This window comes from Dendrobates tinctorius, unplaced genomic scaffold (genome assembly GCF_039654945.1).
Source record: "Dendrobates tinctorius isolate UK_male_01 unplaced genomic scaffold, ASM3965494v1 ptg000245l, whole genome shotgun sequence".
Lineage (NCBI taxonomy): Eukaryota > Metazoa > Chordata > Amphibia > Anura > Dendrobatidae > Dendrobates > Dendrobates tinctorius.
The window spans coordinates 4,677,408-4,749,496 of NW_027361912.1; positions in this window are offsets into that span (position 1 = coordinate 4,677,408).

Here is a 72,089-nt window from a genome sequence, read left to right on the forward strand (position 1 = left end):
CTCGGTCGTGCCTCCTGGCACACACTCTGATTCCGTGCTCTGTCTTATACTCAGTGGTGCCTCCGGGCACACACTCTGATCCTGTACTCAGTCTCTTACTCTGTTACACCTCCTGGCACACCTGCTGCCTGACTCAGTGCTCTGACGTGCTCCTTGCACGTTTCCTGCTTCACTCACACCCGGACGAACGAAGTCTCTGTATACCACGTGTTCCCGTGTCCACACTTTACACGTTCCTGCAGACACTCTCACCCACTCGTGTCTCCTGTGAGCCGGCCGCCTGGTGCCAGCAGTCGTGGTGCCTCACCCCCTGGGGCTTGCCCCTGACACTCCCTGTATAGGGGGTGGTCTTCACTAGGTCAGCTCGCCCTGGGAGGGTTGGTGTCACGACCCAGAGGGTCCACTCCAGGAGTCGTCACAGGAGTATTCCATTTGGCCTGGAGGTTGACTGAGTCCCTGACCCGGAGGACACGGTGCGGAGGCAGGCACCTGTTTGTACACAGACTGTGAGTAAAGCTTTGGAACTACATGCCCTGGTGTCCTCCACTTATTCCTGCACCAACCTGCCCAGCACTGCTGCATCCCTTGCGCCAGACACTACACCATCTACGTGTCACTTCACTTACACTGCCCTGTGACTACAGCCCTGCCTGTGGAGGGCTATAACATCACTGCTGCACCACACCATCTGTCCCAGAGGATCCGTCTGCAGCGTCTGCTTACATCTCCATTGCCGAACACCACAGGTGGCGTCACGAATCACTTATAAACTTTCACCACCACAAGCACACTGAAACAGCCCCCTTTTATAATGTGCGCCCAGGGCCATGGGCCGGGTCACAGCTGCCATGACATCTCCCATTGAAGCTCATCGGGCCCGGTACCGAATACCCCACAGCCCTGGGTGTGAGGGCGTCCAACATCTATATCCAGGATTGTGGGAAGACGGAGCGTGGATTAATGTATGAGCTGGAGGAATAGGATGTGATGGTGGTAAGAGGGTTTTGGGAGGGGAACAAACCATTAGATGAGGCCCACAATATGGCCCACCTCTGCCATAATATTGCAACTCATGAGGCTGATGGCTGTCCCAACGGTGATAAAAGAGGCCAACAGTGCGCCCATGACTGAAAGGGGCAGGTACACTTCTCCCACCAAATGATGGGACACTCTGATGTGCTGACTGGTCATCTGGTGTATTGTGTGGGAACTGGTGGTGGTGCTGCTGGATTACCTGCTTCCAGTCACTGCAGCTGAGGCAGAGGCATGCGAAGGTGGTTCTGGTCAGAAAGCTACCACTTTTCCAGGAATTTTTAAACCACTTAAGGGTCATTCGGTACAGTAGAAGCAGGCACCACAATTTTGAGGACAGACCTAGCTCGCAGCTTGACTGTCCTTGGAATGTCCCACTTAAAACTTGCCCGGCTGCAGCCAAATTCCACATCTCCATCTTCTGTATCCATGTACAAGGGGAGTGATGTAGTGGTAAATGGGGTCACCTTGAAGGTGTGCCCAAAGGCAGCGTAGATGCACTGCTCTGGACTTTGGAATTCTTCTTGTGGCTGGTCACCTTCTCCCGGTGGTGTAGTTCCTTTTTGTGAACACTTTTGACCTGGCTTCTGAGTTTGGGCTCCCTCTGGTGGTTGCTGATGGTAATGGAGCTGATCTGGGTGACAGAAGTCAATCACCTGAGGATGATGATTGGAGGTCAGGTGTTACAGACTGGAGAGATTTAAGTGAGCAACCTTCTGTTAGTTGTTACCGGCGATTTGCTTTGCTTCCTGAGCATTTTGGAAGTCTGCTTGCCTCCTGCTCTATCCTGCATCTTCCAGATAAGTTTTTGTCTTCTTGAATCCTTTTTGCATTTTGATTCATTTTGCTTTTCTCTGATTTTTGCTTTGCTGGTGTGAGTTTAGCCTGGTTCCCTGCTGGGACCTGTTTCATATGCCACAGCTTATGTCAGTCTTTCCCCTGTTATATCAGTATCTTTGTTTTGCGTCCAGTTTACTCCAGAGTTATAATTTAGTGGAGGAGAGGTCGTGTGGCCTTAGTATTTTTGCATATCAGACGTGTTGGATTTTTCTTAGGGTTTTTTGCGTGATTGCAGACAGTATCCTTTCTTGTCCTGTTCTATCTAGACAGTTTGGGCCCCATCATTTGCTTACTACATTTTCTGACTGTGTTTTGTGCCTCATCTTGTCTCACCGGCAATATATGTTTGGGGGCTATCTATTCCTTTGGGGTTCTACTCCGGGGCAGTTTAGCTTTCTCATTTCTCTCTTTAGGCTAAGTTAATTCTTTGGCTGTGCCGAGGCGTCTAGGGTATCGTAGGTACGTCTCACGGCTAATTCTAGTTGTGTCGTCAGTTTAGGGGTTTGCAATCTGCAGAGCTACCAACCTCTCTGTTTATCTGGTTACCTAGCCTATTCACCTGCTATCCTCCTCGGTTACCTAATCATAACAGTTCCTGCCTCCTCTTGCTCCTTCCCAGCCAGAGCCAACACCTCGAATTCCAAGCATGTGTCCCTTCTTGTGCTTAGTGATCTGAAGGGGAGAAAATGAATCACTATAAAAAGATTGTTAGCACGTTGCAACAAATCAATAAGTACATAGCAACTAAAAGAGCTTAAGGACGCTGATAAATATCTGGGTCTGGAAATTGAAGATGATTTTTGACTACTGTCTCTTGTTTTTTGCACAGACAAAGTTTGTGGTCCACTGGGTAAAAATGGGAAATCACTGGACATGTCCCCTTTATTTATTTATCTAAGTTATAAGTGCAACTTTGAACTGTCTTGTTGTTTTGCTTTTTATGTCTATTTTATTTGGCCGATTTATATGTTTGGCAGAATGTTTTCAATGCACAATACCATGAATAAAAGCCGTACTTATTGAGTGCTTCTTAAACTTCTGGTGCTTGGTCCTCATAATTTGGGAACAGTCTGGCTCTTTTGCGTTCTGTGCATTAAAAAATCAGAGACTATATGGATTGTCCGTGTGGAGTCCGTTTTTATTCTTACACCAATAGACTTGCATTGGCGAGTCTCATTTGATACACATGGCCAAATATTGATCGATCTCGATGTCCAATGTATCCCAGAGATAAGACATGTTTGTCAGCGTCTTTCTCATAGAGAACACAGGAGAACTCAGCTGAGCAAGCACTCCCATGTATGGGAGATCTGGACGAATTTGCTGCCATAATTCAGATGACATCCATGTAATGTGTATAGCAGCCTTCGTTTTCATCTTGGAACTCTGCCAGGCAGGTCGTTTTTGTCCAATCTCTTCTTATGGTGGAGTCATGAACACTGACCTTAACAGATGCAAGTGAGGCATGTAGCTATTTGATGTTGTTGTGGGGTCTTTTGTGACCTCTTGAATGAGTTATTGCTGCACATCTGGGGTAATTTTGGTTGGCTTGACACTCCTGGGATGATTCACCATTGTTCCATGTTTTCGCCATGTGTGGATAATGGCACCCACTGTGGTTTACTATAGTCTGAAAGCTTTAGAAATGGCTTTATAACCTTAACCAGACTAATAGATCTAAATTATTTTGTTTGGATCATGTCAGGATGTCTAGCTTTTGAGGAAATTTTTGTCTACTGAACTTTGCAAAGCAGGTCCTATTTAAGTGATTTCTTGATTGAGAACAGGTGTGGCAGTAATCAGGTCTTGGTGTGGCTAGGGAAATTAATCTATGCTTCCCAAAGATATGATAAACCACAGGACTTGATAAGTACAGGCAGGCATGACAGTAATACTGGAAAACACGGCAGGTGTAGACAGGTATGGCTGGCATGCAGACTGACACGGCAGGTGCAGGCAGGTACAGTCATATGTTAAAGTTTGGGCACCCCTATTAATGTTAACCTTTTTGCTTTATAACAATTTTGGTTTTTGCAACAGCTATTTCAGGTTCATATATCTAATAACTGATGGACTCAGTTATATTTCTGGATTCAAATGAGGTTTATTGTACTAACAGAAAATGTGCAATCTGCATTTAAACAAAATTTGACCGGTGCAAAAGTATAGGCACCTCAACATAAAAGTGACATTTATATTTCTTAGATCCTCCTTTTGCAAAAATAACAGCCTCTAGTCACTTCCTGTAGCTATTAATGAGTTCCTGGATCCTGGATGAAGGAATTTGTGACCATTCCTGTTTACAAAACAATTGCAGTTCAGTTAAGTTTGATGGTCACCGAGCATGGACAGCCCGCTTCAAATCACCCCACAGATGTTCAATGATATTCAGGTCTGGGGACTGGGATGGCCATTCCAGAACATTGTAATTGTTCCTCTGCATGAATGCCTGAGTAGATTTGGAGCGGTGTTTTGGATCATTGTCTTGCTGAAATATCCATCCCCTGCGTAACTTCAACTTCGTCACTGATTCTTGCACATTATTGTCAAGAATCTGCTGATACTGAGTTGAATCCATGCGACCCTCAACTTTAACAAGATTCCCGGTGCCGGCATTGGCCACACAGCCCCAAAGCATGATGGAACCTCCACCAAATTTTACTGTGGGTAGCAAGTGTTTTTCTTGGAATGCTGTGTTTTTTAGCCTCCATGCATAACGCCTTTTTGTATGACCAAACAACTCAATCTTTGTTTCATCAGTCCACAGGACCTTCTTCCAAAATGTAGCTGGCTTGTCCAAATGTGCTTTTGCACACCTCAGGCGACTCTGTTTGTGGCGTGCTTGCAGAAACGGCTTCTTTCGCATCACTCTCCCATACAGCTTCTCCTTGCGCAAAGTGCGCTGTATTGTTGACCGATGCACAGTGACACCATCTGCAGCAAGATGATGCTGCAGGTCTTTGGAGGTGGTCTGTGGATTGTCCTTGACTGTTCTCACCATTCTTCTTCTCTGCCTTTCTGATATTTTTCTTGGCCTGCCACTTCTGGGCTTAACAAGAACTGTACCTGTGTTCTTCCATTTCCTTACTATGTTCCTCACAGTGGAAACTGACAGGTTACATCTCTGAGACAACTTTTTGTATCCTTCCCCTGAAAAGATATGCTGAATAATCTTTGTTTTCAGATCATTTGAGAGTAGTTTTGAGGAGCCCATGATGCCACTCTTCATAGGAGAATCAAATAGGAGAACTACTTGCAAATGGCCACCTTAAATACCTTTTCTCATGATTTGATACACCTGGCTATGAAGTTCAAAGCTCAATGAGGTTACAAAACCAATTTAGTGCTTCAGGAAGTCAGTAAAAAGTAGTTAGGAGTGTTCAAATCAAGAAAATGATAAGGGTGCCCATACTTTTGCACCGGTCAAATTTTGTTTAAATGCAGATTGCACATTTTCTGTTAGTACAATAAACCTCATTTGAATCCAGAAATATAACTGAGTCCATCAGTTATTAGATATATGAAACTGAAATAGCTGTTGCAAAAATCAAAATTGTAATAAAGAAAAAAGGTTAACATTAATAGGGGTGCCCAAACTTTAACATATGACTGTATATCTGGTATACATACTGGCACGCCTGATATACAGGCAAGCAGGTGCTAGCAAGTACGGCTGAAATACATTCAGGCAGGTGCTGGCGGGCACGGCTGGAATACAGGGACACAAGGCAAGTACTGGCAGATAGGTACAGGACAGGTAAACTGACTGATGGGTACTGGGACCTGACAACTAGCAAGCGTGCAGACAACTGACTTAGCACATTGCACAGGCAGCTCCATTCAGGTGGAGGTGCTTTAAATAATAATAAGTCTCCCACAGGGCTGTGGAGTTGGAGTCATGGAGTCGGTTTCCATTTTGGTAGTGTCGGAGTCGGAGTCTGTATAAAATGGACCAACTCTGACTCCTAAAATACATAATAAATTAGGTCCAGTAGTTCAGTGCAGGATGTGCTGTAAATGTTTTCAGAATAATTTGGGAAAGATATGAAATGTCTTATAAATGTCTGTTCTGTTCCTGATCTAAGAATGGTATAGAATGGTAATTCTATAAAATTGGAACTGCATTGCTGCCATAGAAAATGCATAGAAAATGAGTAAGTGCTATTTTATGTACATATGGAATTTTGGAAAATTGGAACTGCAATAATGCTATAGGAAAATTTACAGTAAAAATAAGGTACTTAGCGCATAATTTGACCAATGTATATGAGCCCAACTGCCACCATCAAGGCGCACCATATAGTCGGTTCCCTGTCCTGATAAGACACCTGTCGGACTAAAAACCCTACAATTTATGAGGTAGGAAGGAACCAGCTGAAGGGAAAGGGTGTAGAAGTTGCACTTTATGTACATGCTCAGTAGTGAGGCAATGCTGTGGAGTCGGAGTCTTGGAGTAGGAGTTGAAAGTTAGGGAAATTGAGGAGTTAGAGTAAGTGGTTTGGTTTACTGACTCCACAGTCCTGGACTCTCCCAACCATTGGCTGGAGATGCTTTAGGATGGCGCACGCTGTCCCCTCAAGAAGGAGGAAGAGCGCACTCACAGCATACTGCCCAGGATCTGCGAGCCATGCACAGACCCTAGGCAACAGCTGGAGTAGGAAGAAGAGTGGGATGGACGCCGTGGTGGTGAGAGAGTTGGCGTCCTTGCCGGGGAAGGGGGAAGCATGCAGGGACGCCGATGCTATAATCTGTTAAAGCACAAAAAAGTGGCCACTGATATTTTGTTCAATGGCTGCTTGTTTAGTTATTCCCCATTATTGGGAATCACCTCAATCCCCAACTTTGGATAAATGGTCTCAGGAGATGACCCGTCTACATAAAATAGAAGACTGAACTGCCGAATTTAATGACCCAACTGACAAATTTTTCATGGATTCTCTTTTTGGATTCCCCTGAGGTTCATTTAAGGGCCCGTTACACATAGCGATATCGCTAGCAATATCGCTACAACATCACTGGTTTAGTGACGTTCTAGCGATATTGCTAGCGATGTCGCTATGTCTGATACTTACCTCCGACCGGCTCCCCCGCTGGTTATCGCTGATCGCACGAGAATGTCCTGGGCCATTTCTCGTCGGCCACTTCCTGTTGGGCTTCCTGTGGCGCCGACGAGCGACGTGTGGAGGCGGGCGGGAGGACGTCAGGATCGTCTGACAGGTAAGTAGCGACTGCCGAGCGCTGCTATGTTGCTGGTGAGACCTGCCTGTGTGGCAGCTCACTAGCGACTACTTAGCGATGCACCAGCGATCCTGACCGGGTCATATCGTGGTCGGGATCGCTGGTGCATCGCTAATTGTAACAGTACCCTTACTCTTTACTGATACCCCAGCAGGTGGCACCTAGAGAGATAAAGATACCCCCCACACACACTTTTTCTATATTTTCTTCTCTCCTTGCTTCTTTGGTAGCTTTCTCTGTTTTATAATGTTTCAATATATGGAACATACCTTTTCTTTCTCCCTTTCTACTACTTTAAGGCTTTGAATTGTGATCTTGGATTAAAACTGAATTATATATAATGGGGATGCTGAATATTACAATGTCGGACCTATTGGGTGTAAACTCATACAGTAATACCTTATATGTGATTTGTGAGATTGAATATAGCTTACGTCATTGTAGGTTCTTCCTTATAGTCTGCTTTAACGAAATCTGTATAATATGAAAATCTTTATTAAAAATTGATTAAACATAAAGTCTACATATTCGGCAATATAGGAGTGTACCTAGAAGATCCAGTAACCCAGAATGAACTTTTCAGTGGGATCCTTGCCCCTATTGCACCTCTGATTGGCTTGTCACAAAAGAGATTACTGTGATAATCTTTCAAAAGACAACCTATCGTCAGAAAATGGTGGGATGCCACCTCTACTGCTGTTTTTATTTTTGTCTGGAGTCCTGGGTCCTTCTGCCCTTCCGAATCCAATTGCAGCTATTGTAGCTACAGCAATTTTCCCACTCCTTGGCCATGGGGTCCAACCAGGTTCCTAAGACTTACACAGTAAATTACTTGTACAAAAGTCATGTATGCCTTTGAGTCGTACAGAGGAATATTGGTCTTATTGGATAAATCTAAGCAATTTTTTTTTAAACTGTAAATTTTTATTAAAGTTTCAGAAAAGATAAGGCTGTATTCACCAGTACAAAACAACACTTTTTACAAACACATATCACGTAAAATAATCATCCCATTATTACTCCAAGTGATTAGAATAAGTATTAATGGGGCCTCTTATCTATACATATATAGCTGATATAATTGTATATGTGCTGAGGTCACAGTGACAATGTTCCATAGCTGACTACAGTGAGGTCACAATTACCGGACAGTTCTAGATGCCGTGTAATGCCTAATTCCTTTGAGGGTTGTTGAAGGCGTTAGAGAGAGAGGATTGTGGCGTTTTGTCAGTGCAAATATGGCAAACAAAAAGCGATATAAGCGTATTATTATGTTTGATTCAGAGAGCAGCAGTGATGATGAGGATTTCCATCAGGTGAGCCGTCACTTCTCTGCATTATTCTTACATATTACTAATCTATGGTGTATGATGATTTATGTGACGACTTGTTAGATTGCATAACATTGCTGATTCTTAGCTCCTTAATAGCTGATAATGAAGAGTAGTATTCCTGTTTGGGTGTTAGGTTAATAAGCTGCGACCTTAGAAAATCATGAAAGAGTTTATATCCATCTTACTAGACCGTCACTAACAATTATATTACTAAATACTGTATATTATTACTCTTCTATAAGAATAAACTGCGTCTCGTAAAAGCAAGAGCTGGCTCCGTGTGATATTTTCATACCCTTACTGATGTTTCTGATGATCAATGTTACATTTGGGGTCTTATATTTCATCTCTTTTTCTAGTCCCATCACAGAAAAAAAAGACCAAGACTTCCAAACTATCAGCCGGAAGGTGGATTAAAAACTGGGATAACACCTATAGACCCAGGTACTGATTCCTAATGCATTCTGGTCCCTGCTGATAAGTGCCCTAACAATATTGGGTTTACAAGAACAACTTTGCTGGGGATTTTAGGGTTTGCAGCCTCTATATATTTTTATTTTTGCTGTGTCTCACTCATTGGGACTTGATTACACTGGGCCCCTTCATCAGAAACCTTGTCAAGTCCTAGTAGACCGTTTTAATCATCACTTACTACTGTAAACCATAATAACGGTCTAATATATTCATTTTTCTTTCTTCCTCAGAACTAATAACATCTTTTCCGTCATGTAGCAATGACATCTTCAGGTAGGATGAATCACATCTCCTCCAACTCTGAGCTCAGGTCCCATCGAGAGACATTATGGGGGACAATCACTGTCCTTCATCCCGGATTCTTATAAGACCATGGTGGTTCCTGGGCTCTGAATTATTTCATCTGATCCATTTATATCAATAATTTCCTCCATAATCTCATTCAGTTTTAATATTAGAATTTTCCTCACTGATTCTTATTTATGTATTTGTTTTCACAGTTCCACCGATGTCATTGTTATTTCTGACGATGACGATTATTCTTGTGGGGAGAAAATATCTGGCAAAAGTAAGGACTAATTAGCCGTGTTTTCTAGACACAACCTGGATTTCTGATATTTGACACAGTCCATTAATCCATTTTCTCTTCTATGTTATTCACAGGACTCAGGACTTCTGACATCGAGGCTGATGATGCCCCTGAGCAGCGCGGACCTCCAGACAGTGATTATGACAACTGTATCATAATAGAACCATCATCTCCTGTCACTGGTGAGTGTCCAAATCTATGGATTATATCACAATCTATACAGATTACATACATTTCCCCTAAAGATTATCTAACAATAGTAAGGTGCACCTTGACCTGATAGCCAACAAGTGGACACAGGACTTTAAAGTAGAATTGCACATTAATTTCTGGTGCCTTTTTAGCCAAGGACCGCAGATTTTGCTAATCTTTATAAGAATATTATATAGCTGCCTTAATGTAAAACTTACCAAAGATGGAAAGATTTTCACTGCTTCATGTTTCCTTCCAGATACAGAATCATCTGAATGCCTGGAGGGATCCACCTCCAAGGAGCAGTAAGTTATGATATACTATAAGCTTAGAAGTGGTGCCCCCTACTGGTGGACATCTTCAGCCATCAGCTCAGTTCACAAAATTCAGCACTTCCACATCTCCTTGTTTTACACCCTAATCCATGTCAGGGTGTAGTAAATCCTTTCTCTTTGCCCTGTATAACTCCTGGCACCCAATGAAACCTTCCAGCTCCGCTAACATATCAATGATATTGGATTCTTGCATTGACACTTATGGGAAATTTATCTCAGTGCTGATATTTCCACCTGCCAGGACTCATAGCTTATTGCTGGCTGCCCCTATTGTATATTGTATGTGCCACTACCTTCTACCATTGGGGTGACTCGATCCTTAATCGGGAAATTCCTTCTAAATTGTAAGGGAAAGGAATGAATCGGTAAATGTAATGTATGTCCTGAGATATGACCAAAGGCATCATCTATGATCTTCTGTTCTTCCAGGCCTATTTGTACCATCCAAGGCTGCTTCCTAGAGGACATCACATCCCTGGCATCTCCATACGTGCAGGACTTTCAGAGCACCAAACACGAGTTGGTTACGAGGCTGTTAAAGCTCTACAACAGCACCGTGTTTGAGAACGAGGTAAAATATTACAATCCCCCGGGTTGTACATCCTCATTTATACTCTGCTATCCGTAACTCCTCATGTAAACGTCTGTGTAATAAATCATCAGTAACCTTTGCTATTCCTCAATGTAAATCCACCATTATACTGGTGCAGAAGAGGTAGCTGTCACCTCAGGAGTCTTTAGGACCAGTAGTTATACCTCCCTTTTGTAGTGTCCTAGAAGGGACAGCATTTTCTGCTGATTTTGATTGAATTACAGACATAATGTATTTTATTTTCTTCATTCCTCATCTTTAGCTTCCTGACTCCAAAATACAATTCACGTGGAGCAAAAGACTCAGGGCAACATGTGCTTACTGCACAAACATCTATAAGGACGGGGAACAGTATTCCACCATCGAACTCTCGGACAAAGTGTGTGACTCCTCAGGTAAGTCTCACATGACAATCATTTGGTAAAAATGTGACATTTTGATAGAATTACTGGTTTGTTAAATAGAACCTGTCATGTGAAAAAATGCTATTAGCCTGCCGATATTGGGTTAATCTGCAGATTGACGGCATTCTGAACCTGCCCGGCACTGGCACTTAGCGCTCCTTTGCTGGGAGGAAATGAACTTTATTTTACTCGACAACTTTAGTCATAGGGATGGAACGGTCAAGGGTTCAGTCACCGCTCTGGGTATAGCGCTGCAACTGTAATCGTGCCCCCCGGCACCGACTGACAGCCAGGTCTAATTTTAAGCTGCTATCAGTCCGTGACAAGGGGTTGTTTACAGACGCCACTTCCTTTACACAGAGCAGTGACTGTACCCGTGCCGGCGGCTCCGCTGTGACTGGAAGCCGAACGCTGCCAGAGGGAATAAAGTTTATTTCCTCCAGGTCTAAGTGCCAGCGTCGGGAAGGTTCAGAGCGCCATAAACCTGCAGATTAACCCCATATCTGCAGATTAATAGTTAATTTTTTCACATGACAGCTTCCATTTAAGGCAGGATTGAAGTTACTGCAATTTTCATAGCTTCCAAACAAGAGAAACACACACATGCATGGCTATACTATATGCTGTTCACCGGAAGTGATCATTAAAAACCTTGAGGGACCCCTGTTTCCTTAATAGTGAAGGATCCAGAGATAAAAAGTGGATAAAATACACATGAATAGTAACTGCCAGGGCTGCAACTAGAAATTACTGGGACGATGAGTCAGAAGAGTCAGCCTGGATGATGGTGAACCTCCAGGTCCTATATCTCCAAAGCTCCAGGGCAAATGTTTATCGAGCCTTTCATATAATATGGCCTAGCAGGTTGGCACGTGTGATGTAAAATATCTTCTTAATTTATAGTAATTATATATTTTCTGTCTTTAGAGCGCCTTAGAGATGCACTGGCACATGAATTGTGCCATGCCGCCTGCTGGCACATTGAGGGAGTTCAAAACGATGGACATGGACAACTCTGGAGATCCTACACGGAAAAGGTCATCCATGTTCACCCCGAATTGCCACCTGTGAGCATGTATCATGCATATGACATTAATTACCCTTACAACTACATGTGTGCAAGGTGTGGATACAAGTAAGGATATATTTTATTTTTACAAAATTATAAAGAAACTACATTAATGCAATCTATTTTCTGCTACCAGGAGATCACTGAAGACTTGAGATCTAATTTTTCATGAATAATCCATTCCCCTTCTCCAGTAACTGATATTTCAACACTTTCTTGGCTACTAATCCATGTTCTGTCTCCTTAGAGTCGGCCGTTTCAGGAAAATCAGTGAACAGAGAAAATTTTGCCGTAAATGTGGAGGAAAACTTCTCATCCAAAACACCGATTAAGTTGAGGACCATCCATCTCCTTAGATCATACTCCATCCACACCTCATGGGGACCCATATTCCAGATATAAAACCAGAATCTGGAAAAATCCAACATAACCTGGACAAACAAAATCCAGGTGCCACTATCAAACAAAAGCAATTTATTGCTTCCATTACCAAATGTAAGTGTATATGTTCATTGCAGCAGTGTACACAACATTTATACATTAGTCAGTGTCCGGTACATGTAAGGAAACGCATATCCTACAGAAACAATGTCTTACATACTCACAGCATTAGAAAGGATGGCAGATTAAGATTATTATAAACCAAACCAGTATTAAATGAAATAAGGACTGAGAAGAGGAAATAGACAATTTTCTTATTTTATTCTGGAATGATTTATTTCACATTGAAGTCCTAACATAATCATATCTATAAAGTAATAATTTCCTCAATATACAGTACAAAGTAAGTGTATTACTAAAAAGTTATTCCGATTATCCACATTCACAGAACACCATCAAGGATGAAACTCTTATAAAGATTATGCTCCAGGCCTGCGTGTGTTTCTGAAAGTTATAGATGTGGAGGAAATGTGCTTTCTCTGGGCAGAGGATATGCATAAAACACATATGAATGTGTCACCTGTCCCGGCTCCAGTGCCAGGCAATGCTTCCTCCTACTATGGCTGGCTCCCTCCGTGCTAGTCAAAAAAAGATCCACTGGAAAGTAGCAGTAAGTTATATAAAGTTCTATATTTTTAACAAGGACTTTTATATTAAGTATCAAGACCATAGCTATGACATTAGCTCAGCCATTAGCCTAATTCATACTGCACTCGTACTGCACCGGCACTTATTCAGTGTGTTCTGAGAAGGGTCGGTGTTAGGAGCAGGCAGACTAGGCATTTGCCCAGGGCCCCGGCTGCTGATAAAGGCCCACCACACGGCCGCTATGGGGCCCTTGAGTCAGCGCTGCCCTCCACCTCCCCGCATTCCACTATATCAGCATCATGCTGATAACATGATACTGTATGATGGTTCTGTCCTCATCATTGTTCCTCAGCCGGTGTAAAGAGGCCGAGAAACAAGAGTCAAACAACTTCAATATTGTTGCTCATGCTCGTCTAGCAGCATTAACTCAGCGCATGTAACTACAACCGAAATGTCTGTGTGATGGTGCAATATATGAGCATTTGGGGCCCCACTTTAAAGTTTTACCCAAGGAGCCACTTTGTCTAAAACTGGCCTTGGTTCTGAGACATTATACCACGCTTACTATATGCTCTTCCATTATTTGCAGACCTTGTGTAACATCCATGGCTGCTTCCTAAAAGATATTACATCGTCCACATCTTACATTGTGGATTTCCAGAAGACTAAACACGTTCTGGTAAATTGACTGTTCAAGCTATGGAACGGCACCACGTTTGATAAGAACTTTAAAAAGGTAAAAAAAGCAATCCCTCTAGTTGTACATCCTCATCTATATACTGTAACTCTTCATTTAAGCTTTCATATAAATAAATTATCCATAACCTTTACTATTCCCACATGTAAATGCACATTTATAGAGGTGCAGAGGTACCAGTCACCTTGGGACCTGGTGCCTAAGGGAGTCTTTTGGACCAATACCCACTTTTTTGAGTTTCCTTGAAGGGCCTGCGTTTTCTGTTCTGTTTTAGAACAGCAGATATCATTCACTTTGATTGTTCATTCCTAATCTTTAGGTTCCTGGTTCTGTACAAAGAACTTGAAGTAAAAGACTGAGGGCAACCTGTGCCCATTGTCTCCATATCTGTCAGAATGAGTATCGATATTCCATGATTGAGATGTCTGAGACATTCTGTGACTCCACAGGTAAGTTTTACATCACAATCATTTAGCAAAAATATGACATTTTGATAGAAGTCACAGGTTGTTATGGCTGGATTGAAGTTACGGCAACTTTCAGAGCTTCCAGACAAGAGAAACATACACATGCATGTCTTTATATTTTCGTAACTCAACACAATTGTTGAAAAGTTTTAAAAAATCTCCTTTTCATAAATGTGGGGGATCAGAGGTGGATAATCTACATATAAATAGTAACTGCCAGGGGTGCATCTAGAAATTACTGGATCACTAAAAAGTGTCAGCCTGGGTGATGGAGATACTTTAGGTCTTATAGTTGGTGCAATCTGCAATGCTCTGTGGCATTTGTCCATTGAGTCTTTCCTACATTATGGCTTAGCAGGTTGGCACTTGTGTTATCTATGTGTGTTAAGTATCTTTACCTTTTCTAGTAATTCTATTTTTTTTTTCTCTTACATTAGTGCACAAAATGATCCTGCTTACGGCCTGAATGTTTTTCTGAAGGCTATGTACATGGTGGACAACGTGACTTCTTCAAGCTGAGATTACAAATAAAACTCCTGCTAATGGAGAGTTCTTATCTACCAAAGTCCTCATAAAGCCTGGAAGAGCAACTCATGATACCAAACATTGGCCTACTTCAGAAGAGGAGAAGAGATTGCTGAGAAAATGTTAGAAGATAAAAAAGAAAGTTAACAAAAAATCAAAAAAGCAAAGAAAGTTATTCAAACCCTATACCCTATACATAAACCCTTCTACCCATATGAAATATATATATTCTCTTTCTTCACCCCTACTCCAAATAAAAAAAAAAATGTAAAAGATACTGCATGTATTCCTGATCTTTTTCCTTCTCCTGCATCCAGTGACCTTCATTAGCAACTTCAGATGGTGAGCTGCAGAATCTGCCTGACACCATGTCTGGCAATGCCTGGCAAGTGCGGAAAGTTGAAGGACATCTATTGGACAATCTGACAGCAAAGTCACGAATAATTACAAAGGAAATTTATTGTTTTTTTAACTAGATTAAAGACGTATTTTGACAAGAAGACATTATTTTCTATTCACAGCTTCTGTGTTATGAATGTGTCACCGAGGAGAAAAAGGCAAAACAAGCCAAGTCACAGAAAACCAGAGAGGTTAGTAACTATGCAGATTGCAGATCCCTGATCCTACCACACAACTAGCAGCAGCCGTGGAGCGTACCTACGATGTTCCTAGATGCTTCGTCACAGCCGTAGGACTACATAAGCCTGAAGCATGAAAAGGGGAAAACTAACTGCCCCAGAGCAGACCCCAAAGGAAAGACAGCCCCAACACATGTATTGCTGGTGAAACAAGATGAAAGCACAAACACAGGCAGGAAAATAGGCTGAGCAATTGACGGGGCCCAAACTAACCAGAAAGGACAGGAAAGGAAAGACACTGTCTACAACCTGCAAAAAATCCTACAAAAATAATGTCCAACACTTCTGATAGCAAAATTAACCCTGATGTCACTAGACTTCTCCCACTATATCCGCACTCTGAAATATTCTGAGACAGAGCAAAAAAAGTGGCCAAACTAGTAAGGGACAAAAAGCAAATTGGCAAATACAGATAAATAAGGGTGGAAATTCAGCGCAGCCCCCAGCCGGGGCTGGCTGACCACACAAAAAACTGAATAGACCAACAAAATCAAGTGTGAACATTAGCAGAAAAAACTTAGATTTAGATGACTGGAACAGAGCTGAAAACCAAGAGCTGACAAGCCAGAAGGAATCACCAGCAACAGGATAGGGCGTCGGCTGTCTTAAATCCAGTCTGAGATTCCTGAGGTCCAATCGTCATCCTCATTATCACGTGGAAGATCTTCACTGATTAAATCAGCCTCACTACCTCCTGTTACCACCAGAGGGAGTCTGGAAGGAGAACTCACAACTGGTGAACCACAGAATGAACTCACAACACTTCTGGATCAATGGGCGCTCTATATAGAATTAACAGCACAGTCGTGCGCTTGCTTGACCACCGTTCATTACAAAAGGAGGACAGAAGTCCACCATTTTGACAAACGGTGAAAGAGTTCCTGGGTCCAGCTGAGTAGGAGCCTTGCCGGTGGTACGTGAGGGAGGCTTTAACATCCCTATACACCCAAAGTAATGTAAGTAAGTATGGAAATGTGTGGCTCATCAATGGAGTGCAAGACAATGGTTTGTGGTTGACCACCACTGTTGCCGTGCGCGCTGGGTTACGTTCGCCATTTTTGCTGTGTTCATTGTGATGGATCTAGGCTGCTGTGCACACACACAGCAGCCCCGCCCTGCCCCAGGCTTTATTTAATTTGTGCATCTGTGTCTCAGCCTGCATCGCCCTTCATCTGTGTTTGCTGGTCTGGCAATGTGTGGAGGTCAAACCTGAGATGTCTATGTTCAGACCTGGTTGGCCTTTATCTACACTTGCTTCATCTGGCTGCACGGGAGTGATGCAGATATGCCTCAGGTACGGATTGCATTTGATATGGTCTTGCTTTTAAAATATCTTGGAGGCCGTAATGGCACAGTGAATAATAAAAATGTAGAGTAGGACCCCCCACATGAGATTGCCTTGGCGCGGCGGGGTGGCTCAATTTATTGATCAATATTTTGCCAAATGTCTCATTTTGAATACAGTTAGATGTTAATATGTGCATATGCACCTTATGTTATGTGTTCTAACCACAAGCAGCGCTGGCTTCTCTCTTTTTTTAGTGCAAGACAATGGACATGGTCAATTTTGAATTTCCTACACTAAAAATTTCAGATTAGCTACAGATTAGCGGATCTGACAAAATTCGAATCGCCAAATCACACTTTTGATTCTCCGTGAATTAAATGTTCCCTATTCTGCTCTGTGGTCTTACTAGACCTCAAAGCATAATAAATATAAGATGTAAAAATATCACAAAAACTCATACGCCCCTCTGTTCCTTGCCTGAAATCCAGTTGTCCACGTCTCTGCCCCGAAGCATCTCCAACACGGTGTTCACTCTAGGCCAGAGTTTCTGGCTGCAAGCAGTCCCCAAAGTTAACTGCACATGTGCAATGATTTCAGGAGCCTACATGCAGCTGGAAATCCCTGTCTAGAGTCAATGCAGGCAGAGGACTGGACAGCGGGTAGGGAGTGACATGGGCGGACGGAAACATGAGCAGCCAGCAAAATGTTAAAGAGTTAAAAAGAAACACACATCACTGCTCACCTTTCCAGCTGCCTCGGCTATCCACTGTACGATCCTCTGTGTCTCCATCTTGCTTCATCTGCAGTGCTGTCGTAACTCCCTGCCCAGTGTTTTTTTAACCTTTTTCCGGCCCTCTGCTGTTCAACGATATGATGTGGATGGTCGCCATTTTGTTGAATTTGCACAGAACAAATTACCAAAAATCTGAATTTTCTAGGATGCAGATTTTTGTAAAATTTTAGTATAATTCAATTTCACTGTATTTTTAGAGCACTGTATATGACAAACTGCTCACTGCAGTTTCTCACCATCCACCAGGAGTGAATATATTAGTTTGGAGGACTGAGGATTGTATTATACTATATGGAGGACTATGTGGAGTATATAATACTATATGGAGGAGTGCATTATACTATATGGAGGACTATGTGGAGTATATAATACTATATGGAGGACTACTAGGAGTGCATTATACTATATGGAGGACTATGGTTAGTAATAATACTATATGGAGGACTGAGGATTGTATTATACTATATGGAGGACTATGTGGAGTATATAATACTATATGGAGGACTATGAGGAGTGTATTATACTATATGGAGGACTATGAGGAGTGTATTATACTATATGGAGGACTATGGTAAGTAATAATACTATATTGTTTTCAGAAGCACTTCGCCTGGTGAAAACTGTAGATGTGCTGCTGATAACATGATACTGTATGGGGACAGATAGAAACCACTGGAGCCATAGGCGGAGGAGGACATGACTTGGGGATGGGTGGACCTTTACTCCTGCAGCTTTTTTTTGGTATAGTGGTGTAGATTTTTAAGCAGGAGGGATGTTGCTTTAAGAGTAAGAAGCACAGTATGTCTGTGCCTGGGTGGGTTACTGTGAGGAGGGTGGGATTATATAGAGCAGGAAATCTGTCTTTCTCTCTTTCTTGCACAGGATGAACAGGAGGAAGCATGTCTGCAGTGTCAGGGAGTATAATACTGGGGTTATCACCTCACATTACAGATGATAGGAGCACAGTCACCTCAGACATCATGTACCAGTGTAGTATCAGCTCCTACATTATGTATGGGATCATTATTACCTCAGTGATTCATGTAGCTGCCATGTCCCTCATGTGCATGCTACATTTTCCTTACAGACTGTGAGCTTCCGTGTGACCTCCCTGCAGACATGTTTCATATACTACTCTGCATTCACCTCAGACATGGTGTAGTGTGTACTAGTGTAGTATCCGCTCCTACATCATATCTGGAATCAAGATTACCTCAGAAATTCATGTAGCTGCCATGTTCCCTCACTTATTGCAGAGGCAGCTTTTGTGTGTCCTCCCTGCAGACATTTCTGATATACCTCATTACTGCTGTATTATACAGAGTCTTCATGAGTTCTGGCTTTATGTGTGATAGGACAGAGCAGGGACACATACAGTGTCTGCCATTACTATGGTGGAGCTGGACAGTCACATGTATTAGAGACACTGGTGAGAGGAGCAGTCGGGGGATGGTATATGTATGATGATGAGAGGCTGCACTTCATGTCAGTGCACTGTATACTGACCCTGCTGTGTGCGGATTATGCCCCCCTTCCCAGTTATGGAGTCTGATGATCTGTATGTGACCTCATCTGTTACATACTGTGAGGCTGGGTGTGCAGATCCTGTGTAACCAGGTTACTCACTATATGTGGTGTATGTGTAAAGGCTCTATTCCTGTGCTGTATACTTAACCTGTACCACAGGTCTGTATACATGATATCACTCCTCACTCTGCTATATACGGATCATGCTGGGTATAGACATCCTGTGTCTCCAGGTTATTTTCCTGGCTGTACATATAATCTGGGCATGACTTCCAGCCTAGTGCTTGATTTCTGTAGCTATTGCTGCCTTTAGTCCTCCCCCTCGTATGTTGCATGATCAGAGTATACCCACCAAGAGCTTATTGTATATTACCTAAGATGGTGGATAGCACAGGCCAGAATGGATTGTTTTATCATGTGTAAAATAAATAAACGGGGAGTAACTCGGCAGATGTGAGTGGGCACTAATAACTCAGCACATGGCGGGCAGTGAGTGGGCACTAATAACTTAGCACATGGCGGGCAGTGAGTGGGCACTAATAACTCAGCACATGGCGGGCAGTGAGTGGGAACTAATAACTCAGCACATGGCGGGCAGTGAGTGGGCACTAATAACTTAGCACATGGCGGGCAGTGAGTGGGCACTAATAACTCAGCACATGGCGGGCAGTGAATGGGCACTAATAACGCAGCACATGGCGGGCAGTGAGTGGGCACTAATAACTCAGCACATGGCGGGCAGTGAGTGGGCACTCCTAGTGTGAGGCTGCACATTGCTCTGGAGGACACATCATGGGCCCAGTTTTCAGCCCTGTCTCTCGTCTATTGTATGTAGTAGAGTGACTGGGATACAGAACTTGCAGTTTTCTGCTCACACACCTATGGCTGCAGGCAGCTTATTATTATATTAGACCTACATATTTCTTACCATTTATGTGCAGCTGATGATTAGAGTCTGTAACTGCTGTAGAGGAGCAGGCGGCTTCTCATTTATGGTTACAGCATATAACACAGCATTGCCCATCTCTGTCTATGTCTGGACCTTACGATGGGATATTTTCCATTATTAACCTGTTGTATACCTTGGTTGTAAACCTGCATGGTTTTCACCCTCACTTATCTCACATCTTGTGCGGTTGGAGGGGTCCTTGAAGTTGGTTAAATATGGTCTGGGGGATCCATTGGGATATGGTCTCCTCCTTTTGGAATTCAATATGGTTCTGGACCTGGTGAAAGGTGGAGGGGAGTTACAGCAAGGGTTTGTCGGATCCCCAGGAAATTCAAGTGAACATTGGAACCCTTGTGGTTATGGTGCTCCCGAGCTGGTGGGGTAACGGCTGGGAGTAATTGTTGGTACATTTCATGTTCACTTTATGTTTGGTAATCACCAAATTTTTGGGAGCCTGAAGGACTCCTACCAGCGTGTTAATGTTATTTATGCTTTGATGTTTTATGGTATGCTTGTTTTAATAAAGGTGTGAATAATAATTATTTAAAAAAAAAAAAAAAAAAAGGGATCAGTGTATACCCACCAAGTGCTTATTTTATATTAGTTAAGATGGCGGATAACACAGGCCTGAGTGGATTACCTGGAGCCTGGTGGTTGGAAGGGTCCTTGAAGTTGGTTAGAAATTGGTCAGGGGGATCCATTGGGATATGGATTCCTCTTTTTGGAAGTTAATATGGTTCTGGACCTGGTGAAAGGTGGAGGGGAGTTTCGGCAAGAGTTTGTCGGATCCCCAGGAAATTCAAGTGAACATTGGAACCCTTGTGGCTATGGTGCTCCGGATCTAGTCAGGTAATGGCTGGGTGTAATTGTTGGTACATTTTATGTTTGGTAATCACCAGATTTGGGAGCTTCAAGGACTCCCCCCAGCATGTTAAAGTTATTTATGCTTTGATGTTTATTTTATGTTTATTTTAATAAGAACATGAATTGAAAAAAATTAAAAAAAAAAAAAAGTTAATTGTTTTCATTTTAGTGGGTCCTTGGAAGTTATTTATAAATTGGTCAGTAGGGGTAACCATATTAAGTATGGACCTCTGGGGTGGGGTTCTTGGAGTTGACATTGAATCAGCGACAAGGAATTGGAAGTTAAAATTCTGGATCTGGCTTTTGGTTACGGCTCTGGACGGGTAACTCTGGACGGGTGTTACCCGGGAGCTTTTGGTGGTTGGACTTCCCGGAACGGGATGTTTGGTGCCCTCGAGCTGGTGGTTTACGGCTGAGGGTAACGTGGATTTTTAAGTTCTTGTGTTTTTGCCAAATATTTAGCCAGAATTTTTGGGGCTCCAAGAACCCTCCCCTCATGTCGTATAAGATTGTGTATTTAATACTTATTGTAAGTGTTTGTTATTTGTTAATAAACTGGCCGCTGACCCCCCCTGGGTTTGGAAGAGTAACCATTTCAGGTATGGCACCCTGGTTTTGAGGGGTAATCATCTCAGGTATGGCCTCCTGGTGTGGAGGGTAACCATCTCGTGTATGGTCCCCTTGTATGGAGGGGTGACCATCATGGTATGGCCCCCTGGTCTCCAGAAGCATTTATATTTTATAGGACCCTGTTAGGGTAAAGTCCCTGGGGTCATGGCAATCACATTTTGCATGCCTACAGAAGAAATTGGCTCCTCTGAGCCAAGAACAGCGGCTGGAGGGGAGAGGAGAACAAGGTTGTCGTCTGGACAATGCAGTTATCTAGTGCATGAAACTGAAGAGCAATGTACCTAATCTGTGTGCCCTTGAGTCAGTGGGAGTGACTAAGGGTAAAGTAATCAAGTGCATAAACATGAAGGGCAATATGCCTACTCCCGGTGCCCTTGAACCAGTGGGAGCGGCTTAGGGTAAAGTAATCATGTGCCTTAACACAAAGGGCAATATGCCTATTCCCAATGCCTTTGACCCAGTTGGAGAGGTCAACAGTAAATGTTATCAAGCGCATAAAAAACAATTAACAATGGCGTGGCAGTTTTATTAATAATGCCTTTGTAGACGTTTTCTGCTTTAGGTTTATTTAAATTACTACTTCCAGATATTCTGAACGTTATTTTATGGTCGGTTATAATGTTGTTAAATTGTGTATAGTTTTTAATTACTCCCTATTTATAATATCTTTCTATTGATATGTTCATCACTTTTCGGGTAGTGATAGTAAGTGGGTTTAAGAAATTTTACTGCACAGCTACTGTAAATAATGGTGGTTTCTAGAACTAAAATCTGTGATTTGGTGAATTATTAGAGCTGGCTACAAAACGTGCGGTATAATAGTTTTTTGAGGCATGACAGATGTCATTATACAGGTATTCAGATTGTGGCTACGACCTTAATTATGGTTTACTTTCCACATTCCCCATTATGGGATCCTCATTGCAGGATGTTTAGCAACTGCTATTTTGCTGTAGTTACCGTATTATCGATCATAACTTGGTAGCATGGCATTGATAAAATTAATCTGTCGGAGCTCTGGAATTTTAATATTATTACTTGTGTGCACAGACTTTCCATAGCATGTAGAAATGGTTCATGGCTTTATTAGGCATGGTTGATGGGGGTCGAGTCCATTTAAGGTGTCAAATGGCCTCTCTGGTGGCGGTTTAGGAGTCAGGTGGAAGTTGCAGGCAAGTTAAGGTGGACTCATTTTAACTAATAGAGGATGTAAAACCTCATGGTGGTGAACAGGCTCGGCTTTGGTGGCCAGCCTCAAGGACGTTGTAATGGTAACGTCAATCAGGGGCGGGCACAGTGGTTAAGCACAGGAGTGAGGATAATAGGGTCATTGGTGCCCTGAAAGTTTACTGGCTCTGCTTGAATGGCAAGCCAGTGCGTGCCGCCCCTTTATGGCTGTCTGTCCTGGTTCTGTATGTCAGACAGCTGGGGATATCACAGTACTTGTGAATCCCAATGTACTAGCACTTCACCTGACTCCTACTGTGATTGTTTTAATCCTGTGATTTAAATAAAGCTGTGGCCATTTTGACAACCAAAAATAATGTGTTGTGTATTTATTCTAGTGCCTAGGTTTACTGTAGTTATGGTGGTTTTAAGATGGAGTGGGGGTCCGTCCCATATCCATAAGTCAAGAAACAACTGGAGCCATAGGCGGAGGAGGACATGACTTGGGGATGGGTGGACCTTTAGTCCTGCAGCTTTTTTTTGGTATAGTGGTGTAGATTTTTAAGCACAAGGGATGTTGCTTTAAGAGTAAGAAGCACAGTATGTCTGTGCCTGGTGGGTTACTGTGAGGAGGGTGGGGCTTATATAGAGCAGGAAATCTGTGTCTCTCCCTCTTTCTTGCACAGGATGAATAGGAGGAAGCATTTATTTACTACACTACAGAGGAGAGCTGACAGCTCCTCTATATACTACACCACACAGGAGAGCCGACAGATCCTCTATATACTACACCACACAGGAGAGCTGACAGATCCTCTATATACTACACCACACAGGAGAGCCGACAGATCCTCTATATACTACACCACACAGGAGAGCTGACAGATCCTCTATATACTACACCACACAGGAGAGCCGACAGATCCTCTATATACTACACCACACAGGAGAGCCGACAGATCCTCTATATACTACACCACAGAGGAGAGCTGACAGATCCTCTATATACTACACCACACAGGAGAGCTAACAAATCCTCTATATACTACACCACACGGGAGAGCTAACAGATCTTCTATATACTACACCACACGGGAGAGCTAACAGATCCTCTATATACTACATCACACAGATGACAGATCCTCTATATACTACACCACACAGGAGAGCTGACAGATCCTCTATATACTACACCACACAGATGACAGATCCTCTATATACTACACCACACAGGAGAGCTGACAGATCCTCTATATACTACACCACAGAGGAGAGCCGACAGATCCTCTATATACTACACCCCACAGGAGAGCCGACAGATCCTCTATATACTACACCACACAGGAGAGCTGACAGATCCTCTATATACTACACCACACAGGAGAGCCGACAGATCCTCTATATACTACACCACAGAGGAGAGCTGACAGATCCTCTATATACTACACCACACAGGAGAGCTAACAAATCCTCTATGTACTACACCACACGGGAGAGCTAACAGATCTTCTATATACTACACCACACGGGAGAGCTAACAGATCCTCTATATACTACATCACACAGATGACAGATCCTCTATATACTACACCACACAGGAGAGCTGACAGATCCTCTATATACTACACCACACAGATGACAGATCCTCTATATACTACACCACACAGGAGAGCTGACAGATCCTCTATATACTACACCGCACAGGAGAGCTAACAGATCCTCTATATACTACACCCCACAGGAGAGCTGACAGATCCTCTATATACTACACCACACAGGAGAGCTGACAGATCCTCTATATACTACACCACAGAGAAGAGCTGACAGATCCTCTATATACTACACCACAAAGGAGAGCTGACAGATCCTCTATATACTACACCACAGAGGAGAGCTGACAGATCCTCTATATACTACACCCCACAGGAGAGCTGACAGATCCTCTATATACTATATCACACAGGAGAGCCGACAGATCCTCTATATACTACACCACAGAGGAGAACTGACAGATCCTCTATATACACCACACAGGAGAGCTGACAGATCCTCTATATACACCACACAGGAGAGCTGACAGCTCCTCTATATACTACACCACACAGGAGAGCCGACAGATCCTCTATATGCTACACCCCACAGGAGAGCAGACAGATCCTCTATATACTACACCACACAGGAGAGCTGACAGATCCTCTATATACTACACCACAGAGGAGAGCTGACAGATCCTCTATATACTACACCACAGAGGAGAGCCGACAGATCCTCTATATACTACACCACAGAGGAGAGCTGACAGATCCTCTATATACTACACCCCACAGGAGAGCCGACAGATCCTCTATATACTATACCACACAGGAGAGCTGACAGATCCTCTATATACTGCACCACAGAGGAGAGCTGACAGATCCTCTATATACTACACCCCACAGGAGAGCTGACAGATCCTCTATATACTATATCACACAGGAGAGCCGACAGATCCTCTATATACTACACCACAGAGGAGAACTGACAGATCCTCTATATACACCACACAGGAGAGCTGACAGATCCTCTATATACACCACACAGGAGAGCTGACAGCTCCTCTATATACTACACCACACAGGAGAGCTAACAGATCTTCTATATACTACACCACACGGGAGAGCTAACAGATCCTCTATATACTACATCACACAGATGACAGATCCTCTATATACTACACCACAGAGGAGAGCTGACAGATCCTCTATATACTACACCACACAGGAGAGCTAACAAATCCTCTATATACTACACCACACGGGAGAGCTAACAGATCTTCTATATACTACACCACACGGGAGAGCTAACAGATCCTCTATATACTACATCACACAGATGACAGATCCTCTATATACTACACCACACAGGAGAGCTGACAGATCCTCTATATACTACACCACACAGATGACAGATCCTCTATATACTACACCACACAGGAGAGCTGACAGATCCTCTATATACTACACCACAGAGGAGAGCCGACAGATCCTCTATATACTACACCCCACAGGAGAGCCGACAGATCCTCTATATACTACACCACACAGGAGAGCTGACAGATCCTCTATATACTACACCACACAGGAGAGCCGACAGATCCTCTATATACTACACCACAGAGGAGAGCTGACAGATCCTCTATATACTACACCACACAGGAGAGCTAACAAATCCTCTATGTACTACACCACACGGGAGAGCTAACAGATCTTCTATATACTACACCACACGGGAGAGCTAACAGATCCTCTATATACTACATCACACAGATGACAGATCCTCTATATACTACACCACACAGGAGAGCTGACAGATCCTCTATATACTACACCACACAGATGACAGATCCTCTATATACTACACCACACAGGAGAGCTGACAGATCCTCTATATACTACACCGCACAGGAGAGCTAACAGATCCTCTATATACTACACCCCACAGGAGAGCTGACAGATCCTCTATATACTACACCACACAGGAGAGCTGACAGATCCTCTATATACTACACCACAGAGAAGAGCTGACAGATCCTCTATATACTACACCACAAAGGAGAGCTGACAGATCCTCTATATACTACACCACAGAGGAGAGCTGACAGATCCTCTATATACTACACCCCACATGAGAGCTGACAGATCCTCTATATACTATATCACACAGGAGAGCCGACAGATCCTCTATATACTACACCACAGAGGAGAACTGACAGATCCTCTATATACACCACACAGGAGAGCTGACAGATCCTCTATATACACCACACAGGAGAGCTGACAGCTCCTCTATATACTACACCACACAGGAGAGCCGACAGATCCTCTATATGCTACACCCCACAGGAGAGCAGACAGATCCTCTATATACTACACCACACAGGAGAGCTGACAGATCCTCTATATACTACACCACAGAGGAGAGCTGACAGATCCTCTATATACTACACCACAGAGGAGAGCCGACAGATCCTCTATATACTACACCACAGAGGAGAGCTGACAGATCCTCTATATACTACACCCCACAGGAGAGCCGACAGATCCTCTATATACTATACCACACAGGAGAGCTGACAGATCCTCTATATACTACACCACAGAGGAGAGCTGACAGATCCTCTATATACTACACCCCACAGGAGAGCCGACAGATCCTCTATATACTACACCACACAGGAGAGCCGACAGATCCTCTATATACTACACCACAGAGGAGAGCTGACAGATCCTCTATATACTACACCCCACAGGAGAGCCGACAGATCCTCTATATACTATACCACACAGGAGAGCTGACAGATCCTCTATATACTACACCACAGAGGAGAGCTGACAGATCCTCTATATACTACACCCCACAGGAGAGCCGACAGATCCTCTATATACTACACCACACAGGAGAGCTGACAGATCCTCTATATACTACACCACACAGGAGAGCCGACAGATCCTCTATATACTACACCACACAGGAGAGCCGACAGATCCTCTATATACTACACCACAGAGGAGAGCTGACAGATCCTCTATATACTACACCACACAGGAGAGCTAACAAATCCTCTATATACTACACCACACGGGAGAGCTAACAGATCTTCTATATACTACACCACACGGGAGAGCTAACAGATCCTCTATATACTACATCACACAGATGACAGATCCTCTATATACTACACCACACAGGAGAGCTGACAGATCCTCTATATACTACACCACACAGATGACAGATCCTCTATATACTACACCACACAGGAGAGCTGACAGATCCTCTATATACTACACCACAGAGGAGAGCCGACAGATCCTCTATATACTACACCCCACAGGAGAGCCGACAGATCCTCTATATACTACACCACACAGGAGAGCTGACAGATCCTCTATATACTACACCACACAGGAGAGCCGACAGATCCTCTATATACTACACCACAGAGGAGAGCTGACAGATCCTCTATATAATACACCACACAGGAGAGCTAACAAATCCTCTATGTACTACACCACACGGGAGAGCTAACAGATCTTCTATATACTACACCACACGGGAGAGCTAACAGATCCTCTATATACTACATCACACAGATGACAGATCCTCTATATACTACACCACACAGGAGAGCTGACAGATCCTCTATATACTACACCACACAGATGACAGATCCTCTATATACTACACCACACAGGAGAGCTGACAGATCCTCTATATACTACACCGCACAGGAGAGCTAACAGATCCTCTATATACTACACCCCACAGGAGAGCTGACAGATCCTCTATATACTACACCACACAGGAGAGCTGACAGATCCTCTATATACTACACCACAGAGAAGAGCTGACAGATCCTCTATATACTACACCACAAAGGAGAGCTGACAGATCCTCTATATACTACACCACAGAGGAGAGCTGACAGATCCTCTATATACTACACCCCACAGGAGAGCTGACAGATCCTCTATATACTACATCACACAGGAGAGCCGACAGATCCTCTATATACTACACCACAGAGGAGAACTGACAGATCCTCTATATACTACACCACACAGGAGAGCTGACAGATCCTCTATATACTACACCCCACAGGAGAGCTGACAGATCCTCTATATACTACATCACACAGGAGAGCTGACAGATCCACTATATACTACACCACAGAGGAGAGCTGACAGATCCTCTATATACTACACCCCACAGGAGAGCTGACAGATCCTCTATATACTACACTACAGAGGAGAGCTGACAGATCCTCTATATACTACACCACACAGGAGAGCTGACATATCCTCTATATACTGCACCACAGAGGAGAGCTGACAGATCCTCTATATACTACACCACACAGGAGAGCTGACAAATCCTCTATATACTACACTACAGAGGAGAGCTGACAGATCCTCTATATACTACACCACACAGGAGAGCTGACATATCCTCTATATACTACACCACAGAGGAGAGCTGACAGATCCTCTATATACTACACCCCACAGGAGAGCTGACAGATCCTCTATATACTACACTACAGAGGAGAGCTGACAGATCCTCTATATACTACACCACACAGGAGAGCTGACATATCCTCTATATACTGCACCACACAGGAGAGCTGACATATCCTCTATATACTACACCACACAGGAGAGCTGACAAATCCTCTATATCATGGGTCCTCAAACTACGGCCCGCGGGCCACAGTCGGCCCGCCAAGGACTTTTATCCGGCCCCCCGCCAGGCCGACATTGAACTAATGAACTGCTCTGCCAGCGGGCCCTGTAATCGCGGGCGGTACGAGGCGCCGAGGAAAGGCGATACGCAGCTCTCCGTATGCAGCAGAGCACAGTGCACACAGACGGCGTGATGACAATCACGCTGCCTGCGCGGCCTGATGACGTCACGCCGCCTGTGTGCCTGTGCAGGAAGAAGACTGAGATGAGCGGGCGCCTCTTCAGAGCAGCGGGGGACATAGGTGAGTAGTTTTTTTTTTTTATAAACAGCTGTATATTATATTCCCTGAGCTTTATAGGTGGCGAATGAACATGAAATATGTGTAGATAATAGGGAAATGAACTCAAATCCCATATAAACAGTTGTATATTATATTCCCTGAGCTTTATAGGTGGGGAATGAACATGAAATATGTGTAGATAATAGAGGAATGAACACATATCCCATATAAACAGCTGAATATTATATTCCCTGAGCTTTATAGGTAGGGGATGAACATGAAATATGTAAAGACAATAGAGGAATGAACACATATCCCATATAAACAGGTGTATATTATATTCCCTGAGCTTTATAGGTGGGGAATGAACATGAAATATGTGTAGATAATAGAGAAATGAACACAAATCCCATATAAACAGCTGTATATTATATTCAAAAAGAGAAAAAGAAGCCAGCTCACCTGAAGGCATGTGTAGTGGATAGCCCGGACCATGTGCAGTATTCACGCAGCAACCAAGGAAAAATGTTCCCATTAGGCAGGTAAATGTCCCCATTAGGCAGCACAGGTCCCCATTAAACAGCACGTGCTGCCTAATGGGGACATTTACCTGCCTATTGGGGACCTGTGCTGCCTAATGGGGACCTGTGCTGCCTAATGGGGACATTTACCTGCCTAATGGGGACCTGTGCTGCCTAATGGGGACCTGTGCTGCCTAATGCGGACCTGTGCTGCCTATTAGGGACATTTAGCTGCCTAATGGGGACCTGTGCTGCCTATTGGGGACCTGTGCTGCCTAATGGGGACATTTACCTGCCTAATGGGGACCTGTGCTGCCTAATGGGGACCTGTGCTGCCTAATGGGGACCTGTGCTGCATATTGGGGACATTTACCTGCCTAATGGGGACCTTTGCTGCCTAATTGGGACCTGTGCTGCCTAATGGGGACCTGTGCTGCCTATTGGGGACATTTACCTGCCTAACGGGGACCTGTGCTGCCTAATGGAGACATTTACCTGCCTATTGGGGACCTGTGCTGCCAATTGGGGACATTGTGCTGCCTAATGGGGACCTGTGCTGCCTATTGGGGACCTCTGCTGCCTATTGGGGACATTTACCTGCCTATTGGGGACCTATGCTGCCTATTGGGGACATTTACCTGTCTATTGGGGACCTGTGCTGCCTATTGGGGATTCTTGCACCACACCAGTCTGAGCCTGAGGTAAAAGTGGAGTTCCACCAATATGGCCACTGGTGAGGCTGCGCTGATGGGCACTGATCAGGCTGCGCTGATGGGCACTGATCAGGCTGCGCTGATGGGCACTGATCAGGCTGCGCTGATGGGCACTGATCAGACTGCACTGATGGGCACTGATCAGGCTGCGCTGATGGTCAGTGCAGTCTGTATGTCTCTGTGTGGGCAATTTTATTGCTGGTATATTGTTTTTGTAGCGCTGTATATATGTTGGTATTTTACTAATAGCAATTTTGAATCCCTAGGAAACAATGATAGCAAGAAAGAGAAAAAATTGACTCGAAGTGTAGGACATTCGAAGAACCCAAAAAATCGGTAAGTTTGATGATTTAACTTTATTTTTAATATTGTATTTGTTCCTATTTTTGTTTTATTACTTCTAAATAAGGTATGTGCAGTGTGCACAGGAATTTATTCATAATTTTTTTTTAAACTATGTTCCGGCCATCCAACGGTCCAAGGGACCGTAATCTAGCCCCCTGTTTAAAAAGTTTGAGGACCCCTGCTCTATATACTACATCACACAGGAGAGCTAACAGATCCTCTATATACTACACCCCACAGGAGAGCCGACAGATCCTCTATATACTACACCAAAGAGGAGAGCTGACAGATCCTCTATATACTACACCCCACAGGAGAGCTGACAGATCCTCTATATACTACACCACAGAGGAGAGCCGACAGATCCTCTATATACTACACCAAAGAGGAGAGCTGACAGATCCTCTATATACTACATCAAAGAGGAGAGCTGACAGATCCTCTATATACTACACCACACAGGAGAGCCGACAGATCCTCTATATACACCACACAGGAGAGCTGACAGATCCTCTATATACTACACCACAAAGGAGAGCTGACAGATCCTCTATATACTACACCACACAGGAGAGCCGACAGATACTCTATATACTACACCACAGAGGAGAGCTGACAGATCCTCTATATACTACACCACACAGGAGAGCTGACAGATCCTCTATATACTACATCACACAGGAGAGCTGACAGATCCTCTATATACTACACCACACAGGAGAGCTGACAGATCCTCTATATACTACACCACAGAGGAGAGCTGACAGATCCTCTATATACTACACCACAGAGGAGAGCTGACAGATCCTCTATATACTACACCACACAGGAGAGCTGACAGATCCTCTATATACTACACCACAGAGGAGAGCTGACAGATCCTCTATATACTACACTACACAGGAGAGCTGACAGATCCTCTATATACTACACCACAGAGGAGAGCTGACAGATCCTCTATATACTACACCACACAGGAGAGCTGACAGATCCTCTATATACTACAGCACAGAGGAGAGCTGACAGATCCTCTATATACTACACTACACAGGAGAGCTGACAGATCCTCTATATACTACACCACAGAGGAGAGCTGACAGATCCTCTATATACTACATCACACATGAGAGCCGACAGATTCTCTATATACTACACTACACAGGAGAGCTGACAGATCCTCTATATACTACACTACACAGGAGAGCTGACAGATCCTCTATATACTACACCACACAGGAGAGCTGACAGATCCTCTATATACTACACCACACAGGAGAGCTGACAGATCCTCTATATACTACACCACACGGGAGAGCTAACAGATCCTCTATATACTACACCACACAGGAGAGCTGACAGATCCTCTATATACTACACTACACAGGAGAGCTGACAGATCCTCTATATACTACACCACACAGGAGAGCTGACAGATCCTCTATATACTACACCACACAGGAGAGCTGACAGATCCTCTATATACTACACCACAGAGGAGAGCTGACAGATCCTCTATATACTACATCACACAGGAGAGCTAACAGATCCTCTATATACTACACTACACAGGAGAGCTAACAGATCCTCATGGTAACACAAAACCCAGATATACCCAACCGAAAGAATAAACCAGGACACCCATGTTGGATAAAGAAAAGGCCATGACAGTTATTAAGAGTAACATTTTAAATCTTTAAGAAATAACCATAAATGAATAATTAGCAACCATTATATCCTAACTATAAGACCAAATCTACCAAGGCTGGGCAGTTTTCTCACTAAGGCTGCTTTTACACTTACCGTGTTTTTGCGGGCCAATTTTGCGGCCCCAATAGATTTCTACGGGGCCGCAAAATCGGCCTGCAAAAAATCCACGGTGCGCAGTGTGCTGTACAGCTGTGAGGGCCATATTCATGGCCATGATAAAAGATCGAGCTATCTCTATCTTTTTCATGGCTTACGGACACGGCCCCCATTGAAAATCAATGGGGCCGCAAAAACAAACGAAAGTATGTTTTTGCGGCGCACCGTGACTTCCAGTTTTGCGGAACGCCAGGTTTTTTTTTCCAAAACAATTTCCATAGTATTGGAAACATGAAAAGCGGCGATGCGCAAGCTATTTTGCGGCCCGTTATTGCGGCAGACCGTAAAAATTGCGGCTATACGTCCCGCAAAAACGGGCCGCAATAATGGGCCGCAAAAAACGCGGTAAGTGTAAAAGTAGCCTAATAAACATCATGATAATAAAATAAAGTTGAAAAAAGAGGGAGAGTGGGCGGGATATTTATACACCATAATCATTGCGCTCTTTGTTAAGTTAAACAATCAGATTTAAATAAAAAGACCGCCAAAAAATGGTTTTAACTGGAACAATAACCTGCTCGTGAATTCACAGATGGCTGGGAGTTGAACTTTTGACCTCAAATAAAACCATGCCATACACCATAATACAATACACAAAAAGGGGATGAGAGGTTTTGTGTTATCATGAGACCCCCATTATATTTGTTAGGGGGGGGCTTCCATTATTACACATAACGTAATTTATGGACATTTATGGTATGATTTATTTTCCTGTGTGGATTTGATGGGTTCTTACCGACATCTGGTGAGAATTTCATATTAATAGCACTTGTAGAAATAGATTTATTTAGGAAATTGGTGACATGTTAAATATATCTATCCCCCACTGTATATTGAGAGCTGTCAGTTTTCTATTACATGAGGTCTTGTTTTCTGCAGGAGGAGTTGATGTTTTTACTGGTACTATTTTCTTGGACATCACATTTTTCAATCGCTTCCAACTCTTATTTTTGTTTTTTGGTGGGTTTGGTTATGCCATTCACCATGTGGTAAAAGTAATGACAGCTTTAGTCTTCAGGTCAGTATGATTACACATTATATCAGATTTATATCATTTTTTTTTTCAATAATTGCTTTTCCATTACTATGTTCTGAGATGTATGAGTTTTTTATTTCTCTGCTGATGGAACTGTATGGCAGCTTGTATTTTGCAGGAATAGATGATGTTTTCAATGAAAAAAGAGGATATGATTTGAATTTTTAGATTCTTAAACACTTTTGACATCATTTTGTAGTCCCCTTAGGGGACTTGAAACCGTTTATGTTAGAGATTTGAGGACTTTGCCGATCTTCCCCAAAAGATTTGAATTGCAGCAAATAAATTCACTCGAATTTCAATACTTGAATGCTTGTAAAATACACTTGGTAGACACAGAGAGAGTGAAAGAGAGGACCCCGCTAACCTTAATAGCTTAAATTCTCCGAGAGAGAGAGGACCCCACTGACCTTAATAGCTTAAATTCTCCAAGAGAGAGAGGACCCCACTGACCTAAATAGCTTAAATTTTCCAAGAGAAAGAGAGGACCCCACTGATCTTAATAGCTTAAATTATCCAAGAGAGAGAGAGGACCCCACTGACTTTAATAGTTTAAATTCTCCAAAAAGAGAGAGAGGACCCCACTGACCTTAGTAGCTTAAATATTCCAAGAGAGAGGGAGGACACCACTGATCTTAATAGCCTAAATTCTCCAAGAGATAGAGAGCGTGAGAGAGAGAGAGAGGACCCCACTGACCTTAATAGCTTAAATTCTCCAATAGAGAGAGAGATGACCCCACTGACCTTAATAGCTTAAATATTCCAAGAGAGAGAGAGGACCCCACTGACCTTAATAGCCAAAATTCTCCAAGAGATAGATAGATAGATAGAGAGAGAGAGAGAGGACCCCACTGACCTTAATAGCTTAAATTCTCCAAGAGAGACAGAGGACCCCACTGACTTTAATAGCTTAAATTCTCCAATAGAGAGAGAGATGATCCCACTGACCTTAATAGCTTAAATTCTGAGAGAGAGAGAGGACCCCACTGACCATAAGAGCTTACACTCTACAGGAGAAAGAGAGGACCCCACTGACCTTAATAGCTTAAATTCTCCAAGAGAGAGAGAGGACCCCACTGATCTTAATAGCTTAAATTCTCCAAGAGAGAGAGGAGACCACTGACCTTAATAGCTTAAATTCTTAGAGAGAGCGAGAGAGAGGACCCCACTGACCTTAATAGCTTAAATTTTCCAAGTGAGAGAGAGAGAGAGGACCCTACTGACCTTAATAGCTTAAATTATCAGAGAGAGAAAGAGAGGACCCCACTGACCTTAATAGCTTAAATTTTCCAAGAGAGAGGACCCCACTGACCTTAATAGCTTAAATTCTCCAAAGGGAGAATACCCCACTGATCATAACAGCTGAAATTGTCCGAGAGAGAGGACCCCACTGACCTTAATAGCTTAAATTCTCCAAGAGAGAGAAACAGGACCCCACTGACCTTAATAGCTTAAATTCTCAGAGAGAGAGAGACAGAGAGAGAAACAGGACCCCACTGACCTTAATAGCTTAAATTCTCAGAGAGAGAGGACCCCACTGACCTTAATAGCTTAAATTCTCCAAGAGAGAGAGAGAGAGGACCCTGCTGACCTTAATAGCTTAAATTCTCCAAGAGAGAGAGAGAAACAGGACCCCACTGACCTTAATAGCTTAAATTCTCAGAGAGAGAGGACCCCACTGACCTTAATAGCTTAAATTCTCCAAGAGAGAGGACCCCACTGACCTTAATAGCTTAAATTCTCCAAGAGAGAGAAAGAGGACCCTGCTGACCTTAATATATAAATTCTCCAGGAGAGAGAGAGGACCCCGCTAACCTTAATAGCTTAAATTCTCCGAGAGAGAGAGAGAAACAGGACCCCACTTACCTTAGTAGCTTACATTCTCCGAGAGAGAGAGAGAGAGAGAGAGAGAGACAGAGGGAGAAAGAGGACCCCACTGACCTTAATAGATAAATTCTCCAGGAGAGAGAGAGAGGACCCTGCTGACCTTAATAGATAAATTCTCCAGGAGAGAGTGAGGACCCCACTGACCTTAATAGCTTAAATTCTCAGAGAGAGAGAGAGCGAGGACCCTGCTGACCTTAATAGCTTAAATTCTCAGAGAGAGAGAGAGAGAGGACCCTGCTGACCTTTATAGCTTAAATTCTTCAGAAGAGAGAGAGGACCCCCTGACCTTAATAGCTTAAATTCTCCAGAAGAGAGAGAGGACCCCCTGACCTTAATAGCTTAAATTCTCCAGAAGAGAGAGAGAGAGGACCCCACTGACCTTAATAGCTTGTCCTATATTGAGAAGGTAATAAAAATTTATTTCCATTATTGCAAGAGATCACTTTTCCAAGTTGATTCATTGGAGATCCAACCGCTGAGACTCCCAAGAATAATGAAAACTGGGCTGCAAAGTGCTTCATTGGACAGAAGAGGTAACCCCGCATATTACTGCCTCATTTTTTGTCAATGGGACTGCCATAAAAAGTCAAGTTTTATCCCTAGCAGTGCCATAGAGGAGAAATAGAGTGGTGGCACACATGCAGCACCACCGCTCCATTATTATGGTACATTTTAGAGCTCTGTTCTCAGGATCCCGATCTATCTGCAAGTTATCACCTCTCTTTTGGCTAAGAGATCATTTAAAATAATGGGAAATGTCTCCCTTTTTTTCTATCTTTACTGCCCTCATTCTGTATCTAAATATGCTGTTCTGAAGCCAAATGCCTCAGTTGCCTTCCCGGGGTTCTAAGACCTGTTTCACACTTCAGTTTTCTGGCGTCAGTCAAAATCCGTCGTTAGCAGGAAAAAAAAGGATCCTACGGATTTGCCTGGCGGATCCGTCTTTTTCCCCATAGACTTATATTAGCGATGGATAGGTGTCCGTCGGCCAGAAAAAAACGTCCATAGGAACGTTTTTTGTCTCGGTCGAAAAGCGTGACAGTGACGGATCCGTCGCCGTCCGTCGTCTGCTAGAATGGACGCCTATGGGCATATGACAGAATCCGTCGCTTGATTCCGTTTTTTCAAACTGAGCATGCCCAGAGCAATTTCTCTTCGATTAATTTAACCCCAAAAGCCATTCTGGCACTGAAAAGTCTCATTCTCTCTCTCTCTCAGTATCCGTTTTTTCAACACTGACGGATTGCGACTGATTCTAAAAGACTGAAGTGTGAAACAAGCCTTAACACTGGGTGTAACGGAAGTTTTAAGTATTTTACTCAAAATAAGGCGTATATTTATTACAATTAGCTCCATTTTTTGGTTAATGGGAAGAATGTACCCTAAAATATAACATGTTGTCATTGGGCATCATTCTGTTTTATGGACTGAAAGACAAAACTAGAAAATCAAAGACAAATACTGGTTTTATATGTGTTTTTATTAAAAAGGAAAAAGGTCAAAACATTGCAGAAAAGACAGAATAAAACTACTGAAGTGCATCTATAATGATTTTTATTCACAAAAACCACAGATACCAACCATGAAGACCCTATTTCCATATGGTGTGAACAAACCCCTTCCCGACATGTCCAAATTTTTTTCTTTTGCTTTTTTGCTTTTTCCTCCCCGTCTTCCAAAATATTTTGATTTTGTCACCATTTTCTGAGACCGTAAGGTTTTTTTTTTTTTTCGGGTGATAGAGCTGGGTGAGGGCTTATTTTTTTTCGGGGTGAAGCAATGTTTTTATTGGTACCATTTTGAGATAGATACAACATTTTGATCGCTTCTTAGAGCATTGAATGTAGTTTCGCGGCAACCAAAAAATGCAATTTTGACATTTTTGTATTATTTACTGTTTAGGTTCATTATTTTTAGATTTTTATACATCGGACTTTTATGTATGAGGCGATACCACATACTTGTATTTTTTTTTATATCTTTGTTTTTAATGGGGAAAAAGAAGGGTGATTTGAAATTTAGTGGGGTTTTTTTCAAACTTTTTTTTTGTTACTTTTCACTGTATGTGTTAGTCCCCTTAGGGGACTTTAACCTGTGATCCTCTAATTGCTTGTGATATACAATACTGCTGTATATAGTAAAAATCATGGTCTCCTTTGAAGTCCAGCTACAGGCTGGATTTAAAAGGAGCTATACGGTGACAGGCATGGAGGTCTTTTTTGTAAAACATTTCCATGCTGAGATTCTGTTCTGGGCAAAAAACGATCCAACATAAAATCCATTTTTTTTAATTCTCCAGCGCAGTAAATTTATAGAACAATCTGTAATTGTATATACAGTTGTGCTCAAAACTTTACATACCCCGGCAGAATTTTTGCTTTCTTGGCCTTTTTTTCAGAGAATAGAAATGATAACACGAAAACTTTTTCTCTACTCGTGGTTAGTGGTTGGGTGAAGTCATTTATTGTCAAACTACTGTGTTTTCTCTTTTTAAATCATAATGACAATCCAAAACATCCAAATGACCCTGAACAAAAGTTCACATACACTGATGATTTTGACCTGATAACATGCACAGAAGTTGACACAAATGGGTTTGACTGGCTACTAAAGGTAACATCCTCACCTGTGACCTGTTTCCTTGTAATCAGTGCATGTGCAGAGTAAGCAGAATAAGTTTTAGTGATCCAGACAGACTCTTGCATCTTTCATCCAGCCATTGATGTTTCTGGATTGTGAGTCATGGGGAAAGCAAAAGAATTGTCAACAGATCTATGAGAAAAGGTAGTTGAACTGTATAAAACAGGAAAGGGATACAAAAAGATATCCAAGGAATTGATAATGCCAGTCAGCAGCGTTCAAACTGTGAATAACAAATGGAAAATCAGGGGCTCTGTAAAAACAAAACCACGGTCAGGTAGACCAACAAAAATGTTGCCCACAACTGCCAGGAAAATTGTTCGGGATGCAAAGAAAAACCCACAAATAACATCAGCTGAAATACTGAACTCTCTGAAAACTAGCGGTGTGGCTGTTTCCAGATGCTCAATAAGGAGGCACTTGAAGAAAAATGGGCTGCATGGTCGAGTCGCCAGAAGAAAGCCATTACTGTGCAAATGCTTCAAAGTATCTCGCCTACAATATGCAAAACAGCACAGAGACAAGCCTCAAAATTTCTGGAACAAGTTAATTTGGAGTGATGAGACCAAAATTTAACTTTTTGGCCACAACCATAAACGTTACATTTGGAGAGAGGTCAACAAGGCCTATGGTGAAAGGAACACCATTCCTACTGTAAAGCATGGAGGTGGTGTAAGGTGGCCAGGGTGGTAGTCGTGGCAATGGGCTGTACTGTTCCCACACCCTGGCACTCCACAGATAGAATATAGTGTCCCTTTCGCAGGTGCAGCGTGCGCAGCAATCCACTTACATTCACTGCCAGGATCCTCTCAGGTTCTGTCACTCTGGCTCCGCATTCCTGAGTTCCACAAAACATCTCAGAGTCACAGTTTTTTTTCCAACAGTTTAACTTTACTAATCAACAGGGCATTCATCACATTGGCAGTACAGGTTAAACACAGAGACATCTTCTTTTCTTTCCCTGCCATCCGGGCAGCCTCTATCCTCTCTATCAGCTTTGTCTTCCTTCTCCCGGCAATCCCTGCTATATCTCTGGACAGTCTGTGTCTGATCCGTGCCTTCAGCGTCACCAACTCCCTGTCAGCCCCTCATCCAGTTCCAATAGGGAAAGGTGCCAGGAACGCCATCTCAGCTGCTCCTGTCTTTGTTGTAGACCCCAGATTCTTCTTGGGGATGGGCCTTTTGAGCTGGTGCTCAACTGCACTATTCTCTGCCTGGGGCCCCTTTCTGCCATAGCAGCTTTATCCCCACGGCCAGCCATTTGCTTCCTCTACTGCTCACACCTTGCCCTGGGCAAGCCTGCCCGGGCTTCTGCTGTCCAATCAGGAAGTGTCCTTATTACAGTATATCCCTATGTTTTGCACTGCCATGTCCTGTAACTCCTCCCAGCTTCCAAACCTCTATGCTAACTAACACTCCTATTCTATTCTATATGATGCCCCCCTCTACTCTAATTCCCCTATGGTCCTATGCTATCTCCTATTCTACCCCAAAACCTATGCACAATACATAACAAATGCATCACATTACAGTAGATACAATTATAATAACATTAGTGCACAATGAGGTGCCGCACGTAATAGGGCACCAGTGTCTAGGGGAGAGGAGGCAAGTGAGGGTCCCCCATCACCTCCTTACAGTGGATCACTGATGTTTTGGGTATGTGTGAGCTGCAAAGGCACAGGAAACTTGGTCAATGTTGAAGGAAAGATGAATGCAGCACCTTATCAGCAAACACTGGAGGCAAATTTGAAATCATCAGCCCGGAAGCTGGGCATGGGACGTACTTGGACGTTCCAACATGACAGCGATCCAATTCTCCTGCAGGACTTGGCACTTGTCCACACTGCCAAAAGTACCAATACCTGGTTTAAAAACATCAGTATCACTGTGCTTGATTGGCCAGCAAACTCGCCTGACCTTAACTCAATAGAAAATCTATGGGGTATTGTCAAGAGGAAGATGAGAGAGACCAGACCCAACAAAGCAGATGAGCTGAAGGCTGCTATCAAAGCATCCTGGGCTTCCATAACCCCTCAGCAGTGCCACAGGCTGATCGCCTCCATGCCACGCCGCATTGATGCAGTAATTGATGCCAAAGGAGCCCAGACCAAGTATTGAGTATATTTACTGACTATATATTTCAGTAGGCCAACATTTTGGATTTTAAAATAATTTTTTCAAGCTGGTGTTATAAAGTATTTACTGAGATAATGACTTTTAGGGTTTCATTGGCTGTAAGCCATAATCATCAACATTAACAGAAATAAACACGTGAAATAGATCACTCTGTGTGTAATGACTCTATATAACATGAGTTTCACTTTTTGTATCTAAGAACTGAAATAAATTAACTTTTTGATAATAAAGGGTGGGCCATATATATGGATACACCTATATGGATACACCTAAATAAAATGGGAATGGTTGGTGATGGTGATAAAGTGGATTGGTCATCGTGGGCCAGTTGAATGGCCACCAAGGTCTCCCTATCTGACCCCCTTAGACTTTTATCTTTGGGGTCATCTGCAGGCAATTGTCTATGCTGTGCAGATATGAGATGTGCAGCATCTGAAACAACGGATACTAGAAGCCTGTGCTAGCATTTCTTCTGCGATGTTGCTATCAGTGTGTCAAGAGTGGGAGAAGAGGGTTGCATTGACAATTCAACACAATGGGCAGCACTTTGAACACATTTTATAAGTGGTTATAAACTTGTAAATAACTCATGAAAGAATAAAGTTACGTTAAAACCAAGCGCACCATTGTTTTTCTTGTGAAATTCTAAATAAATTTGATGTGTCACATGACCCTCTTCCCAATGGAAAAAATAAAGTTGGATCCGAAATGGCCAACTTCAAAATGGCCGCCATGGTCACCACCAATCTTGAAAAGTCTTCCCCCTCCCATACACTAAGGTGCCACAAACAGGAAGTTGATACCACCAACCATTCCCATTTTATTTAGGTGGATCCATATAGATGGCCCACCCTGTGTGTAATTTTGTGAGATGCACCTGCACCTAACGTTTTTAATTTTTGGGGGGAAATTTGAATTGTATTTAACTTATTTTCCATGAATTGAATGTACCTTATTAAGGTCTAGGGTCTCTACAGGCACCAGAGCATAATAAACATAAGATGTAAAAAAGAATATTAAAAAACCTTATACTCACCTTACCGTTACCCTATCCGGCCCCTCTGCTTCTCAACATTACCCGTTCGGTCGTAGTCTTGCCTTTTTACCACTGTAACTAGCACTGAATCCTTGGGCCGCTTCTTGCTAGGATGGAACTTCTGTCTTTTATGATGCCCGGTCGTATGCACAAGCCTCAAATGGTACACGACGAGATGATTTCACGATATGCGCCGTGACCTTGAACGGGCATGTGCAGAAACATGCAATCTCATCAGATCTGGAAGTCCTGTCCTAGCATGAAGCTCACGGCTGTGATAAAAGCATGTGATGAAGACCTGATAAGTGATGGTGAAGACATTGGCCGCCATGTTGCTAAATCTGCACTGAAGCAATTTACATAAAATCCGCATGATGGCAAATATATAATATTCAATTGTAATTCAATTTCACTTTAGTATATTTGCTTAACTCTAGTCTTTATGTCTATTAGACAGGGCCCTCATCCGACTTCTTTTAGGTCACCATTTGTTCTTCTGACTATTCTATCAACACACTAGCTCAAAAAAATCTCTTAGATCCCAACAAATCTTTGGAATCCAATTGACTTAAAATAGGATCCATCTCAAAAATTGAGCCCTTAAAAAGTCAGGTGGACATAAGGAAGGGCTGCTGAGAAAAAGATGTTGGTTCTCCACTGAGGATGAGCAAATCCAAACTGTAAAGTTCGGAGTTTGTAAAGGACACTAGGTGTCCGGTACTAACCTCAGCAGCACAGCCAATCGACAAGCTTTTAGGCAATGGGCACTTCCGGAACCATCACAGCCAGCCCAAGTATTGGCATGGCTGTGAATGGCCAGCCCACTACATGACCTGGCCTGTATAATTGTAGGATTACAGCTGGCAGCACCATTCTGCTCTGATTAACGTATGGACAGTATGCCACTCGAGTGAGGGACAGTGTTAGGCTCTATGTGCGGGGGTACTCTGCATGTGTCTATGTGGACATACTCCTGTGTGTGTACTCTGCACCGGTCTCCATGGGAGTACTCAGAAAAAAGTCTATGTGGGGATACTCTGCACATTTCTCTGTGGGGGGTACCCTGCAAAAAAGCCTCTGTGTGTGTACTCTGCACCTGTCCCTGTGGGCGTACTCTGACGAAAAGCCTGTGTGCATACTCTGCACTTGTCTCTCTGGGAGTACTCTGCCAAAAAAATTAGTGTGTGTGCTCTGCACTTGTCTTTGTGGTAGTACTGTGAAAAAAGCCTTTGTGGAGGTACTCTGCATTCATATCTGTGGGAGTTCTCTGCCAAAAAGCCTGTGTTTATACTCTGTACACATCTGTGGGAATACTTTGCCAAAAATCTTGTGTGTGCAGTCTGCATTCTTATCTGTGGGAGTACTCTACCAAAAAGCTTCTATGTGGGTTTTCTGCATGCGTTTCTGTGGAAATACTCTGCCAAAAATGCTATGTGTATGTGTGTACTCTGCACCCCTCTCTGTGGGAGTGCTCTGAAAAAAGCCTTGATGGAGGTACTCTGCAAAACTGACTCTGTGGGGGAGTACACAGCAAAACCGCCTCTGTGGGTGTACTCTGCAGAACAGCCTGGTTGTTTTTTTTGTTTGTTTGTTTATATCTTAATTTGGAGAGGCACCAAAACATTGGGAAGGGCAAACAGAACGAACAAACTGCAAAGAGTATAGCAATGGCTGGGTGCGGCTAGTATATTTCTCTATTCAGCGAAAGATACAAACAAGTCTTGTGGGATCCATATCTGGTTCATTTTAATGAATGTGAGCTTGCTCACGCTGGTTGTAGACCTGTGGATGCACCTGTCTTTGATCACACCTCCTGCCATGCTAATCACATGTTCCGACAGTACACTTTCTGCAGGGCAGGCCAGCACCTCCAAGACATGAAAGGCAAGCTCAGACCATGTGTTCAATTTGGGGACCCAGAAGTTAAATGAACTTATCACTCAGTATATGGAGACGTGTAGACGCATAGTCTTCCACCATGTTGCTGAAACTATCATGCTCCTGGATTCAATCCCTTGAGCTTATGTTCTGTGTTTGGCTTCTCTTTCTATCGAGCCACAGGAGATACACCTTTTCTCTGGGTGTTTAGGTTCAGTTTTCTGGCTGCAGTCTGTCTAGCTTCACACAGGTGTATTCATTTGTCCACCTATCACCTGTTGGGTGCAGCTTTATATTCTGTCCTCCCGCGAACGTTTCCTGCATGTAGCAACTCACTCAGGAGCAATAGGTTATACACTGAAACTTTGCAACTGACCATGCTGTTTTCCGTACAGACTAGATATCCTTACACCGCATTCTCTAGTGGTGCCTGCGGGTGCAGAGATGGCCCTAACCACAGAACTAGGAGATGGCAACTCGGACCTAATCTGCCTAAACCTCCATTGAGTTGCTTCAAGTTCATCCTAAAGAACCAGGGGGCAGAGCAGAGTGTGAATAAACAGTTGTGTACCTGGCCACTGTTGGTGCAGAAATGTCCTGATGATGGTGTGAATGGTACCTTTTTCTCCTCATCCTCCTGTGTCACCACCTCATCCATCATCACCTGAAGCATTTTTTCAAGGAGGTATAGATGTGGGATAGTAAAACTGATAATGCAGTCATCAGCGCTGACCATGTTCTTGGAATACTTGAAGCAGTGCAACACAGCACACACATCCCGCATGGAGATCCACTCGTTGGTCGTGAAATGGTGTTGTTCCACAGTGTGACTCACATGTGCTTGCTGCAGCTGAAACTCCACTATCACCTACGGCTGCTCTCACAGTCTCTCGAGCAAATGCAAGGTGGAGTTCTACCCTGTGGGTACATCGCATATGAGACATTGAGCAAGAAGGCAGATGTCACTCTGCAGCGTAGACAGCTAAGCAGCAGCATCAGGGTGAGGATGCCGAAAGCGGCCAACGCTTTCTGCAGCACCTCTGACATCTCTGGGTTATTTTTCAGGAAGCTCTGTACCAACAAATCCAGCACAAGTGCCAGGCAAGGGATGTACGTCAAAAGGGCTAGGCCCAGAGCTGCTACAAGATTTCGCCCACTATTACGCACCAACAGACCATGCTTGGGGTATAGTGGCACCAACCACTCATTGGTCTGTTGTTTAATCCCTGTCCACAGCTCCTGTGCGGCGTGGGATTTTTCCCCCAAACACATGAGTTTCAGCCTGCTGTCGTTTCCCACTGACTGTGCTGATGCTGGTACTGCAGGTGTTATGCTGACCAGATGAGGTGTCAGTGAAGGAAGCGGACTAGGGGAAGGAGTTAACATGGACTGAGAAACATCCCAAAAGCATCCAGTAATCCTCAGTGGTGGTAAGACATGCACCAAAATGCTTTCTGCATCAGGCCCTCCCACCACAACATTTATCCAGTGCGCAGATAGAAAGATATAATGTCCCTGCCGATGCTTACTGATGTTTCTTTTGGAGTAATGGCTTCTTCCTGGCAGAGTGGCCTTTCAGCCATGTTGATACAGTACTCGTTTCACTATGGATATTGACACAATCTTACCAGCTTCCGCCATCATCTTCACAAGGTCTTTTGCTTTTGACCTTGGGTTGATATGCACATGTCAGACCAAAGCACATTCATCTCAGGGACACAGAACCCATCTCCTTCCTGAGCAATATGATGTCTGGACATTCTCATCTTGTTTGTACTTGCTTATAATTGCTTGTACAGACGAACAAGGCACCTTTAGGTACCTTGAAATCGTACCCAAGGATGAGCCAGACTTGTGCAAGTCCACAATTCTCTTCCTGATATCTTGGCTGATTTCGTTAGACTTTCTAGTGATGTGTCGTTCGGTCCTGTCCCCGACGCGCGTTTCAGAGCCAAACGGCTCCTTCCTCAGGGGGCTTGGCTCCGAAACGCGCGTCGGGGACAGGACCGACCTTGCTGCCTCACCGGTTTTAGGTATAGTTATGCAGTTCTCTATAATCTTGCCAAGATGCTTTTTGTGCTCCATTTATTAAATGCTTCTGTATTTTTCACCTTGGCAGGGTACATTTTCTATTAAGGGCCTTAGCACTCGCTACATGATGATGTTCTATACACCTCTTGCTATATATACATAGTTTCTGTAATTATGTGCCCCTGACCTAATACTGGCTACAATACTTAGCTCTGCATTTTCTCTACCTGACTAGGTGTTTGCAGCACGGTTGGCCCTATGGACTATTGTGCTCATTTACATGCTGTGTCTCCCCTCCCATATACTGTGTGTCCATTTTATTCGTAATTATTTTTACTAGTATTTTCAATAAACATTATATTTTATGGATTTTTGACTGCTTTTCTTCGTGGTAACTTCTAGTAATTGTGCAGTTGTCCTGCATTTGTCCTATTTAATTATGTGGATCATGATATATGAGTTATATCACTGATCATTTTGCATGGCCACTATCAATTTTGGCCTCCACATATAATATGTCTATTATCCAATTGCTATACTAGGATTTCATCCAGAAGTTGATTGAGAGCATGCCAGGGAGAATTGCTGAGGTCCTGAAGAAGAAGGGTCAACACTGCAAATATTGACTTGCTGCATTAACTCATTCTAACTGTCAATATAACCTTTTGCTACTCATAATATGATTGCAATTATATTTCTGTATGTGATAAAAACATCTGACAAACACACATAAAAACCAGAGGCCAGCAGATCATGTGAAAATATAATATTTGTGTCATTCTCAAAACTTTTGGCCATGACTGTACATGGTTTAGGGAAAAAGGCATTCATGGGAGGGCTTCCTAATTCTCATGCAAATATAAGTTACCTCTAAAGCAGCCTAAAATCTGTAGTTCTGGATTTGTACAGTAGCACAGAAGCCAATATCATAGCAATACATCTACCTCTAGTAATGGAAACAGTTGAAAAGGCTTCTTAGATTTAGCCTGAGGAGGGACTATTGGGTGCCAAGAAATTGTGTAAGATAGATATACACATTACTGAGATTATAGCTAAAGGTGTAGGTTATGCATTAATGCTCAGTTCTATAACACAAGAGGTGTACATTCAAAGAAAAGTTCTTGCCTAAAAAAAACTATTTAAAAAAGTAGCACATCTGGAACAGTGATGACTGGCCTCAACAACTAGGCTTTGGGGTATCCCAATAGGAAAAAGGTACCATGTTTTGTGTGGTAATGGCAGGTACGAGGGATGAAGTGATGAGACGCGAGACAGTTTGAACTTTAGGTAGTAACTTTTATAGATAGATGCAACCAAATATCTAAGCAACCAAACAAAATAACAAAAATTGTCCTCGCAGGGACCAAATACAAGCAAACACTAATTATGAGAACACGACTACTCTGGCAAAGGCTGGTCACTAGAGTTGAGCAAAACGGGTTGAAAAACTTCAAAAGTCGCCGACTTTTGGCAAAGTCGGGTTTCATGAAACGAAACCCGACCCTAGGATGAGGTCGGCCACGAGGTCGGCGACTTAAGCACCAAAGTCGCGTTTCAAAAGTTTGTTTTGCGCTCTTTTTCAGCCAATCAGGATCCACGGACACTGTGGGCAACGTGATGACATAGGCAGGGGTCACCACCATCTCTCAGAAGGGCATGCAAGTGATTGGCTTGCTTTGGTGGCCGTCACCGGGGGTATAAAAGGGCGTGCATGCCGACCGCCATGTTACTCATGCTGATCTCAGAATAGGGAGAGCTGCTGCTGCTGATTTTGTAGGGAGAGCGTTAGGCAGGGAAGAAGACACCAAAAACTGCTTCTGCTGCTAGCGATTTTGCCTGTACAACACACCAGTCACTGTGTGTGCAGTGCAAGTGGAGGCTATATTTTGCTGGATCAGCGGTGTTGGTTGTTAGGCTGCCTTCTAAGGCTTCCTGACGGCTGCATTGCTGTTTACCCACTGCTCTGCAAACTGCTTTTTTAAAAGCAGTCCCAATTTTTTTTTGTTGTCCTGGTGAGGTACTGAGCGTGCATTTTTTCACACCATACAGCGGTGCACACTCCTCACACAGTACCATGTAACGGCTGTTATCACGGCCACAGTGAAGCTATCTGTGTGTCGCTCTGTAAGGATAAGTCGAGGACATGTTCCGCTCTTACAGACTTGCACCTTCTAGTTTTGTCTAGTTTTCAAACAGTTAAATATATTTGCATTCAAAACTATAGAGAGACAGCGTGTGTCAGTCCATATACTTAAAAAACATGGAGATTGACAATTTTACGTACAACGGACAGCCATGTACGTGCACGCTCCTCTCTCAGTACCGTGTAACGGCTGTTATCACGGCCACAGTGAAGCTATCTGTGTGTCGCTCTGTAAGGATAAGTCGAGGACTTGTTCCCTTCTTACAGACCTACACTCTAGGGAGATTCCTATTCTGCCCAATTCTATATACACCTTGTAGTTTGCCATACACTAGCCAATTTCTGCCTGTGACATAGCGCTGTAATATTCAGTGGGCCTCACACAATCCAAAAGTGTCCAGTGTCCACAAGTGTGTCCTGAAATTCAAAATCTCCGTTATCCTCTAGTCACATTTTTCACACCTGCAACATCCAGCCTGTGACATAGCGCTGTGATATTCAGTGGGCCTCACACAATCCAAAAGTGTCCAGTGTCCACAAGTGTGTGCAGAAATTCAAAATCTCCGTTATCCTCTAGTGACATTTTTCACACCTGCAACATCGAGCCTGTGACATAGCGCTGTGATATTCAGTGGGCCTCACACAATCCAAAAGTGTCCAGTGTCCACAAGTGTGTGCAGAAATTCAAAATCTCCATTATCCTCTAGTGACATTTTTCACACCTGCGACATCGAGCATGTGACATAGCGCTGTGATATATTCAGTGGGCCTCACACAATCCAAAAGTGTCCAGTGTCCACAAGTGTGTGCAGAAATTCAAAATCTCCGTTATCCTCTAGTGACATTTTTCACACCTGTGACATCGAGCCTGTGACATAGCGCTGAGATATTCAGTGGGCCTCACACAATCCAAAAGTGTCCAGTGTCCACAAGTGTGTGCAGAAATTCAAAATCTCCCCTGTCCTATAGACATCTTGTACCTTGTTTTACATTACTGTATAGTTTGTTGGATTTTGTCTACATTTCTACCAAAAATGAGGAAGGCTGGTGGAAGAGGCCGTGGAATTGGGCGGGGGTTGGCAGCTTGTAATGATGGTGTTGGTGGTGGATCTGATGGCAGTGGCAAAAGCAAAATAGGACCGAATTCAGGAGGTGTTGAGCCTGCGTCATCGTCTGGCTCCACAAAGCCTCGAAGGCTTAGTTTTCTAGGAGTTGGCAAACCGCTTTTAAAGCCAGAGCTTGAGGAAAAAGTTTTGTCTTACATTGCTGACTCAGCCTCCAGCTCTATCGCCTCCTCTTCTGAAGTTGTAAAAAATAAAAGCACTGAGTCGTCAATGGAGGCTCATGTTCATGAACCACACCTTTCCTTGTGTCCTTCACCCCAACCAAGATTGAAGGATGATGCAGGCCATACTAATGATTACTCCATGGAGCTGTTTTCACATACCATGCCTGGATTATCAAGTGAAATTGTGAATTACCCAGGCCAAGCTAAATCTGACATGGAGTGCACTGATGCACAGCCACTGATAGATGATTCTTCTGGTACATTCACTCAGAGCACTACATTGTCCTCGCAGTGTACAGAGCCAGATTCTGACCCTGATGAGACTCAGGTGCCCCTTCCCGCACACTATACCACCATACACAGTGACACAGAGGAAGGTGCACATGACATTGAAGAGGAGGTGATGGATGACCCAGTTGTTGACCCAGATTGGCATCCATTGGGGGAAGAGGGTGCTGCTTCCAATAGCTCAGATGAGGAGGAGGAGCATCCACAGCAGACATCGACATCGCAACAGCTGTTATCTGGCAGGCCCGGAGCACTCCAAAGACAGGTTCCAAAAATCAAAAGAGTTGCTGGACAGCTTGTCCAGAGGGTCAAAATATCATAGCGTGCTAGGCCGCAAAATGTCTGCCAAAGTAGGAAGAGTGCAGTGTAGCACTTTTTTGAGCAAAATCCTCATGATCAGGCCAAGGTTATATGTAAGAAGTGCGCAAAGACCTTTAGCCGAGGGAAAAATCTGAAAAATTTGAATACCAGTTGCATGCTTAGACATTTAACCAGCATGCACTTGCAAGCGTGGATACAACACCAAACCTCAAGTACCATATGTGCAACTGATCACAAAGAAGGTAGTCAGCAACGCTACATTGTTTCCCCCACTGTAAGCCCACCGGTTAGCACAGCAGCAAATGTTGAGGTGACGTTACAAGGCCACAGCAGTCAGGGAATCCCACTTTTATATCAACGAAAGACTGAATCTAGGCCATCAGAAAGAACACCAACTCCATCACCATCTTCAACCCTCTCTCCGTGTGCCCTGTCCACCGCTACTTCCACTGTTGTGAGTTCATTTTCCCCTTCACTACTGAGGCCCAAGGAACTCCCTCTTCTGGTAGGGAAAAGTAGTGAGCCTGATTGTCAGGCACCTGGGTCTGATGATGATGACTGGCTGAGTGGAGTTACTGACTGGATATAAGGCTGCCGACGCCCTTCTGCCCTGCGGGTGATTTCTCTGTGGGATCCTTGCAGACCAGTCTGAATTCCTGCTCCTCTAAAGCTAAGTTTTCTGATCGGCCTTTTGCATTTGTGCTTAGACTTTGTTTTGCTTTGTTTTTCTGGATTTCTGCCATTCCCTGCTGGTGTGTGCTGAATTCCTTTAGCTCTGTCTTCTGAAAATACCTGAGTGCTGATTTAGTTTTTGAAGCCTAGCTGCTTCAGGGTCTTTTTCATATCAGCTTGTTGGCTTATGTCTTTGATAGGGTTTTGGCAGATTGCAGACAGCAACTTTCCTTTGCTGTTCTGTTTAGCTAGCTTGGGCCCCATCGTTTGCTCAGCTTATCTTTCTATATGTGTGAGTGTTTTTTCATCTTGCTTCACCGTCATTATATGTTGGGGGCTGCCTTTTACTTTGGGGTCTGCTCTGGGGCAGTTTAGATTTCCTTTTCTGTCTTTAGGCTATTTAGTGCTCCGGCTGTGATCGAGGGGTCTAGGGCATCGTAGGAACCCCCCACGGCTACTGCTAGTTGTGTTGATAGGTTCAGGGGTCTGCAATCTGATAGTTGCCAACTTCTCTGGTTTTCTGGACATAGCTTCTATTTTTGTGTCTGCCTCCTACGGTGACTCAATCATAACAGAATCACCCGCCATATCGCAGATCCTAGGGTACTCAATAGCAGGAAAGAATTGTAAAAAAAAGAAAAAAAAAAAAGTATATTTTTTCCTCTATATCTCTGAGGCCGTAGGGGGAATTTTTTTTTTTCTCTCAATGGAGATAAAGCAATTGTCTGATCGTGTGGAGCAGCTCGCTGCGGAAGTGCGGGGAATTTCCGCCCACCTTGCTCATTCACATGCTGCTGAACCAAAGATTCCTACACCTGATGTATTTTTTGGGGATCGGTCTAAATTTTTGAATTTCAAAAATAATTGTAAATTATTTTTTGCCTTGAAGCCTAACTCGTCAGGGAGCTCCGCGCAGCAGGTTAAAATTGTCATCTCTTTGCTGCGTGGCGATCCACAGGATTGGGCGTTTTCTTTGAAACCAGATGATCCTATTCTGACTAATGTGAATGCATTTTTTCAGGCCTTGGGGTTGTTGTATGACGAACCTAATGCCATTGATCAGGCTGAAAAGACCCTGCTGGCATTGAACCAGGGTCGTGATTCTGCAGAATTGTACTATCAAAAATTCCGAAAGTGGGCAGTACTTACTACCTGGAATGATAATGCCTTGGCTGCTCTCTTTCGGAAGGGGTTGTCAGAAGCCGTAAAAGATACTATGGTGGGATTTCCTGTTCCCTCTGGTCTTGACGATTCTATGTCATTAGCCATTCAGGTTGATCGGCGTTTGCGCGAACGCAAAGCTTCACGAGAGGTGTTGCCACCTGTTGAACAATTGTTTGAACCTATGCAATGTGATAGAGTTTTTTTCAGAGAGCAGCGTCAGGAGTTCAGAAGGCGTAATAAGTTGTTTTTTCTGTGGAGATGCCTCGCATATTATTTCTGTCTGTCCTAAACGAGAGAAACGCTTTGCACACACGTTTTCTGTTGGTGGTGTTCAACCTAAGTTTCTTCTGGCTATTACTCTGATCTGCTCCCTGTCCACATTTTCCGCCAAGGCTTTTGTGGATTCGGGAGCAGCCCTAAACCTAATGGACTTGGATTTTGCTAAACATTGTGGCTTTCCGATGACACCTCTGCAGACGCCTATCCCTGTGAGGGGGATTGATGCTACTCCTTTGGCTAAAAATAAACCTCAGTTTTGGACCCAGGTGGTAATGCGGGTCGCCCCAGACCATCAATAAAATTGCAGATTTTTGGTGTTGCATAATCTGCATGATACTATTGTTCTGGGGTTTCCCTGGTTACAAATTCATAATCCAGTTTTGGATTGGAAATCTGTGTCTGTGGTGAGTTGGGGTTGTCGGTGTGCCTTTAGTGAGGCTCCGGTGTTTTCCACCTCTCCTCAGTCACATGATGTTCCTGATTATTTGGCAGACTTTTATGATGTATTTAGTGAGAATGAGTCTGCGTCTCTGCCTCCTCATAGGAGTTATGACTGTGCAATTGAACTGAGCCCGGGGTGTAAATTTCCCAAGGGTCGGCTCTTCAATCTATCTGTACCCGAGCACGAGGCTATGCGATCCTATATTAAGGAGGCGTTGGAGAAGGGTCATATTAGACCATCCTCGTCACCCTTAGGTGCCGGGTTTTTTTTTGTAGCCAAAAAGGATGGATCATTAAGACCTTGTATTGATTATCGTGCCCTCAACAAAATTACTGTTAAATATCAGTATCCGTTACCCCTGATTTCTGATCTATTCTTCAGATTTAAAGGTGCTTGCTGGTTTACCAAGCTTGACCTCAGGGGGGCGTATAATCTTATTCGCATTAAGCATGGGGATGAATGGAAGACGGCGTTTAATACTCCGGAGGGACATTTTGACTACCTGGTGATGCCTTTTGGGCTCACTAATGCCCCTTCTGTCTTCCAGGGCTTCATGAACGATATTTTCCGAGATTTTGTCGATAAATTTTTGATTATCTATCTGGATGATATTTTGATCTTCTCCAAGGATTGGGATTCTCATGTGGAACATATTCGGACTGTGTTCCGGATCTTGAGGGAGAATTCCCTGTATGTCAAAGGATCTAAATGCCTTTTTGGAGTACAGAGGATTTCTTTTTTGGGATTTATTTTGTCCTCGTCAACTATTGAAATGGACCCGGCCAAGATACAGGCCATTTACGATTGGGTTCAGCCCACTTCTTTGAAGGCCCTCCAGAAGTTTTTGGGTTTTGCTAATTTTTATCGGAAATTTATAGCAAAATTTTCTAGTATTGCCAAGCCATGGACTGATTTGACTAAGAAGGGTGCTGATGTGTTAAATTGGTCTCCGGAGGCTGTTTCTTCCTTTCAGGAGCTGAAGCGAAGATTCACCTCCGCCCCGGTTTTGCGGCAACCTGATGTCTCACTTCCGTTCCAGGTAGAGGTGGATGCTTCTGAGATTGGTGCAGGAGCTGTTTTGTCCCAAAAGGATCCTGTAACATCTAAAATGAATCCCTGTGCTTTCTTTTCCCGAAAGTTTTCTCCATCTTAACGTAACTATGATGTGGGGAATCGGGAACTGTTGGCCATGAAATGGGCATTTGAGGAGTGGTGACATTGGTTGGAGGGAGCTAAGTATCAAGTCGTGGTCCTCACTGACCACAAGAATTTGATTTACCTAGAGTCGGCTAAGCGCTTGAACCCTAGACAGGCTAGGTGGGCCTTGTTTTTTACACGTTTTGATTTTGTGGTTTCTTTTCTTCCTGGAACTAAGAATGTCAAGGCAGACGCCCTCTCTAGGAGCTTCTTTGCTGATTCTCCTGTGGTGACCAAGCCTGCTACCATCTTAGGCGAAGGGGTAATTCTTTCTGCCATCTCGCCCGATTTGAGACGTGCTCTGGAAGAGTTCCAGGAGGACAAACCTGAGCATTGTCCCAGTGGAAAGTTGTATGTTCCTGACCAGTGGAAGAAGAGAGTGATGTCTGAAGTTCATTGCTCTGCTTTGGCTGGTCATCCAGGTATTTTTGGTACTAGAGATCTGGTGAGTCGGTCTTTTTGGTGGCCCTCCTTGTCTCGTGATGTCAGGAATTTTGTGCAGTCCTGTGGGACGTGCTCCCGGTCTATATCGTGTTCTCGCTCTAGTGGGTTGTTGATGCCTTTGCCTGTCCCCAAGAGGCCATGGACCCATATTTCAATGGATTTCATCTCTGATATGCCTGTCTCTCAAAGGATGACTGTTATTTGGGTGATTTGTGATAGGTTCTCTAAGATGGTTCATCTTGTACCACTCCCTAAGTTGCCGTCTTCCTCTGAGTTAGTGCCCCTGTTTTTACAACAGGTGGTTCGCTTGCACGGGATTCCTGAGAACATTGTATCTGACAGAGGAGTCCAGTTTGTGTCTAGATTTTGGAGAACTTTCTGTTCCAAGCTGTGAATTCAGGTGTCCTTCTCCTCTGCTTTTCACCCTCAGACCAATGGGCAGACAGAGAGAACAAACCAGACCTTGGAGTCATATATGAGTTGTTTTATTTCTGCTGATCAGGATGATTGGGTTTCATTTTTGCCCTTGGCCGAATTTGCTTTAAATAATAGAGCTAGTTCTGCCACTTTGATGTCACCTTTTTTTTGTAACTTTGGGTTTCATCCTCGATTTTCTTCAGGGCAGGTGGAGCCCTCTGCCTGCCCAGGTGTTGACACTGTGGTGGAGAGAATGCACCAGATCTGGGACCTAGTGGTGGATAAGTTATCTCTCTCCCAGGAAAAGGCCCAGCAGTTTTCCAACCGACATAGGACCATTGGTCCCCAGTTTAAGGTTGGTGATATGGTGTGGTTATCATCAAAAAATATTGCTATGAAGGTGGCTTCTCCTAAGTTTAAGCCTAGATTTATTGGACCTTACAAGATTTTGGTGATTATTAATCCGGTCTCTTTTCGTTTGGCTCTTCCTGTCACATTTAAAATCCATAATGTGTTCCATAGATTTTTGTTGAAGAGGTTTGTTGAACCTGTTGTTCCGGGGGTGGCACCTCCAGACCCTGTATTGGTTGAAGGTAACATGGAATATGAGGTAGAGAAAGTACTGGATTCCCGTCTGGCTAGACGGAGACTCCAGTATTTGGTTAAGTGGAAGGGTTATGGTCAGGAGGATAATTCCTGGGTCTCTGCCTCTGATATTCATGCCAAAAGATTGGTGCGTGCCTTTCATCGGGCTCACCCTGATCGCCCTGGTGGTGTGGTTGAGGGTTCGGTGACCCCTCCTCAAGGGGGAGGTACTGTTGTGAGTTCATTTTCCCCTTCACTACTGAGGCCCGAGGAACTCCCTCTTCTGGTAGGGAAAGGTAGTGAGCCTGATTGTCAGGCACCTGGGTCTGATGATGATGACTGGCTGAGTGGAGTTACTGACTGGATATAAGGCTGCCGACGCCCTTCTGCCCTGCGGGTGATTTCTCTATGGGATCCTTGGAGACCAGTCTGAATTCCTGCTCCTCTAAAGCTAAGTTTTCTGATCGGCCTTTTGCATTTGTGCTTAGACTTTGTTTTGCTTTGTTTTTCTGGATTTCTGCCATTCCCTGCTGGTGTGTGCTGAATTCCTTTAGCTCTGTCTTCTGAAAATACCTGAGTGCTGACTTAGTTTTTGAAGCCTAGCTGCTTCAGGGTCTTTTTCATATCAGCTTGTTGGCTTATGTCTTTGATAGGGTTTTGGCAGATTGCAGACAGCAACTTTCCTTTCCTGTTCTGTTTAGCTAGCTTGGGCCCCATCGTTTGCTCAGCCTATCTTTCTATCTGTGTGAGTGTTTTTTCATCTTGCTTCACCGTCATTATATGTCGGGGGCTGCCTTTTACTTTGGGGTCTGCTCTGGGGCAGTTTAGATTTCCTTTTCTGTCTTTAGGCTATTTAGCGCTCCGTCTGTGATCGAGGGGTCTAGGGCATCGTAGGAACCCCCCACGGCTACTGCTAGTTGTGTTGATAGGTTCAGGGGTCTGCAATCTGATAGTTGCCAACTTCTCTGGTTTTCTGGACGTAGCTTCTATTTTTGTGTCTGCCTCCTACGGTGACTCAATCATAACATTCCACCATATGCAGCTCTCGTCCAGCTCACCCTCCCAGACACTATGAGTAGGTCAAGAAAGTACTCAGTCTCTCATCTGCGTACACTGGGTTTGAACGCCCACATTGCCAAACTAATCTCGTTAGAGATGATGCCCTATCGGTTGGTGGAAAGCGCAGCTTTCCGCGAACTCATGGCCTATGCAGTACCACGCTATGACCTACCCAGTCGCCACTTCTTCTCTCTCAAAGCCATCCCAGCCCTCCACCATCATGTGAAAGACTGCATTGTCCATGCACTCAAGCAGTCAGTGAGTGGAAAGGTGCACCTCACAACTGATGCATGGTCCAGTCGGCATGGCCAGGGCCGTTACGTGTCCATCACTGCGCACTGGGTTAATGTGGTGGATGCAGGGTCCACAGGGGACAGCAGTGGTGGGACAGTGCTGCCTAGCCCAGGGTATAAGAAACAGTTGGCTGTAGGCGTTCGACCCTCCTCCTCCTCCTCCAGAAGCGAAAGCTCGTCCACAGAGCGCAGTCGTACGAGCACTCCATCTGCAGCTGCCACTGTTGCACACAAGGTGTCCCCCTATCGAGCAGCTAGTGGAAAGCGTCAGCAGGCTGTGTTGCAGATGATGTGTTTGGGCGACAGACACACCGCCGAGGTGCTGGCCGAGTACTTTCAGCGACAAACTGAGTCATGGCTGGGCAGTGTACATCTTGAGGCAGGCAAGGTAGTTAGTGATAACGGCCGTTATTTTGTGGCAGCCATAGTCCTTTCAAAACTCAGCCACATACCTTGCTTGGCTCACACCTTGAACCTGGTGGTGCAGTGCTTCCTCAATAATTATCCGGAGTTAACATCCCTGCTCCAGAAGGTGCGAAGACTGTGCGCGCACATCTGCCGGTCGCCTGTACACTCCATTCGTATGCAGAAGCTGCAGCGATTGCTCCACCTTCCCAAACACCACCTCATTATCGACATTGCAACAAGGTGGAGCTACACCCTGCACATGGTTGAGCGGCTGTGCGAGCAGAGGCAGGCCATAATGCATTTGTGGGAGGATACACGGCCAGGCACTTTGAGAGCAGACATGGAGTTGGCAGGTGTGCAGTGGTCAAAGCTGAAAGACCTCTGTAAAGTCCTTCAGTGTTTCGAGGAATGCACACGGCTGGTAAGCGCAAACGACGCCATCCTAAGCATGAGCATCCCACTTACGCGTCTGCTCATGCAAACTTTGACGCACCTTAAGGAGCAGGCGTCTGCAGCCAATGTTGACGAGGAGGAAGAGGTGGAGGGAATCCTTGATGACATTCAGCCATTGTCTGCTCAGGGACCTCTCCTGGACGAGGTGGAGGAAGAAGAGGAGGAGGAAGATGATGATGAGGATGATTACTTAGGGGAGGAGGATGCATCTCGTGGGGCAAGTGAAAATGTTGGCGTGGCAAGGTCTGGTACAGGGTTTGTGCGTGACTGGAGGGATGTGGATTTGCCAGAAAGTGCTCCTCCACCCAGCACTCGCAGTGCATCATTGACACCGGGAACATTGGCCCACATGTCAGATTATGCCTTGCAGATCCTAAAAAGGGACCCACGCATTGCCAAAATGATGAACGATGATGACTACTAGTTGGCCAGCATCCTGTATCTACGCTATAAAGGCAAATTACAAAACATCATTCCACAGGAGAACCTTGACCTAATATTGGCTACTAAACAAGCAACTCTGGTTAACCGGTTGGTTGAGGCATTCCCAGCACACAGCAGCGGTGATGGTTCTCACACGAGCTGTACGGGCCGGAGGCAGCTTGGCAGAGGTGTTCATGGTGCACACAGCAGAAGTGGCGTTGGAGACAGGGGTTTCATGACAATGTTGTGGACTGATTTTTCACGGACCGCTCACACAACTGTTAATACAGCATCGATGGAAAGTGACAGGAGACAGCAGTTGTCAACTATGGTTAACAACTACTTTTCCTCCCATATCGATGTTCTCCCGCACAGGTCATTCCCCTTTGACTATTGGGCCGCTAAACTGGACACCTGGCCTGAATTGGCACAATATGCCTTACAGGAGCTCGCTTGCCCAGCTGCAAGTTTGCTATCGGAAAGAGTCTTCAGTGCAGCTGGATCAATCCTGACAGAAAAAAGGACCTGTCTGTCAACCCAAAATGTGGATGATCTAACCTTCATTAAAATGAACCATGCATGGGTTTCCAAGGATTTTGTCCCACCTTCCCTTGATGACACATAGTTTGCCAGAAAAATGGCTTGCTTTGGTCCTCCTCCTATTCCGTGAACTTGACCTATTTCGCCTTTTGCAGCAGCTGAATGACCCACATCTACATATGCCACTTTGTAAACCTCCCTAAGTGGGCGACCCCCCCATGGACAGGGTCACCACCTAGCGCATAAAACCGTGCGAGTGCCGTTGCCCTGGAAAGGTGGGTAGGCCGACTCTTGGGCGCAGGCACTGGCATAGGGTCCCTCATAGTGCAATCAAATGTCTCTGACAGTGGTGGTGCACACCCGCCGTCAGACACACCGCCGTACTATGAGGGGCACAGTGCCAGTACCGACGCCTACGAGTGTGCCCCCCTTGCTTGGGCAGGGCCCCAGCATTTGCAATGTTTACCTCTCCCTGCTCCTCCGCTGTTTAGTCTGTGCTGTCAAATCCTTCACTGGGACTGCCACTACAAATTGATTGAACTGAAAGATGATGGTTAAGATGTAGCTATGCCCTGTCCTGCTGGCCGGGCTCTAGCTCCAGATGATCAGTGGCTTCCATTTCTTATGGACGTCAACTCACAATTACATGCAGTGGTGGTTTATCATCAGCTTTCACAGTTTTCCTACTCACAAACGTGTGACATTCCGGCGCACATTTCAAAATGTGCCCTCTCATGCCAATCAAATAGAATCGCCCACGGCCTGTGGCTTCTGTCTTTTGCACTCCAAAGTTACGTGACAGATCATGATAGCCAGTGAGCACCATGTTTACATCGCTCCCTGTGATAAAAATTGGATTGAGATGAGTAACAGTGATGGAATCCACGGAAGTGCGTTACAGCAAGACTTTATTCACAAAAAAATGTTTTCACTGTCTCAACACACAAATTAATTGAGGGTCAGCATCGCCTATGAGAATTGTGACGGAAGTTTTTCCCGTGAATAATAATTCCTAGATTTCTGCAATCAATAGCCTTTATGTCACTAATTGTATGCATCTCATTTCCTATTGCGGAGAGGCTGGACTGTATTACTGAGACAGAAATATATATGAAGATTTAAAAATAACACCAAAAGTATATAGTTGTGTATGCCTCAAATGCATTTCCTTTTTTCCACTTTTTAGATTGCTGTGTAATCCATACTGAGAACACGGAGATTTTACATGTTTAAACTATGCTATATATACCTGCTATCCAGTGATAAAGTACCCTTTCTCAACTTTGTACAATCTGGTCAAATCCATACTGGGCCTGAGAACATCTGAGTCTGCCTCCTGATCTATAGACATATATTTTTAATGTGTAAACTAGGCTACATATATACGTGTTATCTGGTGAAACTGTACCCTTTATCAACTTTCTACAATGTTGAATCCATACAGGGCCTGAGAACGGCTGCCGAGCTGTTAAGCAAGCTACAGCACCTGTGGTTTGGACACGTAATTTTTTCAGGAAAGACGGTTAGGCCTAACTCCGGAATTGCGGTTGACCTGAACTTACTGGGAAATCGTTCGCGGGGAATAATCTGAATCCCAGATCCCCATCACTAACGGAGTTCAGCAGGTTATCTGCACCTGTAAGCGACAAAAGCTGGTCCTTTCAGTGTAGCGTGCATGCAGCCCCGGACATGTACTGGAATGCTAGACCTGTTATTGCTCGATCTCACGTGCCACAGCCTCCCTCTAGTAAGCTTGACGCGTACCGCGGGGCCATGCCGGAGTCTCGGTCGTTAACGGAATAAAGCTGAGAAATCGCTAGCACAACTAAAAACGGACATACCACACCACACACAGAATCGACAAAGCTTGCAATCTGTCCATCTTTTCTGTAGCTTGTATGGTAGTGGTATCCCGGGTGCAGTCCAATTAAGCCACAGGCTCCACTCCTGGTGGTGCCCTTTTGGACATTCCTTTAAGGTTCAGCTTTGCAATAATACTGCCCCCGGAAACCAAAAACTTTGCCTTCAGGGACACTGTTTGAAGGTTCGTGGGAATAACGCCGCCCGATCAGCAGTCGGCATATGGGTCGCCCTCCCAGGGCTGTGGGGTACTCGGTACCGGGCCGGTGTCAGTGGGATGTGTCACAGCAGCGGTGACCCGGACGGTGGCCCTGGGCGCCCATGTAAATGGCGTGGTATAATGGTAAAGAGTTTATATAGATAGTTTGACGCCACCTGTGGTGTTCGGCAACATAGATGTTAGGCCGACACTGCATGCAGATCCTCTGGGAATGATGGTGCTGAGCAGCAAAGATGGTGAAGCTCCCCACAGGTGGAGCTGGAGTCCCAGGGAAGTGTAGATGTAGTGATGGGGGAAAGGCACAGGCAGTGTAGGTGCTGGTACCCAGATGTAGCGGTGCTGGAGTAACTGTAGGACACCAGAGCGTGCAGTTCCAAAGCTTTACTCACAGTCTGCAGGTTACACAGATGCCTGCCTCCGTGCTGAGTCCTCCGGGTCAGGACCTCTGCCAACCTCCGGGACCAGAATGGAAAGCTCCCTTCCAACACTCCGCCAACATGTACCTTACTGAACGTCTCCTTTCTAGCGCTTGTGGGGGAAGCACTCACAGGACCGTGGTTCACTGAAACGCCTCCTGTCTAACAGATGTTCCTCAGACTTTACTTATATGGCAGACAGCTGTAGCCTTTTCCTTCTGCCTCGCACACGTCGATGCTGGGGCCTCCGAGCCTTAGTTGGGTGCAGAGCATTTATAGCTGCTACTTCCCCCGGTTTCTGCTGCAGGAACGTCAGTGTCCCTACAAACTCGGAGACCGGAATCCGGACCATGCGCTCCAGCTAGGAGTGAGCCTTAACTCTGCTCATCCTCCAGCTCTCCTTCTCACGTCCACACACTTCCCCTTCCCTGCACAGAGTGCCCTAACTTACCTCCTCCCGACCACAGAGAGCAGCTCCTCAGCAGTCAGGTTCAGAGGTCTCCCTGCTGGCCTGGAGTGGGAAATGTGTTGTGTGTTGGTTTCACTGCTAGAGAGATCCTTCGTTGCTCCCAAGCTTGACAACACACTCCCTAGGAGGAAGGCAATGCCACAGTGGCGACCGTACTCTTGGGGACGCCACAAGTGCACTGAGGCCCAGCCACTGCTGGATGATGCTGCTGGTACATTGACACAGACCACTACATTCCCCTCGCACTCTACACAGCCAGAATCTGACCCAGAGGAAACTCAGGTTCCCCTTCCCGCATACTATACCACCTTACACGGTGACAAAGAGGAAGGTGCAGATGAAAGTGCAGGTTCCTTGAGCAGGTGGGGGGCATACTCATGGGCGATGGCACTGGCACAGGGCACCGCATAGTACGCAAAAGTGTCTCTGCCAGTGGGAGGGCCTAAGCAGCCAAGTGCAGTGAGATGGAAGATGGAGACGACAAGGAGTTCAGAGTAGTGCAGGGATTCCCTAGCAAGGAGACTTATGTAATTGTTTTCAATGTTGGGACAGCTATTTTTGGGGAGCACTATACTCTGGTGAATGATATATGGGGCCCACCATACACTGGAGCATTCCAAAGGTGGATATCAGACACTGGAGCAGCATTTACAGGGCCCATTATACACTAGAGCAGTAGAAATGGGGCCCATTATATATGGAGCATTATTTGGGCCCATAAGACAGTCGAGCTTCATCCATTGGGACCAACATATACTGTAGCATTATGTGGAGCTCATCATATACGGTTTGAAACATTATATGGGAATAATGATTCCGTATGGAGAAATATATGGGCCTCGTTACTCTGTATAGCGCACTAAGCGCTGGCCATAATACTGTATGGAGTTATATACTGTCCATTTTTGAAGGTATTGGAGAATTTAAAATGGTTATCAGTCATGAGATGTAAGAAGTGAAGTATTTTTCATTGTACTATACTGCTATTTCTCTGCCGTATCGGAGCATCATGAGTTGTGGTATGTGTTAAAGGGGCGCTCTTTGGCCCTGGGCCCACGAAAACCTGGAGCCAGCCCTCCCCCCCACAACTGTAGCCAAATAACCCCCATTTTTCAGTGCGTAACTAGTATTATGAAGTTAATTAAGGTTGACAAGCTTCAGTAACAAGAATTTATGCTTTTGGCATCCAAATGGGCACTGTTGGTGTGTTTCCTGTCCTCCTCTCACTGCCGACTTTAATTCTCCATTGACTTACATTGGGTTTCGTGTTTCGGTACGACCCCGACTTTTCCCTATAGTCGGGCGGTTTTGCTCGACCCAACTTTTGTAAAAGTCGGGTATCATGAAATGAAACTCGACCCTAAAAAACCAAAAGTCACTCAACACTACTGGTCACTATAGGGCCGCGGTATGGCCGACTACGTGTCCTTAATTATGATGTGTCACTTATCCGTCCTGACGTCCCTCGGTGTCCTGTACGGTGGTTCTTCGGCGTCGCAGCCGCTGGGCCCAGCCGCTGAGGATCTGGCGTAGTCTTCGGGCATGAGGGAGGGGCACAACAGGCCCTAGAAGAGTTCTTTGGAGGAGTGTCCACCAGCAGAGGCAGCGGGATACCGCCGGGGAGTGGGAGAGTGGAGGCCACAGCCCCCGGACAGGGGCGGGCAGCGGCGGCACTGAGTTGCGGTTGGTAGGCCACCGACGCAGCCAGCAGCTGCACTAGGGAACGCATGGCGGACGACGGCCCGGGCCCTGCTGTGGACTGGAGCGGGGCAGTGGTGACTGCAGGCGGCACTGGACAAGCTGCAGCCACGGTCGGGAGTGGAGCGGCTACAGCCGCGGGCAGCAGCGGGCAGGCCACAGCTGCAAGCTGGTGTGAGGCGGCGACAGCCGCGGGTGGCTGCGGGTAGGCCGCAGCCGCGAGCTGGAGTGAGGCAGTGACGGCCACTGGAGGCTGTGAGCAGGCCGAGGCTGCAGGCTGGATCAAGGCGGCAGCAGCTGCGGCTTGGTGTGAAGCGGCGGCCTTCTGTTGGTAAGCTCGGCGCCGTCTCCCTGCGGTCCACCGAGGGCCTCCCTCCTGTCTCTGTTCTCCTCTCTGGTTGTTGCTCATCATTCTGGCTCCCTGGCACTCCCACGGTCTCCTGCAACTTCTCTCCCGTTCTGCTGACTCACTCTGACTGGCGCTCCCTCCCCCTTTTATAAAGGCTCCTCCCCTAACCATCCTGGAAGTCTCAGTGTTCCGTCCCCTAACTCTGCTCCCCGGAAACCGACCTTCTAGGAACCTAGATGACTGTCCCCTTGGTTCTAGCCCGGACACTCGGCGGGGGTCCCTCCTCCTACATTCCCCCATCCTGTATGCTCGCCAGTCCTCGGGCAAGGGCTTTGGTAGGCTCGGGTTGGCCTTTTTAGACAATAGTTCTTGTTGCCATACGAACTGGTCCTGTTCGTAACGTTCGGGGGGGTTTGCCAGCTGCTGACCGCTCGGAGCGTCTCAGTTCGACTGCGGTGGAGCTTTCTCGGGTGGTGGAAGGTGGTGGGCTGGTTGATTCTGGTGGGCTAACTGGTCCTACTGGGATGTTATTTTTTGGAGGACCTGCTGGCACTGCGGGTAAGTTTTCCTCATCATCCAGGTCCCAGACTGTTGGTAGTGGTTTGGGGGCCTGAGGAGTAGGCACAGGTTGCATGGGGTCGATGGACATACAAGGCCGCAACATATTATGGTGCACAGTACGAGTGGGGAGTGTCCCGTCTTTTTCAAATTGTATCTCGTACACAGGCCCGTCGGAGCTTATTCGGTGCAATATTCGGTAAGGGCTTTCTTCTCACCGAGGTTCTAACTTAGTTGTAAATATCTCTGATTACTCCCTTTCTCCTTTAGAATTCAAAGTGCTAAACCTAGGACTCTCATTCTGTCCAACACCAAGATGGGATGCTTTCCAATTAGAGAAAGACCTACAACAATTTTACCGCAACATTAGATTAAAGGTACATTTTGATGATTCTTCAACAAGGGTAGCCAACAGTATAGCTCCAGATTCCAATCGGGTCGTTAGCCCCTCGATTACAATTGACACCTTAGGACTACGCAACCCAAGTAGCTTCATGCCTCCCAAAACCAATCATGCAGTTTAGACTTTTATAGACCTTCTTGACAGGGACATTAAACAGACCATCCATGACCAACGATTGGGCCTACTTCCCATCCGCCATAATTTATCACCTGTTGAAAAACAAGCTATCTCATCCTTGAGGGATAATCCAAACATCATTATAAAACCGGCAGACAAAGGAGGAGCAATCGTTGTCATTAATAAGAATCAATACGTGACCGAAATTCAGAGACAACTCTCGGATAACAGTACATACAGGAAAGTTCATACTGACCCGACATTCCAAATACGTAGGAAAATAGACCAAATTCTTGATAAACATATGCAGCTTAAGACCATAGATGCAAAGACTAGAACATTCCTGACAAACCAACATCCAATAACCCCGGTACTCTACACCCTCCCCAAAATCCACAAAAACCTACACAACCCTCCTGGACGTCCCATAGTAGCCTCCACGGACTCTATCCTCAATCCTTTATCCATTTTTCTAGAGAAAATATTAACTCCATTTACTCACACCACTAAATCTTTTATTTTGGACACAGGTGATTTCCTGAATAAGATTCGTTCCATTAATTCCGTTTCACCCAGCAGCATTCTCTGCACCTTTGATGTCAACAGTCTATACACATCAATAACACATGATAAAGGTATAGAGGCAGTCAGACTAACTCTCATTGAAGCTAATACTGCACCGGACACACAGGCTCTGTGTTTGGACCTTTTAAATATAGTCTTACGGGAAAACTTCTTCCGATTCCAGGATGATTTTTTCATCCAGACGTGCGGCACCGCGATGGGCTCTAATGTAGCCCCCGCGTACGCAAATCTTTACATGGATAAGTTTGAACGAGACTACATTTATCCCAATCCACTTTTCCAGGAATTTGCCACAGTGTGGTTTCGCTACATTGATGATGTTTTTTGCATATGGGGTGGGGACTCAACTAGCCTTTCTAAATTCTATGATACCATCAACAATGCCAGGCATGAGTTGAAATTTACAATGTCCCACAACCTGGAATCAATCAGTTTTTTGGATACTAGGGTCAAAAAAGACGCACAAGGAACACTGTCATCCGATCTTTACACTAAACCCACCGATTGCAATAATCTTCTTCTGTATGACAGTTGCCATCCAAGGTCCACCCGTAATAGTCTCCCACGATCACAGTTTAAAAGGATTACCAGGATTGTATCAGATCCTTCGACTAGAGACCTCAGATTACAAGAAATGTCTGATAGATTTGAATCTAGACATTATCCATCCACACTTCTGGCTTCTGAGATGACCAAAGCACGGACTGACCCCGACACCACCAGAACCACAACAATCAAATCACCCAGACTCCCATTCGTTCATGGTCACCACCCGTCCATGCAAAGAATACATAATCTCATCCACAAACATTGGCCTCTATTGACCAGATCCTATCCTAGGATTAACCTTTTTAAATCCCCACCATTGATGTGCCTGAGGAGACCTCAAAATCTTAAGGACAAGCTTGTCCGGGCTGACCTGGGTACCTCCAGTCACATCAATACGCATGCTCTAACAGGACAAAAAAGAACTGGTACATTCCCTTGCCTAAACTGCATGAGCTGTTCCAATATCATCAAAGCAATGAAATAGTCCACCCACGTTCTGGCAAATCCTATCCAATTAGGGATTACTTCACTTGTGAAACTAACTTCATCGTTTACATCATCAAATGCCCATGTGGTTTATTGTACGTGGGTGAAACCACCCAGGCAATTAGGGACAGAATATCCAGTCACAAGTCTACGATTAGATGCGGGAAAACATGGCTCCCACTTCCTGCCCATTTCAAGGAAGCCCGACACAACGTATCACAACTACGGTTACAAATTAATGAAAAAGTCCCTAGACCCAAAAGAGGTGGGAACCATGTTCGCCTTTTAAAGCAACGGGAGACATTCTGGATCTATACACTAGACACCTTACATCCGAGGGGTCTCAATCGAGAAATTGATTGGTTAATCTAATAATTTAAAAAAAAAAATTTTTTCTTCCTCTTTCCCTAGACCCATTGAGTGGTTGCCTTCTTGAGTCTCCCTTTTTACATCTAACCCAAGCGGTAAGATAATGAAACATAATGTGTTTTCGTTTTTTGTTTTTGTTTTTTCTTTTTCAAGTTTGCAAAAATTTTTTTTTTTTTTTGCTTCCCCCCCCCCCCTTTTTTTCCCTTCCTCTGTTTGAAGGCAGTTTACCTTACAATTTATTTTCACCTTTTCTTTGCAAATTTGTTTTTTTGATTTACCCTTCTTTATTTTTTAAAAAAAATTTTTTCCCCTTATATTTTGTTCCTTGCATGTATTTTTTATTTTTTATTTTTTCCTACATTTTCCCTTTTTTCCCCTTTTTTCTTTTTTCTTTTTTATTTATTATTTTTTATTTTCCATTTTTCTCTTTATTTTTATTTTTCCTTTTTTCCTAATTTTCATCATTCATTTGATTTGAGTTCATAACCTTCCCCATTCTCTTCCCTAGGTCTTATATTACTCTTTTTATTTCTTTTATTTTCTATGTTTGTTTAAGTTTGGACTCCTACGCAATTCAAATGCTATATGTCTATATATATGATTTGCAATAATACTGTTCGTTTATATCTGTTTCCATATGTCAACTGCCCAGCCTCTTTATTTATAGCACACTGCACCTCCCCCCCAGATGCGTGTGTCCCATTCAGAGCCACAGCACTCTCTGCGTGGCTTCATTAGGTTTTCTCTGACTGCGCTCTACTGCGCATGTGTGGACAGCCAGCGCCATCTTTTTGGTGGGGATCACTGTGAGACACTACGGCCGTGCTCCAATGCGCACGCGCCGGCGTCTGACGTCACTTCCGGTCACATGACCGGACCAGACAGGATATAAAGTACAGCCTGCGATTCAGCGTTCACTCACTGCTCTGGCACCACTGTGCAGACTTCATACTCCACTGAGCCACCAATAATTGTAAGTACTGTCCCATTGGGACCACTGCTGTACCACCAACCTGAATATGGTCCCTACCCAGGACCACCGCTGTATCACCAATTTGTATATGGTCCCAATCCAGGACCACCAATCCTGCCACATCCCTAATGTACCCCCTTTTTTCTTCATTTAGCTGTGGCATATTCACCAGTCCACCACCTCTTCAAGGAACAGGATTTAGCGGCAACTCTGGTATATTTCTTTGTTTTCCCTAAATAGAATATAGCTTTTGTCTGGACAGCTAGATACCTGGGCATATCTTTTTAGTCCCTCACGGTCTTTTTTGTATAAAACTAGCTACGCCACTTATGCTGGTTAAATCTGTTTTATCCATCCGTCCTCCAGACACCAAGTTCAATACTTGATCTATTTTCAATTTTTAATATTTTTTATTTTTTAGATTTTATTTGTAATTTTGTTTTTTTTTGTTTTTTTTTTTTCTTTTTCTTTTCTTTTCTTTTTTTCTTATTTTTATTTTTATTTTTTTATTTTTTTCTTTATTTATGTTACCCTAACGATATGTTCATCTATCCCTACTTACAGAATATGCTATCAACTCATTTATGCCTAGCAGTGACACTATCGATTTGGTGAAAACAGACCCTACATTCAATTGAAAAGGGTATGACCATGCTCCTTCATGTTTCTTATCTACCGCGTTATCTCTCATTCTCACGTGTTTGATGTCTCCACATCCTCCCAAATAATTCTAGTGCTTATATTCCATGCTCTCTGGATACTATGTGTATATATTTTGTATAAAGTGTACAATTTTTGATATATATTTTTATGTATGTATTTTATTACAGCGACTTTGTGATAAAGGCCGATGTGGCCGAAACGTCGTTTGATGTCGCTTCCTCACTGTCAAGCAATAAATTTACTTCACATTAAGTACAATCAGCGTGTGCAGTGACTGTATATTGTTTATGCGGCTTGGTGTGAAGCGGCGGCCTTCTGTTGGTAAGCTCGGCGCTGTCTCCCTGCGGTCCACCGAGGGCCTCCCTCCTGTCTCTGTTCTCCTCTCTGGTTGTTGCTCATCATTCTGGCTCCCTGGCACTCCCACGGTCTCCTGCAACTTCTTTCCCGTTCTGCTGACTCACTCTGACTGGCGCTCCCTCCCCCTTTTATAAAGGCTCCTCCCCTAACCATCATGGAAGTCTCAGTGTTCCGTCCCCTAACTCTGCTCCCCGGAAACCGACCTTCTAGGAACCTAGATGACTGTCCCCTTGGTTCTAGCCCGGACACTCGGCGGGGGTCCCTCCTCCTACACTCCCCCATCCTGTATGCTCGCCAGTCCTCGGGCAAGAGCTTTGGTAGGCTCGGGTTGGCCTTTTTAGACAATAGTTCTTGTTGCCATTCGAACTGGTCCTGTTCGTAACATTCGGGGGGTTTGCCAGCTGTTGACCGCTCAGAGCGTCTCAGTTCGACTGGGGTGGAGCTTTCTCTGGTGGTGGAAGGTGGTGGGCTGGTTGATTCTGGCGGGCTAACTGGTCCTACTGGGATGTTAATTTTTGGAGGACCTGCTGGCACTGCGGGTAAGTTTTCCTCATCATCCAGGTCCCAGACTGTTGGTAGTGGTTCGGGGGCCTGAGGAGTAGGCACAGGTTGCATGGGGTCGATGGACGTACAAGGCCGCAACATATTATGGTGCACAGTACGAGTGGGGAGTGTCCCGTCTTTTTCAGATTGTATCTCGTACACAGGCCCGTCGGAGCTTATTCGGTGCAATATTCGGTAAGGGCTTTCTTCTCACCGAGGTTCTAACTTGTTCTGGGGACGCTGGTCTAGTACGAGTACGCGATCGCCAGTCTGGAGGTTAGTGGGCGGAGGTAGAGTCCCCTCTAGTGTTCCAGGTCCTGGAGTTTTGTATGGATGATTTGATGGAGAGTTTGTAGCCGATGTCGATGATTTCGGACCCATGATGACACCCCGGTCCAGGGTTGAGGTTCCTCCGGTTTCAGTTCTACCACCGTGTTCTCTTTGCCTTCTCGCCCAAAGAGCAGTGAGTAGGGGTTATAGCCGGTAACCCGGTGCACCCGGTTGTTATAGACCCATATGTTATGAGCTCATTTTCTCGTTCACCTTTGATGTCCGATGAACTCCCTCTGCTGGTGAAAGGAGGTGGTGAAACTGATTTGGATGGGAGAAACCTGTCACCTGAACAGGTGGATTGTGATTGGACATCCGGAATCTCTGAGTGAATATAAGGCAGCCGACGCTCTGGAGGGTTGCTTGTGATTTCTCTGCTCTGAGCTCTGGCCTCCAGTTCAGTTCCTGTCTTCTAAAGCTAAGTTTTTGCTTTGTTATTGTTCCATGAGATTTTGTCTGATTTGCTTAGTTTTGTGTTCAGCCAGCCCCGGCTGTTGCTTTGCTGAATTTCCATTTTTTGTCCCTGATCGGTTAATACTCTTTTGCTCTGTCTTCAGAATATATCGGAGTGCTGATATAGGGATTTTGAAGTCTAGTGACTTCAGAGCTATCTTTCCTATCAGACGTGTTGGGACATTTTTGGTAGGGTTTTTGCGGATTGCATCCAGCATCTTTTCTGTCCTTTCCTATCTAGTTAGTTGGGCCCCATCATTTGCTCTGCCTGTCTTTCTGTCTGTGTTTGTGTTTTCATCTGTTTTCACCGTCAATACATGTTGGGGGCTGTCTATTGCTTTGGGGTCTGCTCTGGCGCAGTTTAGATTTCCCCTTTCTTTAGGCTTATTTAGTTCTCCGGCAGTGACGAGGTGTCTAGGACCACCGTAGGAATGCTCCATGGCTACTGTTAGTTGTTGTGAATAGGATCAGGGGTCTGCAACCCGCTAGCTACCAACCTCTCCGGCTTTCTGGACTTAGCTTGTATTTTTGTTTTTTTTCCTCCTCCGGTGACTCATTCATAACACCCATACTAGTTCAGGGACATACTCAGACCAGCGGGTCTTCCGGTCACTCTCCAGGGTACGTAACATTTGAATTAGCGTCCGATTGGATTGTTCGCAGGCTCCGTTGCCCTGCGGGTGGTATGGCGTGTTCCGGGATTTACTGATACCATAGAGACGATGCAGTTCCTCCATGACTTTTCCCAGGAAGCACGCCCCTTGTCTGAATGTATCCATTGAGGGCAGCCGTACACTTGGATAAAGTTTTTACAGATTGCATAGGCCGCCGACTCCGCAGTTTGATCTCGGGTGGGGGTTACCACAGCAAATTTGGTGAAATGATCCACCATGAAGAGACAATGCTCATACCCTTGGGATGTGGGACCAATGGTCAAATAGTCCACTTTCGAAAGCTCAAGGGGTGCTGACGTCACTATCGTTTTTACCGGGGTCCGTTGTGCGGGTGGTTTAGCTAGCTCGCAGAGGCGGCAGGCCCGACAAGTTTCTTCCACAACAGCGTGCAAGCGCGGCTGGTAAAATATCTGCTACAACCATTATAAGGTCTTTTGAGCCCCGAAATGAGCCCCTTTTTCGTGGGCTTCACGAGCCAGTTCACGGAGTTGGGCCCCGGGCACGACTACCTGCCACGTTGTTGCCGACATCGCCCCTAATACTGTCTTACGGTATAACAGTCCTTTCTTGACAACTAGTTTCTCCCATTGGCGTAACATCAGCAACATATCCTGAGTCAAGGTCTGTCTTTCGGAGTCGCTTGGTAGCCTGCTGGTGGTCACCCATCAGCGTAGGAGCCCGATTTCTTCATCTTCTTGCTGCTGCTGTATCCATCTGTCACGTGATTGTTCCAGCATACCCCTTGGGGGCCTTAGATGGAATGCTTCCTGTGTGGTAGCTGCAAGAACGGTGGCGGTGAAGGCAAATGGCGTCTCTTCTTCTAATTCGTCGTCTCGATTATTCCCTGGAGTGGTATGTCGGATCCTGGAGAGGGCGTCAGCGTGTACTTTTTCTGCCCTATCGCTGCTCCATAGCTCCCAGTTTGGCATTTTCCAGGTGGGCCAGCGGGTTGTTGTTGGTCCGCACCACCACTTCGGAACCCGCCAGGTACTCTGCGAACCGCTCCATCATGGCCCATACTACCGCGAGGAGCTCGAGCTTAAAGGAGCTGTAATTGTCAGGGTTACGTTCGGAGTCATGAAGTGATCTGCTACCATAGGCGATTACTCTCTCCCAGCCATCTTGAACTTGTGACAATACAGCCCCTAGTCCGTGGAGGCTCCCGTCGGTGTGCAGTATGAACGGTTGCAAGAAATCTGCATAAGCTATCACCGTGGCACCCGAGAGTGCAACCTTAAGGTCTTGGAAGGCTTCCTCATGCGGTTTTTGCCACTGGATTTTCCATCCATTCGCCCCAGCAGGAGCCCCCTTTAGCAGGTCCTGCAGGGCTCGGGCTCGGCGTGCAAAATTCTATACGAAACTACGGTAGTGTCCGGCCAACCCCAGGAAGGCCCGCACATCTTTCACCGTCTCGGGGGTAGGCCATCCCTGGATGGCGGCAACCTTTTCCAGGGACAATCTAACACCCTCGGCAGAGACGATATGCCCCAGATATTCGATCTGAGTGCAAAACAGGTGGAATTTCTGGGGTTTTACCTTCAACCCGTACTTCTGCAGCCAGCCGAGCACCTGCCCCAACCGCCTCAGGTGGTCCTCAAACGTGGCAGCATAGATGATGATATCGTCCAGATATATCAGCGTGGCCTCGAAGTTGAGATCTCCCAGACACCGTTCCATCAGCCGGTGAAAGGTCCCCGGGGCGTTGGCTAGCATCCGATTGAACTCGAACAGTCCCATAGTAACATAGTAACATAGTAACATAGTTATTAAGGTTGAAGGGAGACTTTAAGTCCATCTAGTTCAACCCATATCCTATCCTAACTTGCCCTAACATGTTGATCCAGAGGAAGGCAAAAAAAAACCCATGTGGCAACAGTAAGCTTCACATTGGGGAAAAAAATTCCTTCCCGACTCCACATACGGCAATCAGACTAGCTCCCTTTATCAATGCAATATTAAGGAGACTAGTGTATATACCCTGTAATATTATACATTTCAAGAAAGGCATCCAGTCCCTTCTTAAATTTTAGTAGTGAATCACTCATTACAACATCATATGGCAGAGAGTTCCATAGTCTCACTGCTCTTACAGTAAAGAATCCGCGTCTGTGAGTATGCTTAAACCTTCTTTCCTCCAGACGTAGAGGATGCCCCCATGTCCCCGTCACAAGTCTAAGAGTAAAGGAAGGATGAACGCCGTCTTGGCCCTGTCTTCCTCTGACATCAGCACCTGCCAGTACCCACTGGCCAGATCTAAAGTCGAGAAGTACGTTGCCTTCCCCAAGGCAAACAGGGACTCTTCTATGCGGGGCAGCGGATATGAGTCTTTGATGGTGCAGC